The sequence below is a fragment of the Mytilus galloprovincialis genome, chromosome 1 (genome assembly GCF_965363235.1).
Source record: "Mytilus galloprovincialis chromosome 1, xbMytGall1.hap1.1, whole genome shotgun sequence".
Classification (NCBI taxonomy): Eukaryota; Metazoa; Mollusca; class Bivalvia; order Mytilida; family Mytilidae; genus Mytilus; species Mytilus galloprovincialis.
In genome coordinates, this window is record NC_134838.1 from 13,055,580 (window position 1) to 13,127,668 (window position 72,089).

General features: G+C 31.2%; 3 protein-coding genes across 13 annotated transcripts; 1 reads left to right on the forward strand and 2 right to left on the reverse strand.

The window, feature by feature from the left end:
- Positions 1 to 5,972: 5,972 nt before the first annotated feature.
- Positions 5,973 to 7,496, reverse strand: LOC143061889 (uncharacterized). Its single transcript, XM_076233782.1, has one exon. It carries the CDS (start codon positions 7,494 to 7,496, stop codon positions 5,973 to 5,975), a length of 1,524 nt encoding a protein of 507 aa, XP_076089897.1.
- Positions 7,497 to 7,897: 401 nt separating this feature from the next.
- LOC143065795 (methylglutaconyl-CoA hydratase, mitochondrial-like) lies at positions 7,898 to 18,658 on the forward strand. Its single transcript, XM_076239176.1, has 9 exons — positions 7,898 to 8,076; positions 9,393 to 9,460; positions 9,583 to 9,670; positions 10,958 to 11,137; positions 11,857 to 11,913; positions 12,758 to 12,945; positions 14,187 to 14,237; positions 16,513 to 16,560; positions 18,192 to 18,658. The coding sequence occupies exons 1-9, from the start codon at positions 7,920 to 7,922 to the stop codon at positions 18,267 to 18,269; spliced, it is 915 nt and encodes a 304-aa protein (XP_076095291.1). The 5' UTR covers positions 7,898 to 7,919; the 3' UTR covers positions 18,270 to 18,658.
- Positions 18,659 to 22,336: 3,678 nt separating this feature from the next.
- On the reverse strand, positions 22,337 to 52,800 carry LOC143065811 (uncharacterized). Of its 11 annotated transcripts, XM_076239186.1 has the most exons (8): positions 52,688 to 52,800; positions 51,007 to 51,085; positions 33,924 to 34,730; positions 33,049 to 33,272; positions 31,781 to 31,874; positions 29,759 to 29,861; positions 24,488 to 24,533; positions 22,337 to 23,840 (listed from the first exon to the last, which is right to left on the reverse strand). In XM_076239186.1, the coding sequence occupies exons 3-8, from the start codon at positions 34,653 to 34,655 to the stop codon at positions 23,336 to 23,338; spliced, it is 1,704 nt and encodes a 567-aa protein (XP_076095301.1). In that variant the 5' UTR covers positions 34,656 to 34,730; positions 51,007 to 51,085; positions 52,688 to 52,800; the 3' UTR covers positions 22,337 to 23,335. The 11 variants fall into 11 exon arrangements, with proteins under 11 accessions (XP_076095301.1, XP_076095300.1, XP_076095299.1 ...); XM_076239185.1 differs by lacking the exon at positions 52,688 to 52,800 and having other exon boundaries at positions 51,007 to 51,197; XM_076239184.1 differs by lacking the exons at positions 51,007 to 51,085; positions 52,688 to 52,800 and adding an exon at positions 49,557 to 49,713.
- Between the last annotated feature and the right edge of the window lie 19,289 nt (positions 52,801 to 72,089).

A 72,089-nucleotide genomic window follows, 5' to 3' on the forward strand; every position in this document is an offset into this window, starting at 1 on the left:
GCTGGGTATCGCCCTGATATAAACTTATACTGAAGTTTAGTATAAAAAAATATGTTCCACTCGTAAATTCTATGATACTTTCTTTTATAATACTAGGATACAAGTACATTACAAACCATATAATACATGATGCTGACAGGTGGATAGTTTCAATTAAAAAACTTCTTTTGAAGATTGTACTGATAAATGCACTTCTACACATACATAGTACTGTAAATAGATATAAGAAGATGTGGTATGTTTGTCAATGAGAAAAATCTGCATCCAAGACACAATTTGTAAAAGAAAAAAAATTATAGGTAATAGTATGGATTTCAAAACGGAGCCTTGGCTTAGACCGAAAAGCAAGTTATAAAGGGCCCCAAAATGAATAGCGTAAAACCATTCAAACGGGAGAACCAACGGTATAATCTATCTAAAAACGAGAAACGATAAACACTTATGAACAACATCAATAAACGATAACAAACATAGCGGGTTTAAACGTTTTAATATGAACCAACCTTCACTCTTACCTGAAACACTAGTGCTACATCACAACATAGAAAGACGCCCTATATCAATTAAAAAGGCTTAACTGAATCAAAAGTCATATTAACACAAGTGAACAAACACTAAACGAATAACTGTGATCTGTGACACAATGTAAACACTATATCAATAAAATAAAGATTGGTTGTAAATAGTCGTAAGTACTCGGTGTTTTAGCTGTTTCTTTCATATATCACGTGAAGACTGCTTAATCCATGTGCATGATTTTCGTACTTCCAATAGGATCAGTGGTTTAATAACTGTATCTTTACTTACCGTCATATTTCTCATGTTTACTTTCTTTGTGATCACGTGTAGGCACTGCACTTAACTAGACGGATATGGAAAACTATGAAAAGAGGCTTATTTGAAGTAAGTCAAGACAGCTTATAATGCGATACAGTCCCACATGAAAGTCAGGACTAAGTCCGATATGATTGCTGACTTCTCGTAGATATGAAGAAAATAACAACAAAGAAAACAGAAAATGGCTATAACAAGGCAGAAATCCTGAATGAATACATTCACCAACAAACTTGTCGGATGGAACTTTTACAATTGTTGTTCGATTTTGAGTGGTATGGTTTTAACAGATACTGAATACAAAATAAAAAAAAATCATTTACTAATAATCTATTCAATTCATGGTAACATGAGATAACAAAAAAAAAGAAAACAAGACTTCAAAAGTTACAGACCACCTTCTGTATTTCCCTTTATCAGATACGCTCCATGTTGAAACCAGCTTAGTTTCATTATCATATATAAACGGACAAAATGTTTCTTATAAGTTATGTCAGTACCAAAGTACTAACTACTGAGCTGATATACCCTTGTGTCGGGACTAATAGCCAAACTGCAGCGGTATCAAATCATAAAGTAGAAATCGAGTGCGCCTTTCCAGTCAGGATCCTACTTCGTCAAAATTATCTCCCCATTACGCCAGTTCATTTTCACAATCGTAAAATGGAAGCCATTGTAGCGATGACGCGCTACCAATTTTGCTCTTGGAAACCGATAAATTTATCCACATTGCACCAATACGATCCTTATATGTCAGTTATATTTTAAAAGACAAATGTATCAACTAGCTAATGAGCATCAGTTAATGATATTGTCTGCATTGATTCAACTTAAAACTATTGTCTGATCGGTTGTTAGGTGGAATTTTCGAAAAATCATAAACATTTAAAAAAAGGCTAATTAAATATTTCGTGGAAGGGCAGACTAGATTTTTTTAGTGGTTGAAGACTATAAACCCTAGTTATCACACACAAAAAATTAGAATTTTTCGAAGATATGCATTTTCATCATCCAACTTGTAAGACTGTCGTCGAGTACTTTCAGTAAAAAAATAGCTATTCGAACACACCTACTCTGTTTTTGTGACTCATTAGATAGGTATTTCACTTGACCCATATATTTCATCTTTTAGTACTGTTATTTTTTTGTGTTATAAAGTCAACCTGTAGCTTTAATATATAACTAGAGGCTCTAAAGAGCCTGTGTCGCTCACCTTGGTCTATGCACAGGGGCTTGTTACAATTGCCGGGTTTACTATCCATACGAACCCCTAAAAAAACACTGTGTTTTTTTAGGAGTTCGTATGGATAGTAAACCCGGCAATTGTAACAAGCCCCTGTGGTCTATGTGCATATTAAACAAAGGACACAGATGGATTCATGACAAAATTGTGTTTTGCTGATAGTGATGTGTTTGTAGATCTTACTTTACTGAACATTCTTGGTACTTAGAATTTTCTCTATCTATAATAAACTTGGACCTTTAGATACAGTGAAAAATATTTTGTAAAAATTTACAAAAATTTACCAAATTAGTGAAAATTGTTAAAAATTTAATAAAATGGGCAACAAATCCTTAAGGGGTCAACTGACCATTTCGGTCATGTTGACTTATTTGTAAATCTTTTTTTGCTGAACATTATTGCTGTTTACAGTTTATCTCTATCTATAATAATATTCAAGATAATAACCAAAAACAGCAAAATTTCCTTAAAATTACTTATTCTGGGGCAGCAACCCAAAACCGGGTTGTCCAATTCATCTGAAAATTTCAGGGCAGGTAGATCTTGACCTGATAAACAAATTTACCTCATGTCAGATTTACTCTAAATGCTTTGGTTTTTGAGTTATAAGCCAAAAACTTCATTTTACCCAAGGTTCTATTTTTAGCCATGGCGGCCATCTTGATTGGATGGCTGGGTCACTGGACACATTTTTCAAACTACATACCCCAAAGATGGTTGTGGCCAAGTTTGGATTGATTTGGCCAAGTAGTTTCAGAGGAGAAGATTTTTGTAAAAGATTACTAAGATTTACGAAAAATGGTTAAAAATTGACTATAAAGGGCAATAACTCCTAAAGGGGTCAACTGACCATTTCGGTCATGTTGACTTATTTGTAAATATTACTTTGCTGAACATTATTGCTGTTTACAGTTTATCTCTATCTATAATAATATTCAAGATAATAACCAAAAACAGCAAAATTTCCTTAAAATTACTAATTCAGGGGCAGCAACCCAACAACAGGTTATCCGATTTATCTGAAAATTTCAGGGCAGATAGATCTTGACCTGTTACACAAGTTTACCCCCATGTCAGATTTGCTCTAAATGCTTTGGTTTTTGAGTTATAAGCCAAAAACTGCATTTTACCCCTATGTTCTATTTTTAGCCATGGCGGCCATCTTGGATGGTTGGCCGGGTCACCGGACACATTTTTTAAACTAGATACCCCAATGATGATTTTGGCCAAGTTTGGTGTAATTTGGCCCAGTAGTTTCAGAGGAGAAGATTTTTGTAAAAGTTAACGACGCCGGACGACGACGGACGACAGACGACGGACGACGGACGACGGACGCCAAGTGATGGGAAAAGCTCACTTGGCCCTTTGGGCCAGGTGAGCTAAAAATGATAGAATCTGAAGCGAGACGATGTATGAAATATTCTTACTTTGAACGATATCAAGACAAAATACTCAACTCAAACACGCCCTAACATAAAAAGGTGCACTCGATTTTCTCTTTTCGATACAATTGTTACCTATTTTTTGGAATTTTTTCTTCAGTCACATAATGGAAGGGCAGACACGAAAATTACTGAACTAATAGATTGATATCTTTTCCGTCCGTGGTAATTTTTTCAAAAAAATCGGAGGTTATGCATTTTTGTCATCCAACTTGAAAGATACCCATGTCGTCGACTTGATATCTAATTGTTCTGCTTAACTATGTACTAGATAAATTGAAAACTTATGCAAATGGTGTTTTTGAAATAAAACACCTCGTAATTGAGAAGAAAATTGCAGTTTTGTTTGTTTCTATTAACTTTTTAAAAATTTGTCACTATAGTAAACAATACAGTAAACATTTATCGCCTTCTCTAATAGAGAGCTTCGATTCTTTTGTTCTATTTCAACCTGGTTTCCGACTGTTTCATAACTGCAGGAACGCTTTGGGCATCCTTTGCAGTTGTTTTATGATCCAACTCCAATCTACACCAACGCTTTTAAAGTACACGGCCCGTTTTCGAGCTCTAATAAAAAACAGTACTTCTACTTCTACCGGATAATGGCCACAATCAACTAATTGAATATTTTGCCATGACTTCGGTGCGCATACGGACCCCTCCCCCTCCCCCATATTGTTTGAATTTAGTTCAGCTTTGTCACCGAGGCTTTAAAAGCCTCGACTGACGGCGCTGACACTGCCCCAGGAGGGAGACTGTTCCAATCTTTGATGGTTCGTGGAAAGAAAGAAAATTTCCGGTAATCATTTGATGCTGCTGGAATTTGGAAGCTTCTGTCATGCATATTTCTTGACAATCGTTTAGGTGGAATCAAACGATCTTCCTTTGTCACAGCAACTTTCTCGTTTACTATTTTAAAGAGCATGGTTAGTCTTGCATCTTTTCGTCTTTGTTCGAGTGATCTCCATTCTAGGTGGTTTAGCATCTTGCTTACACTTGAGTGATTTTGGTGTTTATTCATCACATAACGTGCTGCACGTCTCTGGACCATCTCTATTCGGTCTATTTCTGTTTTGTTGTATGGATCCCAAACAGGACTGGCGTATTCTGTTATTGGTCTAACAAGTGTTTTGTACGCACTTTCCTTTACAGACGTTTATCCGATGTTCAGGTTTCGTTTTAGGAAGCCGATTGTTCTATTGGCTTTGTTGCAGATGTTGTTAACATGGTCATTCCATTTCATTTCGGACGTGAATGTGCAGCCTAGGTATTTTGCGCTTTTGACAGGTTCTAAAGTGTGACCATGTAGTTTGTATGATGTTGCAATGGTGTTGTTTTTCCGGCTGATGGTGAGTACATTGCACTTGTCTGGGTGGAAGGCCATTTTCCATTTGGTTTCCCATATTGCCAATTTATCTAGATCTTTTTGTAGGTCGTTGGAATCTTTGTCGTTTGATATTGTAAGGTAGGCTATGGTGTCATCAGCAAATAGGCGAATAGTAGATTTAATTCCATCAGGCATGTCGTTGATGTAAAACAGGAATAGCGAAGGCCCAAGGACTGAGCCTTGGGGTACCCCAGATTCTACATCAATATGTGATGAGCTCTCTCCATCCACTACTACTGCTTGTGTCCGATGTGATAGGAAGCTAGCAATCCACCTATTGACATTTCCTCTGATTCCGTAGTGTTCGAGTTTATGAACGAGTAGACTGTGACCAACTTTGTCGAAAGCTTTAGAGAAATCCATAATTAGTACGTCTGTCTGTTTACCTGCACTCATGTTTTTAGTGATGTCGTCCACAAATTCAATTAGCTGGGTTTCACAAGATCGTTTAGAGCGAAAGCCATGTTGTAATGGGTATAGAATTTGGTGGCGATCTGCATGGTTCATGATATGGCTTGTGATTATGTGCTCTATGAGTTTGCAGCATATACAAGTCAGAGATATTGGTCGGTAGTTCTCTGCTCTATATCTCTCGCCTTTCTTGAAGACTGGGCTAACATTGGCATTCCTCCAGTCAGATGGTACATCCCCTGTTTCGATTGATGTTTGGAAGATCAGTGTGAGTATGGGGGCTATTTCCTTCGCCAGCTCTTTCAGTAATCTTGGTCTTATGTTGTCAGGTCCTGCTGCTTTGTTTGGATTGATGTTTATAAGCAATTTCAATATACCATTCTCTGTTATGGTAAGTTCCTCAGCGGACGGGTATTTTCCTGACATCTGGCATCGAGATGAGAACTCATACTGGTTGTATGTCTCTTTGGTGGAGAAAGCCGATTGGAACTGTTTATTAAGGATGTTTGCTTGTTCTACTGGGTGTGAGTGTAGAAGTCCCTCACTTCGTAGTGGTGCCACTCCACTGCTCTCTGTACGTTTATGTTTTATGTACGTCCAGAACTGTTTCATACTACTGTATTGATTATTTTCCTCTTTAGGTGTTACAATGTTCTCAATGTAATTTCCAGTATGCTCTGCGAAGTTCTCTCTGGACCATTTGCTTGGTTTCTTTAAATTTGGAGGTGATTTTTGGGTCAGCAGACTTTTTCTTTTTCTTGTACAGTCTGTCTCGTCGATGGATTAACTTGCGTATATTCGGAGTGAGCCAGGGGAGGCTATCTTTCTGTTTTGCAGTTTTATGCGGGATATGATTATTTACACTCTGGTTAAGCTTGGATTTGAACAGAAACCAGAGTTCCTCCACTGAACTCCCATTTGCAGCTAATTCTTTGACCATCTGGTAGGTTTCATTCATTTCCTGTTTGATAGTTTCCCAATTTGCTTTCCTATACAAGGCTATTTTTCTTAGTCTTTGTTTCCTTAATATAGGCTTGGTGTCTATTTCACTGAAGACAATATCATGGTTTGACACCCCAGGTATTACTTTGGTACGAGTGAAGCGTGATGGGTTGTTTGTGATCACTAGGTCCAATATATTGGGACCTCTTGTTGGTTCCTCTACCAGTTGGACAAGGCCATTATCGTCTAAAATGTCGCCAAATTTGTAGTGTTTTTTTTGGTAAGTAGAGTCTGGTTTTAGAGTTCTTGTTAACCAGTTCCAGCCTGGAAGGTTGAAATCACCACCAACGACTATGAATGCATTTTTCGTTGTACTTGTCCGTTCTAGACTCAGTCCTAGTTCTTCAAGGCTTTCTTCGTTTGCTGTTTTTGGGTTGTAGTATGATGCAAGATACATATCTTTGTTCCCAGCTAGGCTTATTTTAGCCCACACGATTTCACAATTGGTTTGCAGTTCAGGTACTGGTGTGCTAAGATGGTCGCTATTTATGGCTATAAGCACTCCTCCTCCTTGTATATTACGATCGTTTCTGTATATATTATAGTTCGGTGGAAATATCTGACTATCTGTTATAGAGGGGTCTATCCATGTTTCTGTACCTAGAACAATGTCAGGTTTGGTGCTTTCAACTAGGTTTTTAACTAGTCCTTGTTTGGATTTGATGGACTGAAAATTTACAGTAAGCATCTTGATTGGTGTTGGTTTTGCTTTGGCATGTAAATTATTTCGGTTCTTTCTCTCTGGTGTGGATGCATGCAAAGGTTTGATGCAGTCAGATGGAATTGGACTTTGTAGTGATGTATCAGACAGGATATTGAATGAATTTGACGTTGTCAATACTAGCTCAAAGCATACTGAGCTGTAATTTGGGTCACAGATTAGGCAATCCCAGGCCATGCAGCTGTCATCTGCTAGGATATTGTATGTTCGTGAGCTTATGGATTGGCAGGAAACATGATACCATTGGTTACAGGTATCACACATAATACCTTTTTCTTCCCATGTTACGGGTTCATCACAGGTTCCGCATGGAAAAACTGATGTATCTGGGCCTGGATTAAGGTTTATATCATTTGATATGGTTATCAGAAGCATAGATAGGTAAGCAAGATGACATGGATGTTTACAAGGTGGTTCTGTAGAGATTCCTATTTTATTTCTGAAGATGATGTTCATTCTGAAGTTTACCAGGATAATGTCATGTTTTGAAGCATCATTATTGTATTACAGTATTTTGCTCAATTTTGAAGTTAGTATAGTTAAACTATTTTATATGACAGTTCTTGTCCATTCGTTTTTGAAGTGTTTTGTTATTTGATTTTGCCATGTGATTATGGACTTTCCGATTAGATTTCAGTCCTCTAAGTTCAGTATTTTTGTGATTTTACTTTTTATTTGGGTCTATTTCTTTCATAAAAAAAGTCTTCTCTTTATAATATGGCCAAATCTCGAAATCTAAATCTAAGCTCCCAATATTTAAATCCATCTTCATCTTTTATTTCAACAAAAATTCGAGAATTCGAACACTGAAACTCAAATTCTAACTTAACATCGAACAACGATGGTTTGCAATACTAGGGGGAGTAACTCAAAAGAAAAATGGCAACTTCCGTTTTATGTCGAGTCCAAAGTTTAATAAGGAAAGATTTATTCCTTTCGGTGTCAAGATGCTCGGTTTTGTTGAAAAATACTTATTTGGTTAAATCAAATGAGACCGATGAATGCAGTCTTGAATTTTTGGAGGGTGACAATGAAGGTAAACGAAATGAAAGCGAATCGTCGCTAACACCCCCCTTTTTTGTGTTATTTTCTTTAAAGGGTTATTTCAGACACAAGACCTTTAATGTATATAGCCTTGATCATCCCAAACAATATTACATATGAAGCAGGATGCATGTGACACTTGATTACTATTTTACATAATGTTAATATAAAAAAAAAGATGTGGTATGATTGCCAAGGACTGAAGGAGACAACTCTCCACAAAAGACCAAATGACACAGAAATTAACTATAGGTCACCATGCAGCCTTCAACAATGAGCAAATCCTATACTGCATAGTCAGCTTTAAAGGCATCAAAATTACAATGTTAAACCATTTAGCATGTTCAAACAAGAAAACTAACAGCCTAATTTCATGAATTTATGTACAAAAAATGAATGAAACACAAATATGTAATACATAAACAAACAAACAACAACCACTGAATTACAGGCTCCTGACTTGAAATGACTTGGGACAGTGACATACATACAAAATGTGGCAGGGTTTAAAATGTTAACAGGGTCCCAACCCTCCCCTAATCTGGGACAGTGGTGTATAAACAGTACAACATCAGAACGAACTATAAAAATCATAAGTAAATCATATAAAAGTAGAAAGGGGTCCAATAATTATGATGTTTATCTCGGAATATAAAGGCAGGGCTCTAACCAATTGAGCCAAAGAAGATCTTCCCTAACTCTACTAGTTCATTGAAGTTAGACTACCTTTATATCTCCAGGTCTACAACAATTTTTTAATAATTTTTGTTAGACGCAAGGTGTAACAGCAAAAATTGAATATAACCTTTCTGTCATAAATAATTTACTTACTTATAATATCTACAGAGAAGTTTGTGTTTGTAAGAAGATCTATAGACAAGTTGTGTTTGTAAGGAAAATTCATTATGACCATGTAAAAATACTTTTACCATTATCATTATATTGATATTAATCATGCTTTTTCATAAAGCTGATAAAAAAGTATGTGTCAATGAGCTACTCAAGCTGCATGTTGTGCAAGCTTTGTCCAATTATGTATAAATTATTCATGAAAAAACGCTTTCTGTGAAAAGTAATATATAAGGAGTCTATGAGATATAAATTGAGATAATATATCATTTGAGAAGATAGTTTTCATAATATGCTTTTAGAAAACAAAAAGACAAAATGGTGTCATCAAACTAATGTTTATGTTGTTATCTTGATATGTGCATATGAGTGAAAAATGAAAATGTCATGATTCCTCTTTAAATTCTTAACTATAAGAATTATGTCTCCTTATATGAACCAAATGTTTTTATATTACAGGTATTGCTGTGATCTCAATGAACAGACCAAAAGCAAAGAATTCTTTAGGAAAAGTATTTCTGAGTCAGGTAGGTTTGTTATTATAATGTACATGCATATTTTGAAATTTATCTTTCAAAGATACATGAACCTTTTCAAATTTAAATTTGGCAGATCTTTATTTCTTATGTATTCTTGGTTTTTTTTTCAGTTTCAAGGCTGTATTAACAATGTAAAGTTTGAGAAAAACATAAGAGTACTGATTATTAGAAGTATGGTACCTGGTGTATTCTGTGCAGGTAAGTACAAAATGGTTCTTAAAGTCATATGAAACGAGTGACTGGTGAAAAAATAATGTGTATCCAATTCTTGAACCAATGCATGTTTATATCATAAACTTAGTCTTCTGTGCACAATTTTATCATTTTTTTCGTTAAGATATCGTATAATCGTCAATTTTATTTCTCTCTGTCTGTTATGGTTTAACAAATATGGCAGTTCATTAATTGCCGTGTTTTGAAGCCGAATGTTTATCGATTGTCACCTTATAGTAAACAATCAATAAAAAGCATGGATATTGAGCACATGTTTAACATATACAATCAGATAATTGTTTACGGTATCATGTTTATTTTATTGACAGATTCATGCGTATTGCAATCACCGGATTTTTACGAGATGGGTCACTCCAAGGTCACTTGCATATACAGAAAATATGTCAGCCAATTGCTTCCTGGAAGCAAGCAATTAAAATAAAGTTAGGCTGCTAGTTTTCTTGTTTGAATTGTTTTACATTTTCATGTTGTAGCCTTATAAAGTGAACTATAAGGTATAGGGTTTTCTCATAGTTGAAAGCTGCACAGTTGCCTAAAATTTCTTACATTTAAACTATGGTGAATAGTTGTCTTATTGGCAATCATACCACATCTTATTTTTCAATTGTCAAGAAAATCGCATAAAATGTGTGTGGTGCACTAATCTAGTACCTTAAATATCAATGATGTCATTTTGGAAAAAGAAAGGTTAGAAACACCAAAGGGAATATCAAACTCATCAGTACAAAATAAACTGACAATGCCATGGCAAAAAAAAAAAAAAACAATCAAAAGAAAAGACGCAAAATCATGAACATAAAATCTAAAGACAGATCAACACAAATGTAATATTTAAAATTAGAGTTATCTACCTTTGTCCATATTTGTAGTTGAACAAACTGCATGACAAAGGGAAGATATCTTTAATTCATACATAGTGCATGTCATGCATGTATTACATTCCAATGCTTTATACAATGTAATACTTAATTTTTAGTTCACAATGCAAATTAATGCAATCTTTTCCTTTCAGTGCACTGATTATATTTGTTCATTAGTAGTGAATTGTATTTTGTATATCAAATTGTAAACTTTTAGAATTTTAAAATCGCAATCAACCAGCTCATTCCTTAACAGTTACAGCCATGGTAAAGACATTTAGTATGTGGTCTATTTATTTAAACCTAATTATAGTTAAGGAAACAAAGTATACCAGGAAAGGTATACTAAACTGAAAAAATAATCATTAAAGTAAAACAATTTTGGTTTTAGGTGCTGACTTAAAAGAGCGGGCTAAGATGACCAATGAAGAAGTAGGACCATTTGTAGCTGGACTACGACAGAGTGTGACAGATTTATCTAATATACCAATGCCAACCATAGCTGCTATAGATGGTTATGCTCTCGGAGGAGGGTTAGAAATGTCTTTGGCATGTGACATGAGAACTGCATGTAATGTTTAATTATTTAATGCTAACTTTTTAACATGTTGGTTATTTTTGTCTTTAAGAAATTAAATACATTTTACCCCTTCATTTTCTGTTGCTTAAAATATGACTCCTTCATAATCTATAATTATACCCCTGCTCTGTTAATACATACATGACACATTTCCATTCGGTGGCATCGAATTACTGAATGTTTAGTTTCTGTTCTCTAACTTTAGTTTGACTCAACCAAATGTTATGAAACATATACACAATACTCATTTCTAAAAAACACAGATCATGTGTGAATTTTGGTGGCGTCACTTTAAATGTTCTAGAGTAATGCCCCTTTATAAATGGAAAAATTGCTGAATGTTTTGTTTCTGTCCTCTAACTTAAGTTTGCCCGTCCAAATATTATGAAACTTATACACAATACTTATTACCTCAAAACTCAAATCAAGTACATATTTGGGTAGTGTCCTTTTACCGGTGTTTAGTTATGTTCTTTTATAACTTTAGATGATATGCAAGCAGGGGCATCAGGTGTGTCCTATGGGCACATTCCCAATTTATTTATTCCTGTTTGTCAAAAAAAAAAAAAAAAATTATGTGCATAGTATCAATAAAGTTTTCAGCAAGTGGTATGAAAAATGAACAATAAATGACTGATAAAATTTACAATAGATGAAACTATAATGATAGCTCATTGTAAAAATTTACTACACTTTTTATTATATTTCAGCAAGTAATGCCAAAATGGGTTTGGTAGAAACAAAGAGAGGAATCATACCAGGGGGTGGTAGGTATACTGTTGGGTTAATTTAGAAAAAATGTTTTTAACTTTATTATTTTTCCATTATGAATTATATGCTAGGCAATTGGCTGAATAATTGTTGTTTGCTTAACTGTAACATACTTCTTGTGGTATATTAAATGCTCTGCATTAGACTATTTAGACTATTTTTTTTACATATTTGTTTTCCAGTCAATCAAACTCTTATGAATTTGCACATGGTTTAGGATTCTAAATAAATGTCATTCAATCAATCCAATGATGTATATAGGATCTTAAGAAAGTATAAAATAATATCTATCATCTACCACTGTGCTCAAACATGTAGTTCCCACTAATTTGAAGGACAGGGGTAAAATATCTAGTGTTTTGTCTAGCTTTTGAAAAGGGTATATTAATATTTTCATGAAATGGCAATAATATTAGGTAGCATGTGAGTTCAAATATATAATGTAGATTTTTACTTCAATAATTACAAGTGTATGCTATATATATTGATAGCATTGCTGATTTAAAATATTTATTTTAAAGATATAAGGGGAGACAATCAAATGTCTGTAAAAGATAATAAACAGTTGTGACATTTTCAAGTTTACTTACCTAGAAACATTTTTTTCAATTATGGTATATAAAAAACAAACGGCTAATAATATTTACAAAAGTAAGTGACTTTTTAATCAAGTGTCATGTCTTTCTCAATTTTGGAATGAAACATTTGTAAAGAAATGATATGATGTAATAATTTACATGAATGGATATACATATGCTGTTTTGTGATCTAGTGTGATTAGCTGCATCATAGCATTGAAAGTGCTTTGGTTAATTTGTAGAATGATTATTTACATTTCAGGAGGAACTCAGAGGTTAACCAGAGTTGTTGGGCCTGCACTTGCTAAAGAATTAATATATACTGCCAGAATGTTTGATGGTCATGAAGCAGCTAAACTGGGAGTAGTTAACCACTCTGTAGATCAAAATGATGCTGGGGATGCTGCTTACCAAAGGGCTGTTGAATTAGCTCTAGAAATTACACCAAATGTAAGACCTGCTTTTTGGAAAGAATTCTGTTTTTAGGCATCACCTCTACTTATAATTATAGAATAAATAATGGAAGAATTCAATTTGAGAAAAACACTGAACAACACATTAATTCATGAATGCGCGTAGTGCATGAGATAATTATCAGTGTCTTTTAGTCACGAGTTGAATATTGTTTGATGTTTGTGAATTTTTAGACTAGTTATTCTTTTTATTACATTGGCAAATAGCTTTATTATGAAATTGATGTAGAAAGTGTAAGGAATTATATCTGTTTCTACACATTCATAATTTGTTTTGATCCAACATAATAGACATCTTAACAGCACCTATTGTTGTATGACATCATAGGAGTGAAAATCCAGTACAGTGCAGTCCAATGTATCCTTGACCTAAGACTTATGACTTTACTGCATTCAACAGATAAACCAATAATTGGATAATATTGTGTGAACACATTCATAACATACTTTTATTTCATTAAATCTTCTGTTTGTATGGTTTCACCCTTAAGATTTTGTGTAATGTGTGTTCAAAATTAGGGAAACCCCTGCTTTGAGAGTTCCTCCAATGTCCGGTGATTTCGAACATGCCTTCCAAAAATAGGCTAAGTTTGGGTTGTTGTCTCTTTGGCACATTCCCCATTTCCATTCTCAATTTTAAAACCATAACAAGAACGATTTCATTTGTGTTACTTTGTTGATGTGACGATATCAGCTAATGCACGGTATCATCATGTTTATTTTACATGTGAATTATCGGTTTCTATTTCACTGGGAAATCAATGTAAATCACTGCAACCAATGGTATAATTTTTGTTAATCCAATTTTTCCCCATGTAAATAATCATGTTTTGAACACCAGAATAAGAGAATATATAATAAGACTATAAATATACAAATTATTATATGCTATGCTAAAACCATTCATCTTGCCCCATACATTTGATTCAAATCAATAATCAATCCTTTACATCAACTTTACATTCAGTTTAAAACAGCTTCAGAAACTTTACATAAAACAGTCAACTCTTTTATCTTGGAAGTCAGCCGAAACAAAAGAAATAAATTGAGATATGGTACTTCGACTCGAACAATTTGAAAATTTAGAAATTATTCATAAAAAATTGTTTATCCTTCGATATACTCCAATATTTGAATATTTGTATGTTCATAGTAATAAGTTTGTAAGGAATATTTTTTTTAATGATAGTTTATTTATCTTATTATAAATTTTTTCAGGGTCCTGTAGCACTGAGAATGGCAAAGATGGCTATAAGCAAAGGTTCTGATGTAAGTGTTTTGAAATAAAGATGTATGTTAGATAAAGCTCTAATATGTAATGGCTAATATTTCAGCCTAATTTTCAATTTAGGATTTGATGGCTACTATCACAATGAATCCCAGATTTAACAATGGCTAGACAGGAAATAGTATTTTTGTTTGAACATTTATACAGCAGCATTGTTTTTATGAAGTTATACTAAACATTCATCTTTATTTCCCCCTATATTCAATGAAAACATTCAAAAATATTAGTTGAAATCCAGAATATTTTGTCAATTTTCTTAAGGATGTATTCTTCTGACTTTTCAGTCTCGTTGAAATCTCGTTCTTAAATTATTTCCAAAACATGTGATAGAAGTGGAAAATATCAATGAATTTTAAAAATATTATCAGCAAACATAAATCTGTGAAAAAATTGTGTATTTACAATGAATGGTTTTTGTGTAATCCAATTTTCAAATTTTACGACCAATCAAGCCAGTATTTTTAGCCAAAATTTTGAGAAAATTGGTGAGGGATACAAAAAATGATTTTACAAGAATGATGTACATCCCATATCATTTTGGTCTTTTCAAGTTTCTTAGATATGTCTTTTTTCATTCATTTATAACAAAAAAGTTGAAATAATATGCATTTTGTTTTTAAAACTGAGAAAAATCACAAAAATACAAAATTGACAGCATGGTAAATTTTACACAAAAAAGCGTCAAAACATGATGAAACTTTCTTATATTAACACCTACCTATAGTTTTTGTAAGTAAAATTTATTCAGATTGGTCCACTTCATCTTTATAGAAAGTATGAGAAAAAGTTTAATTGTGATATTCATGATAATAGCCCAAAAATAGGTAAAAATCGATGAAAAATGGTAAAATCATCAAAATTGGGCATTTTCAAAGGGCCGTAGCAAAAAAAGAAGTGCACCACCATATGATTTTTTCTTCACCAATTATTTTGTTACAGTCTTATAAACCCAAAAATCAGGTTAAGAAAAAAAGTTTAATTCTAGAAATATTTGGCTCCTCAGAGGTGTACATCCTTAAATAACCTTTTTTCTACCTAATGTGCATGAATGTGGGTGAAATTACAAATTTTGAAACACTGTTTATCTTTTAATAATGAACTTGATATTTGGAGTAAAAAAACCTTACCAAACATGACTTTCTTCAATGTTTTACTTTTCATGCGCATATATGTATTAGTAAAATGTTTTACTCTTTATTTAAGTTTTGTTCTGGTTAGCTGATTTCCATTTTAAGTGAAATTTTAAAATGGTTCCATCAATTCTGAAATAGATAATTGTTTTGTCTGGATTAATTGTATGTTATTTCTTAACTTACAATGGCTGTTTCAGCCAAAGTAAGTTGTTTTAACTATAGTTAATTTTACATCAGAAATCCCATTTTCTTTTACATACCAGTATATGTATAGATGGCTAATTAATTTTAGCCTGTCTGGCCCAATTGGCCGGTGGGGGGGGGGGGGGGGGGGGGGTTGCGGAATATCCTTTCGGGTATATCTGTCCCGCCAGCACTTGCCAAATCATACCCTGTTCTAACCAGAAAACATTGAAAAACATACCCCGTTCTAGACATGCTCAGAAAATGTTTCTTAAATATGATCCTGTGATAGACCATATAAAATATATGCAGTTCTTGACCTGGGTTCTAGACTGTATCTTATACAGTTGAATAAGCAATCCTGTTCTAGATAAATACAAAAAAAGACCAAGTGCTCATCAGCAGGGCATAAAAAGCCACACTGTTCTAACCAGCAGGACATGAAAAGGGGACGATGTTCTGTTCTAACCAGCAGGACATGAAAAGGGGACGATGTTCTGTTCTAACCAGCAGGGCATGAAAAGGAGACGTTGTTCTGTTCTAACCAGCAGGGCATGAAAAGGCAACCCTGTTTTGCGCCACACTCCTACCACTAACAATATAGGAAGTAACACCCCCCCCCCCCCCGGGACAATTGGCCAATTCCTTGAAGTTATTGTCTTTGAAAGACAATTTTAACTCACAGGGTCTACAAATAAGTCCTTAAAGGAGTTTTTTCACTTGATAGACAATGGTTTGCTCTTTTTGCCAGAGGCTATTAGAAAAAGTATAATTGTGTTGTATCATTTTTATGCAAAAATTACAGGTGAACAATCCAGTTTCATTAGAGCCTCTAAATTCTTTAGTTGATCAGAATGATCTTTCCAGATCTTCAAACATATTTTGATTGAAGAAGTACAAGTCTACTATTTATTGTAGTTTTCATCTTGTATAATTACAGGTGGATCTCACAAGTGGTATGGGATTTGAAGAATGTGGTTATGCTCAGGTAATTATCAAATTTACTAGTAAGAACACACACATAAAAGTATATAAGCATAACATGATATATTTACAGAAAATCTTTGTTTTTGGAGGAATTTATTAAGTTATTTTGTTGACATTTTGGATATGATAAAGTAGCAGTCAAGAAGATGCCTGCAGTTCATATGATCCTTTAGTTCACAAATCATATGTAAGGCAAATCAGCTATTTAAATATTAACACATCTATACAATTAAACGAGAAGACCTCATTTTGTGTGTCGCTTCTCTTCCTTCCACAATGAATTAATCATCATGCCTTTGTGTTCTATAGGTACAATGCATAGTCGCATTTGTCATCTATTTTTATGACTATTAAGTTTGAGTTATTTTGGGAGAAAATGAAAATAAAGGCGTCCGGATCAACTTATAAGTCATTCAAGACTTCTGGTTTAAATTTTCACATACTTTTCACAATACTCGGGGACAGGACAATAATTTTATAGACTCTCTATATAATATAGCAGTGATCGGCTTGGAGAAGAAATTTGAAATTGATAGTTAATAGCAAATACACTTTATAGCATACATATGTTCATAGTATACAGAAACTAAAAATAATTTATCAGAAACAAAAGAACTTATACAGACTTTGGAAAAAAGGGAGAGGGCTTAAAAAAATTTTCCTGGCCAAGGTTTATGAATTTTGATACTGGTTTTAAACTTGCACATAATTTTCATAAGAGTACTCGGGGACAGGACTACTTTTCGCGTTGATAGAGACTGTCTATATAATATAGCAGTGATCGCCTTGGAGAAGAAACTTGAAATTGATAGTTAATAGCAAATACACTTTATTTATATTATATTTATGTTCATAGATACAGAAACGGAAAATAATGGAATTTATCAGAAAACAAATGAATAACAGACTTTGGAAAAAAGGGAGAGGGCTTAAAAAAATGTACTGTCTCCAAGTATTTATGAATTTGATACCATTTCTGAAATTCTTCAGACATAAAATCTTTTCCAAAAATTATCCCTACAACAGTTTACATACTTTCAACCAAGCGCTAAATGCCCGCTATTTCATGGGTGTGTTCAAGTTGTTTTTAAATTAAATGGAGAAAATTCAATAAAACTAAAAACTTAGCTTTCAATTTGTTTTCTTAGATAAGTATTCTTTTATGATAAGATCTCCTTCCTCCTGTGTTTTCCATACATGTATTGTTTTGTGTTTATTGTTACACACATTTTCAATGCTAATGTATTTTTTCAAATATTGTAATTGTAAAATTTTGAAAACTTTCTGAAATGTATATTTCTAAGTAAAATGACATAATTGCAAATTCTCCAAATAATCTTAAAGTGTTCACATTTTTCCTTTTTAACAATAAATTTGATACTGTTTGAATGGTTTTCTGTATGTCACAACTTTTAATGAAATTATGCTACAGAAGTAATCAAGTGAAGAAATAAGCTTGTTCTGCAAATAGAACCTTAAAGAGAACATGGTGTCCAATATATAGATACATGACTATATTCCAAATGATATTTTGAGAAGCAAATATATTGAGTTCATCAAAAGGAAAATGTGAAATTAGAAAATAGTTTATGAGTTACACCTTAAATATTTTATTTCTTCTGACTTTTGTAGGTTATACCAACAAAAGATAGAATTGAAGGGATGAAGTCCTTCATAGAGAAGAGAACACCTGTATACAAAGGGGAATAGACTTGTTAGAGATGTTACTAGATAAATTCTCAGGAAAAAGTTAGAAGAACTTGAAAGCATTTAAAGTTAAGCTTCATGGAGTCAGTATAACTTGTTTTGAACATGATAATAGATTTTGACAATTTAAATGCTCTGATCAGAATATAATTGTTACTTTTGATTACAGAAATTATAATGCAGTGCATTATAAGTCTTTTCATATTGTAAGAATAATGAATTGATTTAATGATGTTTTCAGGCTTTTTCCATAAAAAAGTACTATCATGTTAAATAGTGACTAAATGCATGTTTGCTGTAGTTGGAGAAAAAGAGTATATTGCAGAATATGAATGAGTGTTTTAGTATATTATAATGATTGTCTGTGATAAAAGAATACAAATATTTTCTTAGGTATGTTTTCTTTATAATTATATAATGATCTCTTGATGGTTTTTGCACCACATTTACTTAAAAAGTAAATTCACAAAAATACTCAACTCTGTGGAAAATTCAAAAAAGCACAGTCCCTAATCAAAAGGCAAAATCAAAAGCTGAAGCTCATCAAACAAATGGACAAAGAGTAAAGACTGTCATATTCCTGTCTTGGTACAGGCAATTTCTTATGTTGAAAATGGTGGATTAAACCTGGTTTTATAGCAAATTAAACCTCTCACTTGTATGACAGTCGCATACAAATCATCTGATCAATTAAGGTAAAAGCATAAATTTTATTTATTCATGATGTACATATTTATTGGACACATAAACAAATGAAAAAATTTCATAAAAGAACAGCACATATATATTTTAAACTTGAAGATACTAGAAGTAATCTCCAAGGACACTTTCAATAGATTTTCTTGAACAAACCAGTGCCATTCTTTATATTTATCTAAATTTCAGTTAAGATACGAAAACAAGTCTCTTCATTTACTATTACAGATCAATTATTTCATTGGAAGAAAAGTTAAAAAAGGAAATTGGTCTAAATCTATTTGAGAAAACTGTAACATCACATACTATTGTAAACAGCAGAGTATTTATTCTTTAACAAACTTCTTCTTTTTAATTACATACATATGTATATTGAAAACAATGTATTATATGTTATCAGACTTGTTTATACATCTTCCATATACTATAATACATGACGACACTAAATTTTGAATGCTTTTATCCATTTTCCCACATTGATACTGACATTTTAAGGAAAGATTGCTTTCAGCATCATATATGTTTTAATTGTCGTAACAACAATCCCGTCCTATTTTCCTCGAATAAGACCTACATAATTAGACAACAAGACTGAACACTGGTTTAGAACTTTAAAAGACGGGAGCAGCACAACAGGTTTTACATGTGGATCAGGATCTGCTTACCATTCTGGAGCACACGAGATCACACCCAGTTTTTGTTGTGGTTTCTGTTGCTCAATCTTTGGTTTTCAATGTTGTGTTTTGTATAATGTTGTTTGCCTTTTGATCGTTAATTGTATTTTTGCCATGGCATTGTCACATTTCGATTAATCAATTTGAATGTCCGTTTTGGTACATTAAACCTCTTTATGTCAAGAGTGTCTGTATGCTTTCTTTTGGGTTTAAAACATTACATAGACGTACAAAATGTTAATCCTAGTATCTATGATAAGTTTTTGTTTTATCTTTAAATACAAGAAAATTAGTCTGATCTGTAGTTTTATCGAGCTTTTTATATTCTAAATCATATGGTGACATTTTGACGCAGTGCCGATTCGAATGGCGATTGATGCAATGTAGCAGGAGACACTTATCTTGTCCCGCTCTTTTTGGATTTCATTCAATTCCTTTAGTTTTTGTCTGACCTCGATTGTCTCTTCTTTTTTTAAACATTGGAAAACTGCTACCAGCCTTATTTCTACAACCTAGGAAGCTGCTCCACTTGTTGGTTCTTTTTGGGGCTATCTGCAAGGTCTGTAACAGTCAGTATAAAAGAGCTGTAACATTCCAGGAAGACATTCAAATGTGTCACTAGTGAATTAGAATATCTGTTTTGTTTTCTTTCCTGAGAAAGGCGACTGTCGAAACACGTGAACATTACCTCTACTCTTCTTTTGCATTTGATACCCACTTGGTTTTTTTCTTGTTGGGTACGTGTTTCTTTATCTTTCTTTTTCTGTGTTTCGTTTCATAAACTGTTGTTTGTTGTTTGGTCGTTTATCATGTTTTTGTCAGTTCATTGTCAGTATGTTTTCGAATAATAAGGTTTACTTACCCTCTGGTAGTTTTCGTTTCTTGTTCATAAGTGGAAGAGATAATGACTATGCACTGACAAATTAATGATGGACAAAACAGTACATGGAAAACTAAAGACAAATTCTGCTAAAACCGGAATGATCTCAAGTGTGCCCGTGTGACAATCATATCATACACCACTAGTGACACTTGTTCTGCTCTGATTATTTAGTTTGTAACAGAGTTTTAAATGTGGTTTTTTTTTACAAAATATGATTTAACCCTTCTTAAAACAAGATATTTTCGTCCTCGTTGCCATTCATATTGTAACAACAATCTCTTATAAGATGTATTTCGCAGGAACTCTTATTTTTTAAATCCATGTTGTGGCTACATTAGAATGTAATGTACATCTAAACATGCTAAATGTCTATGACAACAATAGATACAATATACCGTTAACCTTTCATCAAATCGATGAGTCTTGACCTTTTTCTTAAATTTCTTTTTTAATCAATATTGTTATGTTCTCATTTTCGAAGTCTAATGCTCGTATGTTATGGTAAATAAAGGCTCCAAATGTACATAGTTTCACCTTTATGAGTCTTATAAGGCAGTTTATACCATACGATTAACGCACATAAATGATATTGAACTTGGATTGATCTGATTACTAGTATTTTTTAGGACCATTTAGCCATTAAGCTTATACAGAATTAAAGTATTTCTGCATCCCTAGCATAAAAGCATTTTGTTCAAAGAATTATTACCGTATATGCAACTATTTATAATGAAATGTTTTTGGCTTGGAAGTATCAAACTGACGGCTTGGAAGTATCAAACTGACAATATTTCCATGGTTTGACCATTTCTAATAAAATTACATCCGGAATATAGATAATCGGACTCATTTATTTTGTTTTGTGTTCTCACATTCATTTACATGAACCGATATACCGTATAAAGATTTTAAATCAATATCAACGACTTTATAACCATTTCCTGAAGAATACCAAAGCCTTCTTTTTTTACAATTTCCAAAGGTTCTGGCTCTTGCTCGACAGACTATTATTATTTTAAATTGTGGTTCCGTTTAGAGCAGTTAGATTTGCAGTATTTTGGTGCTTTTGGTTAAGATTTTCTTTTACTATAATCAACAGGAGTAACGTTGATAGTCCCTAAGAATATGAACTGGAACTTGAATTCGTCAAGATTGAAAAACTGCAATACGTGGCAGAAATTATTGTGACGACTAAAACACTTCAACCATGTAAACAAAGGCAACAGTAGTATACCGCTGTTCAAAACTCAAAAATTTATTGACAAAAAACAAAATCGGGGTAACAAACTAAAACTGAGGGAAACGCATTAGATATTAAAGGAGAACAACGACACAACATTAAAATGTAACACACACAGCAACGGACTAAGCATCAAACAAATTCCGATGAGAATCACCAACACAACACTAAAACCAAATACAGGAACCCGGGACAGAAAAGCACCGCGACACGCCCCACAGTAATGCGAACCCACACTCAAGCACAGGAGAAAACAAACGACACAAGGGAAACACTACGCAAAAATGCCACACTCAAAGAAACGAACCATGATACAACAATGGCCACCCTCCCGACCCGGCACAGGACACCCCAAAGAAAAAAAAAACTTGGAAAGAGTTAATGTTCGTATTGGATTTCTAGATATTTCAGAGAAGATCTAGCGTACATGTTGTTTTTTGACATCCACAAGATGAATCTTTTTACCATAGAGTTATAAATATTTAGACTATGTGGTATGAGTGCCAATGAGACAACTCTTCTTCAAGTCACAATTTGTAAAATAAAAGCCACTATAGGTGAATTAAAAGAAGTCGTCTTTTTGTACAATATTTTTTATTCCATAAACAAAATATAAATTCAATTCTTTTGATTCCTTTCAATAAATAATAACAATGATCCTTCAAATAAATACTATGGCTTCATGAAACAATTTCCACTCAACAATATCAAAATACATAAAAAATATCAATGGAAAATGCAATAATATGATTTGTAATTAATGTCAGAAAATTCTGATAAATCCATTCTGCATACGAGTTTTTTTTTTATATCACTTTCACAATATACGTGTATAGATAAGTTAAGCATATTTGTCAGATTAATATGTTAAACTATACAGTAAATATAAGTAAAACAAAAATCAAGAAATATAAGATAATGCTCCAAACTGTTTAAAACGAATTCGCTTTAGTAAGTATACATTACCATAAAAAAATAGGTACAAGAGGTGATTTGTTTTGTATGTTCAAATATGGAACTGAGTTGTTGATGGAGGAAAACTAACACTCTCTTTACTTGTGTAACTCATACATTAGGCAACAAACAATAACTATGATCAAACTGATCAAATCAACTGAGAGATAACTGAACAAATCAACTGTTGTGTAAGTCATTTACCCATAAAAATGCATCCCATTTTAATATTATAACATAATTGTTACCTAAACTTTGTTGAAATCTAAAGTAGTTTTCAACCACAACTACGCAACCAAATGTCTCTCACTCTCTGTCCTATACCCATTCTTAGAAATTACCGATAATAAATGCACACGTATATGATTAAGGACAACACATCATTAAAATAGTTTTATATATAAAAAAAGCTATTTATTACAGACCTCAACCAAACTTTCTTACTCTTACAATATATATAGAGTTGATAGATAAGACGTTAAACCCGTCTTAGTCGATCGATGATACATGATATGCACCATAATGTGTGTTTTCAAACTCAAAATGCAAATCTAAGAAATAAAAACTAAAAGCAATCTTTCAAGGGTGAAATTCGTTCATTCAAAAAAGTTTTAAAAAATCACTACATTTCCCAGTCTAAATTATCAACAGATGCAGCATTATAATAAGAGAGTCTAACAGCACGTTGTCGTTTTTCCATTCCCCGTTGAATTGCCCTAATCATTTCCAGATCTTGTTTTGAATAACGAGGTCGTGTCATTCTCTGTCGAAGTATATGTGGTGATTGAGACCGACTACGAATGTATCTTATTCCTTGTCCTGGAACAATCACGGGCTGAGAATCCCGCCCAGCACTATGACTCCTCATTTCATACTGATATGGGGGTCGATGTTCCAGTCTTCCCCGTGCCGGCGGCGTTATGCAATCGCTTTTGAAAACCAATCTTTGTGATGTCCATGATCTTTCACTAGAAAAGGGTGTATGGGGCGAGAAAGGACTTGAATATATTGCTTTGACCCTTTCATGAGCCTGATGGTGATCTTCAGGACCGTCCTGATCGTCATAATCTTCTTCATGTTCAGTAGACAAATAGTTTTGTGATGAACTGTGGGATTCATTTCTCATCCTGTTTAAGAAAATAATATTCAATCATGCTTCTTTAGGTGATATCACAATTGAGAGAAAGAGGATGTATAAGAGAATTTTTAATTTTTGATTTAGTTATTCAATTCGTTTCTTGAATATGCGAATACTTGATTCATGTTCGTGTTTCACATTTTTATGACAGTTGTTATCCATTTGTATGATGTGTTTGAGCTTTCGGTTTTGTCAATTGATTAGGGACTTTTCATTTTGAATTGTCCTCGTAGTTAGTTATTTTTGTGTTTTTACTGTTTACATTCGAATTATGGCAAATCGATATATTTACTATAAAGTGTGACATGTGTGATGAGAATTTCAACTGGCAACTTGAATGCTTTTCTCTTCTTGAACAAAAAATTATGAAATTTTAAACAAAATATTATTACTTATAGAAAGTAATACATTTATATAAATCACATTACAAAAATATGCACAAGGTCAGTTGATGACATTTCGTGAATAGTTATCATTTTTGTATGTCATAACATTGTAGAAGATATTTCATACGAGATATAAGTCATATGTTTGATAGTATTTCAATTGAAATAATATCTGTTTTTGTTTGCCATAGATCGAGGTGTGGTGTTTCGTGTGTTTAAGAAATGCATTGCTTATTCTTAAATAACGAACCTATTTTTGTTATTCTTCATGCTTGTACCAGATATAGGTGTGGCATCTGTAAATAAAATCGGTGAACTGAGTTAAAAGTGTAAAAAATATTCGAAACAACAATTATACATAGCAATAGTAAGATGATATATGTATGTATCATGATACTAGCTCAAACAAAAACTATGTAAGGGCGAAAAAGGACACATGTCTTTTTTCTGAATTTTAAAAGTTTATGTATTATTTATGAATAACGAATTTCACTATTGGCAGTTCAAGGCATTATGTTAAAGATTACCCTATGTTTGAGTTATAAAAACGGTTTGAGTTTAGAAGACGTGTTTCTAACAAAAGAATCGGCTTTCCCACTGAACTTGAAACCAACTGTGCTTGTCTTCTTGCCGACTTGTTCATATGGTCATACGATGGTGACGTCATAGAGTTGAGTCGCCTCATATCTTGTCTTTAGAAATTGACAATAAGGTTCGGTTGATACATTAATTTTAACGACAAAAGAGATGATTTCGTTTGTCATTTATATGTAGCAACATTCTAGCAGCGCCTGCGTATTGCGTATATATACCAATTGCATGGTGTAATATTTCATGGCCTGCACCTCTATCATGATTTGGAAAAAAATACGGATGCCACTACGAGTACAAATAGCTATAAATCTATTTTTGCAGATGACTACGGATATGTCCCAATTGTCGTAATCACAATTCCACTCTTTTCCGCGAACGTGACCAACATAATTAGACTTTTCAACGGTTGTGAACTTACATTAGCAATATGACGGATGCAACATATGGCGCAGGATTTAATTACTCTTCGGGAGCAGCTGAAATAATCTCTGATTTTGGTGGGTTTTTTGTTGCCTTTAGTTTTCTATGTAATATTTTGTGTATTGTTGTGTTTCTTTTTCTTTTTTTTTGCCATGTCATGGTCAGTTTGTTTACGATATCGTTAAATAGCTTAAATTTAAATTTGATATATGTTTTTGTGCTTCTTTGTTAAATATTTGTTTGTTTTTGTTCCGATTGAGATTGTTACACAGTGATGACTGCTGTATCCCTATTTTGACAATTTAACATATAACTTCTGTTTTGTTTACGCATCATTGTAAATATTATGGAATTTGATACAAGGGAGATATTCAGCGCTATTTTAAAAGTTTATATATTATATGAATAACGAATTTCAATCCACCATTTACTACATTTGAAAATGCCTATAAGATACAGGAATATGACAGTTGTTGTTCATTCGTTTAATGTGCTTTGTCATTCGATTTTGTCATTTGATTAGGGATTTTCCGTTTTGGGTTACCCTCGGGGTTCAGTATTTTTGTGATTTTGCTTTTTCCCCCCATTAAAACATGTTCAAGTCAATAGATATTTATCTGAAGATCACAACGTCTTCCTACAGATGGGATGCCAGTTGGTATACTCCCCAAATAACATTCTTACATTCAGATGTCTTTTGTTTATTTGTGTCATGTGATTTCTGTTTAATTGATGCTATTCCCCTTTGTATATCTTTTTTCATACTTTCACAAGAATTATGACTGCAGAACACGATGCATCAGTGAGTGACAAACAAACATCAACGGGACAATTTAAACAAGTCAATGATACTAAAAGGCTGTATCCTGATCCATCCCCATCTAGGCGTCAGTCAACTTCTACTTCATATCACCATACCACAATTTTTATATTCTACTATCAAGCAGTGGACCAGTATATCAATCTAAAAGTCAGGTATATTACCAGACATGTACAATTACAATAATTGCTGCATGAATTAAGGTCAGTGGTATATATTTTATGCACATTGCAGACGAGAAACACATTAACAATTAATACAAACGGTTCTAGAGTAGGTCTATTGGAATTGTTTGGCGGGAAATTGTGACAACCTTGAAAAAAATTGGAAAGAGAGAAATGTTTTGCATTGAAACAGTCCACCTACGGACCCTTCTTGGTGTTTTCCCGGTTTTTATCATACAGAATGCGTATTAGTCATCCTTCATTGTGAACCGTATTTAACGTCAGAAATAAATAAAGCAATGGAAACATTCCAAGAATGCATGCAACAAAACGTACTGAGAAACTTGGACCTTTAATACACTTAATTAACCACTGTTAAATTAAATTCAAAACTCAATAAAAGTCGATGGACAGTGAAATATGGGTCGACACTCGTCGTATCACTGAGGATACTCAAAGAGTCTTTGCCGCAGCATATCTTAAGTGTGAAAATGACTATGACATCCAAAGCCATATTCTCTCGAGAGATAAACAAAAATGGCATATTTATTTTTAAAATTAAAATCACTTATCTTATAAATTAGAATAGAGTTTGTGCATAGATGAAACGAAAATAAGAAACTGATCAATCAAAACAACAATAGTCTTTGGGATATGTGTGCTAGCTATCCAAAAGAAAATGATTTTAAAGACCTTTCATACATTATCCCTCATTAAATGTAAACGTTTACAAACACTGTATGAAAACTAATTATATCAGCATTACAGAATAAAAAAAATGACAACCGAATATTTGACTTCTAGTTTAACAACCATGCAGGACTGCTATGTTAAAAAATCAGGTCTATAGAATGTCTATATGCCATTTTGTTTTCTTTGACGAATTAGATGTTTGGTTTAATAGTTATTAAGATTATGACGCAAAGTTGACTGCTGTACTCAAAATTTTGACATTTTTACCCATTATATCTGTTTGTTTTGCGCATTGTTGTCAATATAATGGAATTTTATTCGACTTTCATACAAGTGAGAGGTTAATATAGCAATCTATAAAACAGGTTTAATAAAAAATTGTCTTCAAATGGATGTTTAAGCTTGTTTTTCATTCGTTTTTAATGTGTTTGAACTTATGATTTTGTCATTTGATAAGGGACTTTCTGTTTTTATTTTTTTCAGGGGAGTTCGGTACTTTTTTCTTTTTTGGAAAGGTAAATGACTTTAATATAAATACAAAATACATAAAAAAAATCACAAGTATAAACCAACAAACAATACTATACGGTGCCAATGAACTCACATTTACTAAACGCAACATTACCTGAATAGCTCAAGTACTACATAGACATATATCCTGGCACATTTTCTAATGCGCCAAAAAACTCATACTTGTTCCTTTAGTAAAGTTTGTTGTGTTGTCAGACCTCTGATGGTCTCTTGCTACATTTATTTTTTAATGTTCTTATTTTTTTTGACAAAGCGCTTATGCTTATGTGTAGACTCTTTTATTCTAGACTGTGTTGTCATCTTGTCTAAGCTAGATTCTTGGTTTTGTTTTGTTTCTACCATTTGATAGGTGTTTCATTAGGAAATTACCATATCACCTTACATGTATGTTAAAACAGTGGTTTTGAGCGTTATCAACTACATTTCGTCCAGAGACATGAGGGTATAACGTTCCAACGGTATATCTGAACCAAACCATGAATTGATTTGAAATTTTCATCGTGGTACATTATAATTGGTGTTCAGTTTTGTGATAACTTAGTGAAAGCTATTACTTTTGCCCTTTTTATCATATCTCCTAGCGATCCACAGAATGAGTGCTAAAGAAATGCATGTGCAAAGAGTATGACAGTCGTTTTCATTTGTTTGATGAGTTTCAGCTGTGATTTTGCCATTTGATAAAGGACTTTCCGTTTTGTATATTTCTTGATGTTGGGGATTTTTTTTATTTAACCTATTTGCTTTGAATCGTTTAGAAATGTTCAATGCATAATTGTGTATCATTTCTTTTCTTTTCCATCAGGATGTGTTTCAATAGGAAACAATTGACTTTCCCATTTGCCCATATTACATTACACTACTATGGAGAAATCTGGTAAGTGAACTCTGCTAACCCCGATTTTGTTTTTTGTCCAGGGATTTATGAGTTTTGAACAGCGGTATACTACTGTTGCCTTTATCTAACAGAACATCTAGGTTTTGACAGTCAAGAGTTGTTAGCCTATAATCTATAACTTCCAAATCTGTATTTTGATACATGTAGCAAATAGTATATAAAAACATTTCTTAAAATCAGTGATATACCAAAAGCACAATATAGTTCATTGTAATAAAGTGTATAACAGAATAAGCAGAAATCTGTCATATAAAGGATATAGACACAGCTGAATATATTGCAAACCTAATTGCTGCAATTTGTACAAACTAATATACTTGATAAAAGCTAATAAAAAAAAGCTAATAACACTCTAGTGAATGTATCTGTCACCATGGCTACTACTACAGGGGGTTTAATGGCCTTAATCACCATGAATTAAAGTTGAAACACATGTTTTGAAAGGTATAGCTGCACAGGGCTGAAAAGAGTAGCTGAAGTTTGATACAAACTTGGAATTGTCTAAAATTGAAAGATTGTTTGTCTTTTTACGAAGAAAAAAAACCGTATTTGTTTAAATCATTTCTTTTTCTATTTTAAAAATGAAAAGACTTACAAAAAAAAAGACATTTCTGCATCATATATTTGCTATTTTGTAATAACTTAACCCTTTATTTGCAATAAAAAAAATAATTTAGGACTAAATGTACCTTATCCAAACAACAAAATTATCTTTTGCATTAGTATCATGCTAATGACTGGTGTTAGAGTTAGAAATACATTAGAAAATTGCTTCTGAAGTTAAAAATGATTAACAGAGATATTTCATTTCCTGCAAAAATTAAAATCAAATCATTAATTTGTTTTTTTGATCTGTACTGTTGCATTAAATTGATTCTGGTGATGAAAAGTTTTATAAAATAATCAATTCTCATATTGTTTATAGTACAAACTAAGGTCTTTATGAGACTTACTCACTCTGTCGGTAAACTTGTGCAATATACCAGTAGATATTTATTTTAAACCTCTGTCATTTGTGTCTGTCAAAGATTATATTTATTGTCTTTTTTTCATCAACTGATTTTTAAGAGTTGGCACACTAAATTCAGATTTTTTAGGGAAGAAAGTTAGTGGGTTTGGGAAGATTCCTTGATTTTTCATTATTGCTCGAGCTCATTAGGAACGTCACTTTTAGTAGCTCCTGATGAATGCTAGAAAAATCCATGACTAGTACTTATAATAGTTTATTAAACATGTAATAAATATTTGTTTAAAAATATATAATAAATAAACAACAGTTCATCTATTCCAAATGCATGATATTTTACATAATGAGCAATAGCAGCAGAATGGAATTACACAAAGCGTGCAAAAAATATACCACACTACACACAACCAAACACCAGTGATGGGAGTGATACTAACCATCATCAGTCACAAGTCTTTTAATGAGCATTGTTAGACGTTTTGTCTTTGTTAGTGACATAATCTGCTTGTCTGATAATGTTCTTACATCTATACCATCAATCTGAAAAACAAATTATTTATTAAGTTTAATAGAAATAAATAGTTCATAAAATAAATTTTCAAACTTATACAACAATAGTCATATTACATGTAGAAAACAAAACTGACAGACAGACAGACAGAAAGACAACACTCACATATGAACTGAAAGCTCTGTCAGTGCTATCACATAAGTTTAAAAATAAAATAAAAGTGGCCAATTTATTTAATATGATAAAACAGTTTTGCTTCTCAAAAGCAGTACTAACAAAACCTTTTTACAAAGCAAAAATAGATTCTATATCAATGATTATGACAGACAAATTCACCCTGTCAATTATAAAGACACGGAACTTTTTTTAACCACATTTATGTCTTTTTACATTTTAAGAAAGTTCATGACTTGTTGAACAAAAGAATTTATTTAAATCTCCTAAAATCAAACAATAATTGGTGATATGGGCTCTTAAAAAGTTTGTGTTACACTTAGTGCCTTTTAGGTATTCAGTTATTTGAAGAAAAAAAATCTAAATTGGGTTTTATTTTCAGTAAAGCTTTTTTAACTCTTAAACCATACATACATTATCATTAATTTAATATTTTAAATATAATATTTAAATAAACATTAATTTTGATTACTTTTGTAAATCTACATTCCTTAATTTTGACAACTATTTAACCTCTTAAAGTTTGTATTATCATGATTATGTTTAATGGTAAATATTTCAACTAAAGAAATTCATATTTCTACCTAAAAGCATTTATTTTTCCTATTGAAAAGAGTTGGAATCTTGAAAATGTTAAGTTTGTGTTCTATTGACAATAAAATGAATTAAAGCCTTATTTAGAGCCTATGTCGGTCAACCTTACTAATTATATCTCTAAGTGTAAGATATGAATAAAAAAGAGTTAATTACTTAACTTTTGTATAGTGTTACTAAATAATGACTGCTCACTGATAGGTCAAGATTATTTTTGCCCTGATTTTTTTAATGTGGATATATATAATTCCCCCAATTTTTGGTAGAATTTTTCTAGACACTCATCTTTTGTCAATACATGTATATACATTTTTCCTAGTTAATAATGCTTTTTATAGAAATGAGCATGTATATACCACATATTCTTTTTTATATGAGTATTCGGGAATCATTTTAATGGACTTTTAACCCTCAAGTAATAAAGTGATCATAAAAAATATCATTCAATTTATCTAAATTCATAAAAAAATTTAAAACATTTATAGACAATAATTAAATGATTCATAATGACAGAGATATAAAAAACAAATATTAAAATATTTATAGACAATAATGGCATGATTCATTATAACAAAGATATATATTGTACATCCTATTCTTTAGGCACATAGGGAAGTCATGCTGTACGATAAAATCTCATATGTATCAGACTGTTAAAACAAATTGTGTTTGCCGCCCCCTATCTAGCATGCTAAAAAACATTTCCGTTACATAATCTTTGCTCATGTTGATGGGTTATCATACAGACCTGGATTGTTTTTTTTTTGTAGAATGCATGGTACTAAGGGAGACAACTTAGTCAGTAAACTGTTTTCATTCAGCTTATAGAAATAGACAGAATATTTTTTTTTATATCACAACAGTTTGCATTGTAATCATGGTAATATTCCACAGTAGTAATATACAAGTACTCAGGTGTGCACACTAACACAAAAAGGGGTTTGGTGTCCATACAACATATGTATGGTAATTATTGTTTTAGAGAAAACATGAGAGTCATGGTTGTGCAGAGCCCATGTCAGGGTTTTGTTTTTGAAATAACTTGTGCAGCTTATTTTCTTATCATGTAATTTATCTCATGAAAATGAAGTTCTGTCCCTGCATATTAATAATGCCAGCATCAGAAGGGTCAATTTTTTGTCTTAACAAAAACAAATTGCCAGAACATAAGTTAATGTACCTTAACAATGAAATCACCAACACACAAACCAGCTTTTTCTGATGGTGACTGCCTGTCAACTGCTTTCACTTTCAAAAATTTACTTTTCTGTTTCCTGTAATGAAAAAAAAAACATTCTTTAAAAGACAAAATGATATGATGATTATGCAACATATCACAATTTAAACTCGATCCCAGAGACCCAGTGGAATTTCACTAGTAAATCCAATTCAATGAATTGAAAATTCCACTTAAGTTTAAATGATGATTCCACTGGAATATCTTTTGTAAATTTTACCACTGCAATCTGCACTGGAATGTATTGTATTGAAACTTTAAGTCACATAAAGTTTGTATAAACGACTGAATAGTAGAATTGATTTCCCTTACAAACTTAATGCATTTTTATTGAAGACTTTGACAATAGACATAAAAACATTACAAAGAATAGAAGTTTCCTTTAAAAATTAATCTGCTACAATCATGCGACGATAGGAGCAATGATACAATAATGCTGAATATTTTATGAACTGTACCATACAAATCTATGAATAAATAACCCCATAACAACAGGAAATAGATAATTTTCTCATAGAATAAAAATTAAAAGCTTGTGTTGTAAAATGAGACTTTTAAAAAGTTGCAACTTCATCATAATCAAATTACAAAATACAAATTTGATAATTGGCTTAACCTTATAAATTATATTGCCAGTGTAAATCACTATTCAAAAGTATATAATAATGGTTATAAATTTGACATTCTAATGGTCAAAATTGGATTGCTTATAAGGTCAAGGCAAATAAAAAATGCCTAAAACCAGAATAATTGGGGTATTTGTTTCCTTTTTTAAAATCTGGTAATTTCATTGTATTCAAATATATCATGACTTGCATAATATTGTAATATCATATTTCATGTATGAAAACTCTGATGAATCAGTAATAAAGTGTACAGTGTTAAAGGGGGATTAGCTGTCATATTCATGATCAGAGATTTTAGAAATTTGGAATGATTTTGTCTCCTAATCCTATGATGCATATAAAAAAAATTATTCTATACTTTTTATATTTGAATGATCTAACATGTCCAAAGGCATTTAATAAACATGGACTTACCACATGTATAAAATCATGTCTAGTAAAAGTATTGACACACTACAATAGGCAAATACATTTTTAAGGTAATAAATGACTCAAGTTCTGTAGATTTTTTAATGTTTGCACCTTAAACTGATGCATGTGCCAATGAAAGAGCCAGGTTGGATCAGTTTTATAACTATAACCTACCTATTTGTGGCACATCCTAATTTAAAGTCATTTGGTGATGGGAAGAGAACCATTTCTAACTCCTTTATATGAAGAGCTTCCTGCATCACTCCATTTTGAGGAACAGCCTGAACCATCATAATGACATTCCATGCATTCCTCATGATAGTGACGGCCTCTGCATGGGTCATCTGATTGAAGGAAGTACCATTTACCTCTAGGATTCTGTCGCCAACTTTAATACCCTATATTTAAAAATAAAATAAAATATGAAAACACAACTTCAACAAATTTTTTGTCAATTACGTCTAGATGTCTTTTATTTTTTGGGTTGTTCATTTGCTGTCTCATTTACATATCCTTTAAATATATAAATTTAACAATAAGAGAAGTAAATTTGGTATTGTAAAGTAGAACTTGAGCTAAATAGTTATGTGACAGTTGTTTAGAATGTCAGTTAAATCAAAATATGATTTTCAAAGTTCATCAATTAAGCAGTATTGTACTTTTGGTCATTATAATGATCAAGCTTCTATTTTAGTCAATTGTTAACAGATGCTGTATTTAATCATGTGAAAGACAGTTTCTAAGATCATCTGTCAATAATTCCTAGAAACTCAATGATTCCTTACAGTACATATATTATCTATTTGGATATTTATATTGTGTTAATCCAATAAGTTGTATTTGCTTACGGAAATAAAGTATTATTATATGTGATTAATGATTTGCAAAAGTACAAGATGCACTGAATGGCAATTAGAATATTAAATTTCAGTAATTGTATAAACACATTGTATCCAGAACTCAACCGGGAACCCATATCTAAAAGTACTTACTCAGGAGTATACATCCTTAAAATGATATAAGAAAACCAGTTTAAACAAATATTCTACCTGTTTTTCTGCAGCCCCTCCTTCTTCAACATGATTAAAAAAGATTTCTGACCCATATTCTTTTCCTCCACGAATTCCAATACCCAGACTACCATTGTGACGTTCCAAAAATACTCTTTTGATTTCGACACTTTTTGCACCTTTTGACACAAATGCAGATGAATTGGCATCAATCTGTCCATACTGTGGAGTCCATACAAAAACATCAGAATCATTGTCTTTGACATCTATTTTATTATATGACACAGCATCATCATGTTCACTGTATATTCCACTAGTTACACTAGTCCCATGTAAGGAACTCTGATCAGAACTATTTTTTAAGTTGTTATTGGCCATGTATAACTTTGGATCACTACTTGATGACACAATTTTGAACTGTCCCGATGAATCTTTGGCAATAACTTTAGATGATTCAGGCATGGCATTCCCTGAATGATATATATGATAGTACGCATCATAGTGTGGATACTGTAAACTACACAATCTATGAAAATCTTCTTGAAGTGATGGCGGAAGTCTTGTACTCAACTCCAAAAGCAGCATGATTTTTTCCGTTGAGTTTATGATAGGTTTTAACTGATGGCACAAAGTTGTAACTGATTTTGAAATTTTGAAATTATGTAATGCTATTTTAAAACGTATACTCTCATCTTCTGTCAATAACTGCCGTATCAAATTCCGAAGAATAACATCCCCCTTCCTTGAATCTTGAAGATCTGTCTGTGACATGTTTCTTCTAATTCTGCGTACTTTCACTAGTGGTTTCCAGGTCAAATAGGTTCTTACATGTGGCTTACGTCTAATCTGAAAGTATTTCATTTTTAATGATCAATTATTTAATCAATCAATTTGAGAAAAAGATAAATTATAAACCATACACATCTGATAATGAAAGTTGAAATAACCAAATACAATAGAAAATCAATTTAATGGTAATTTAATTTGCCTTTTCTTGAGAAATAACTTTCCTCAAACATGCAATGTATTCCCAAAGTCAAAGTAATTATTCAGAACAAATCAATATTAAAATCACCAATATCATCAATTATTTCTCAAACGAAAGACCAAGTCTTATCAGATCACAAAGAAAAAAAAAGGTATGTTGAAAGTAAAAATACCCACAAACACTCTTCTCATATCAAGTACATAGAAAATGTTCCCTCAGTAAAAGCACAATTTCAACAAAAAATGTCAAATGATCCACAAAATGTTTACATTATACTATTTCAAGAGGATTTCAATAAGTGACAAATGAAACTAAATACCATATGTGCACTTCACCGGGTATCATTATATAGGAAGGGATAAAATCGATGAACCCATCAATCATTACTAAGATCACCGATGACAAAAGACAGATGACTTCACACCTTCTTTGTATCATCAATAAGTACAAATAAATCTCGTTCAGGTAAAAACAACTGATGGAGATCTTTCACAAATAGCTGCAAGTAATTAACATAAGTTAAACCTTTCAGGTATCATTCCTCTATGATCAGTAAAACATAAAAATACCTTGTTCATAAAAAACAAGGAGATCTTGGGTATGATTATCTAAGCAACATCTATTTAATTGGTCAATTGACCATGAAAAAACAACAGCTTCTTGTCACTGTACTAACTTCCACATAGGGCAAAGACCCATATCCTAAAGTAAACAGTAAAGCAATTATTGAAAGTTCGACTGAGAACAAAAGTCAAACATGGGCAGACCACATTTAATATGTATCATAATTCATGTATCCTTTTTTTTTTACTTATAAATCATACCTTAAAAAGCTGAAGAACATATTCATCCTTAATGGTAAAAAAATAACTCCTTTTAAATAAAAACTTTCATCTTACATGTACATCTTTTTGTAAAGTATTTATATTGCAACTTTTGATTCAAATTCTATATCTGCTTACCATTGTTTTAAAAGTACAGTTCCCCATTTTACCTAGACATAAAGACTAAAAATAAAATTCAATTTTCTGAAATTTAAACCAATTTCACATTTATAATTTAATCAATCAATGCCAAATAATTACATTAATTTCAACATAAAGAAACCTGAAGGGACAGTATGGTTAAAAAGAAATCAAACTTTACATAAATACCTTTAAGCCCTAAGGTGTAAAACTTTCATCTTATGACTTCAAGGAAAATGTAACAGTAACATTACATGACTTTAAAAATATTTCAGAACATTAAACAATGTATGGTTAATTTTTTTAGAGAAAATGTGTCCATGTTTTTGTAAATGCTAGGGTGCAACTTATACATTTCATGATTTATGAAAAATTACTAAAGGGAGATAATTTCAAGATATTTTACCCTTAGGTTACCTTTTAGAAATATACATTCATTGTTCAACAATAAGAAAGTATAACTGTCACCATAATCATTTAGATTTTATCTTACCAATGAAATAATATCAATTTAATATTGTACATATACATTTATCAGATTTAATAATTGATAACAATGGATCCTTTAAATGCATCTCAAAACCTTTCACTATTGAACTTAAACTTGAAAATTTGAGACCATCTTACATCCAAATTAAGCTTACAATTGGTATATAATATATATTATTTCAAAACTTTTTTTCCTGGAATCAAAATAATTTTAAATCGATTAGCATTAATCATGAACTTAAACAGTTCTAAAACAAAATTAATGAATGTGTCAATCTTGTATTCATGGTTATAATTCATGGCTCCTTATTTATACCGGTATACTTACATCAAATGCAATTACAACTTATAAAGGTACAACATTTTCTGGTGTGTCAGATCAACATAAGCCACATAAAATTTAACAGTCTTGAAAATTATTTCAACAAAAAAATATCATTGCTCTGTAAATCCTGCTAAAAAATATTTTCAGAAATGAATGGACTTATAAAAAATCTAATAGTAAAAGAATTGAGACATTGCAATAACATCTGAGGGACTCAAATGAAAGACAATTGTTTTTGCATGTACTAAATACAGAGCTAAAGAACAAATGCCGCATCAATGACAAGCACATAAAAGAACTTCAAAGAGCTTTGCTATCAATTTCATAAAAAAAAAAAAAAAAGACATCTTACTATAAACTTATGCCAATTTACTAAGAATTCACATCAAAATAATGTAGATATTTTCACTGTTCATTTGAATATCAATTTCAATAAAAAAGATATTTATCACTTTAAAGAAAAATCATTGCAATGTACTACTTACTGAATTTGTCAGATCACAACTTAACGGTCCTTTAATAAATGAACTATTTATCACAATTCACACGCTTTTATTAAATTCAATAAAAAATCCTATGATTGGTCATAATACAGTAAATCTGTCTAATATTATGTAGGTGTAGTAAAAGAATTAAAAAGTAATGATCTGTGAATTATGAATCAATTTCAGCCTTCAAAAGAATGACCTATTGAATATTAATCGGTCAGTCAGATAAATAACTTTTTGTAGCTTGTTTAAAGAGAATAATGACTAAATTATTTGCACACCATTTTACACTAAACAATGACCTTGTCAGCCTTTGAAAAATCATCAGTGCAAAGCAGGACATAGATCGTAGAACAATCAGATGTTCATATTAAAACAATAAGAATATGAATTCTTTAATATGTACATTTAAATAAGTTGTTTATCTTTCTATCTAACTGTGGGTGTATGGAATTCCAATGGCCATTCAATATAAAATGATCTTAATCTTTGAAAGATTTAAATTTTAGCCACTTGAACTCCTCTTTATGATACTATTCAAGATAAAAACACTTCATGTGTCAAAACAATTTGTACTATTTTATTCCAATTCCAGATATTGTTTTGAAGAAAAAGATACCTAAATAAAAGAATGCACAGCCTCCCCTACCATTGCCTACTTTGCATTTTTAAAGTTAAGGAGGGGCATAACTCTAGAAAGGTTGATGCCATACTGTAAAACTTTAAAGCACTGTCTGTGTGTTGTGTGTCAGAAAATTTAAGTGAGAATACGGAAACCAAAAAAAATAAATTGCAATTTTCCAAGTTTTAAAGGGCATGACTCTAGAACAGTAAGTGACTCACTTTTTTTGTTACTAAGCATTGTACAACCTTTTCATAATATTTGAATATGACAGACTTAAGTTAAAATGTGAAAAAGAAAACAGTTGCAATTTTCCTAGTTATAAAGGGGCATAACTCTAGAACAATAAGTGACTCACTGGCTAAATTCAAACTCTGTCTGCAAGCTTAAGTTGTTTAAGCATTGTGTGTGAGTTTCATAAAACTTGGATGAATTTAAAACAAAAATGGAAAGGGAGATCAGAGTGAGACTGAAAGACATATAGTCTAGCGTAACACTTAATACCCCCATTGCCTTAATTATTTTTGGGGTATAAAAAAATGAATTGTAACTTGATCAGCTTGTATTTTGGATACATATTTATTTCTAATTTATTTTGGAACCATTGTCAAAAATAGGACAAGCATTTGGTTATGCATTCTGTTTTGTCTTTAACCTAAATGGAAAGTTAATTGTCATAATTTGTACCTAAATTTCTTGATATTGATCGACCAATTAAAACTTTTCCTGAAAGCAATACGTTCATAAGTTCATTGTGCCCATAGGACACCTTGTACGGCTCTAATACTACATGTATCATATTTTCATGGTAAATTCCATCAAACCCTATTTAGGCTCTTTTTCAAATCATAATATAACATATGCACACTAATTTTCAAGTTGATAAAATTCAACTGGACTAACATGACTATAAGTAATGGATGGATGTATTGACTTGAAATTGACTTATCATACAAATTAAGACATATCTTAAAACTGCCATTGGTGATAGAACAAGGACTTAAATTTCTGCATAGTAGGATGAAATTATGCAACTTCTACGATTTATATTTCTCTGCTTACTGAAAAAGGAATTATCTTTAGTATAGTACCCTAAGTACTCTAGATTGTCTTCATTTCATATATTATAAATTTTCAATATTGCTTACCTTCTTAAGAACAAATTTTATATTCTCAACAAGAAGTTAAAGGGCAACAATTAACTGATGTTGTACATGTAAATATACATGCAGACACAACAAAAGATTGCACCCTTTGTTTCAAACTTTGGAAATTATCTTAGGACCTTCAGAATATAGCCTTCAATTCTATAGCAGCTGCATATTATAAGCCTTAAGGTCAAAATTCAGGTTTTAATGTATTTTTGTGGGATATTTAAAGATGACAATCCTTACACTATTATCATTTAAATGATTTAACAAACAATAAACAGGAAGACTTAAATAGAACTAATATTTAGTTTAAAACTTATTTCATAATACCAGTATTTAAACCCCTATAATAGTCCTGTAAATGAAAATCTAATTTACAGGTACTGTGACCGCTTTTAGAATAAAATGTAGGCAGTGATTTTCTCAATTAGTCATGTATATCAAAGCTTTAATTTATTAAAACTGATACATTTTCTCACACTAAGAAAATATATTTTATTGCCAATGTGCCAAATTTTAACCACAGATAATCATATGAAACATGATTCACTGATTGTTGTCTGCTTTGTGTCCAGTGGCAAATAGTTCATGCAAATTAAGTTATGGCCTAGAACAAATTATGTACTGCAGTACTTGGTTGACTCAGGGTTTGGGCTGAAATGAAGAAAATTTGGAATGAAACTGGATAATGAGGCTATCATTGAATAAGGACCTAAATTGTCATGCAATAGGCCACCTATGTGACCATCGAAGAGTTGTTACAAGGGTTCTATATGTGCAGAGAGTGTGGTACTTTCTTTATGCTTCAAAGCATGATTCAAGTTTCTCTGATTCTAAAAATCTATTTTTATTCTCATTACAAATTGTACATAAATACAGACTTGCCAAATGATATACTTAACCATGTTAACCATAAATAATACAACATTGGAGTCCTAAACAAAGTGTGCCAGTTGAAAACCTATCAATCCCTTTAAGGGGACATTCACTTGATTTCCAGGAAGGATTCAGGACATGAGGCTTAGGAAAATAAATATCCTGACTTCGTAAGAGTGAAAAAAAATAGATAACCTTTGCAATACACAGGAAGAAACTGAAAATCCTGCATCATAAACTGTTGATAACAGTTGCAAAAAGTGAAAATAAATTTTGGTACCATGCATCTAAGAAAAAAATATAAGCATGTGTAGTAACATGAAAATGAATAGTTAATATTATTCACAAAATATCTTCTTGGTCCCATCCAAAATATCAAATGGGTTGTCCACCCTAAATCATTTAAAAAATAAAAAGCTTTTAACATATCATTATTTCTGAATAACATTTCAATTTCAACTTATAAAAAAAATATCAGAACAGATGAACTAAGAGTTGTTTTCTGTCATTATAAAAACACAGAAAATTGTGAAGACAGCTGTACTTATTTTGCATTTTCTTTAGGTCAAATTCAAACTATTAGATCCTAACACTACAGAAAGTTAAGGAACTAAAATCTAAATACATTCTCACCCTTCTTGTGTAATATCCACGTTTAATATAAATTCTATCCATTGTATATTGCTTTTATAAAATATCAATGTCTGTTTATGTCAATTTATTCCTATAACAATACTTGTATTGTATCAAGATTTTCATCTATTCATCAATTTCCGTGTAAACACATTTCAAATTTGAAAAAGATGACATAATAAAGCATCCTATTTATTCAGTAAGGAAAACCAATGTAATCCTGTTGCACCTTTACAAGACTTGAGGCTAAGATCTTTATTATTTATTAAAATCTGGGTGCAACACATAAATCACAAAATTTTTATGGTTGAACAACACTTTTAATGTTAACATACTATTGTTTATTCAAGTATAACTTACCGTATATTCAATAATTCATATTTATGTTGTATCATTTATATTTCATGACAAAGATCTATTTTTCTAAAGAAGAATGTATTTACTCTTAAAAATACTTTTTATATTTTTCTTTAATCATTTAAATATTTTTTTGTAAGTCATGATGACTTGTTCTCACAGATAAATTTAAATCTGGGTCATAAGATGATTTTTTTGGTTAGAAAAGTGTTTTTTTGTTGCTTTTATAACCTGTACGAACTGTGACGCCCGTATATATGACACGGAAACCAGGCGTAAAAATCATACTTTATCCTGGCGGCATTGCAGTGTTTACAAAATGCATGTCCAGGCGTCAACCAGGCGTAAACTTGGCGTATATAAGGCGTACCTAAGGCGTAAACCAGGCGTAAAATTAGGCGTAATATTTAAATGAGTACGCCTGGTTCACAAAAAAATAGGCGTAATATGCAAATGAGTACGCCTGGTCAATAAATAAACCAGGCGTAATATCCTTACATAATACTACACTTATTTTAGTTCAGTGTATTAACCTAAGCTGTGTACTTTTGTGTATTTGATACAAACTTCTGTACTGTTGTTTTTATTTCTTATTGTTTGACAAAAAACTTGTAATATTAACCATTGAAGAAGCTAATATAGAAATAAATACATTTTATGCAGACAATGGCTCAAATAAGTTTAAGTTTAAATAAGAATTATGACCATTATTTTTTCTTGAAATAAAAGTAGCATTTTAACTAAGTTGTTTTTGAAAATTATTGTCTTTTGAACTAAAAAATGATAATACTGCAGTTGAACTTAAAGTAAAAGATTTTAATTTTAATTATGCAAGGATAAAGGTTTTGGGATTTCAAAAATTCTGATAGAACATAATACTTAATTATACTCACATTATTATTATTAAATACCATGTATTACTTCTTTCCTTTTATTTCACAATTTTCATTAATTTATATGATTCAGTATTTCCAATTTCAGATTCTTCCAAAAAGCACAAAACAAGCAAATTATCCCTGAATATATGAAGCTGCCATGTGTCCAACTCTTGCAAACTAAAACCAAAGAGCCAAATTTTGAAAAAAAAATCCCATGATCCTTTAAACAAAGCATTATGGGTATTTCTATTTACGCCATACCAACTGAGTTTTACGCCCGTAAGAAAATTTACGCCTTGCTTATTTCAATTTACGCCTTGCTTATTTTAATTTACGTCAGGTTTCCTGCTTTTTTCTACGCCCGTAAGGACTACAAATTTACGTTTCCCTGAGTGCTCCCTTACACTTGGATCTAGACACGTAACTACCACTTACGCCTGGTTTACACCTTATTTCCAGGCGTAATACGCCTTATAATTTCGTACGGGAATCATTAAATTACTATTTCAGCGTTATTCAAAATGTTATGCAGTGTTTAACATTGACCACTGTATAATTAGATCAAGTTTTTATATCTGTGTATTTGTTGTAACGCTTAGCTTACACAATTTAAGGGTATTTTGCTCTTTTAAAAATTTCATTAAATATCAAACTATTTTTTCAGAATGATACAATACAAAAAGTAATTTTTGTACCATATACCTACTATAAAAACTTTAAAGTACACCAATTGCAGACAAAATTAGAACAATACATCGATATAAATCAAGGATGCAAAGTTATTTTAAAAAATCAATCCCACCATGTTTTATTCAAAACTAGTAAAATGTCATATGAAATGGAAGATTGTTGTAATTATAACAAACATTATAAGTACAATGTACTGGTTTTCATGCTAAGCAAACATAAAAATAAAAATGTGGCTATTATAGGAAATAATATAACAACAGTTAATAGGTTAATTTATATATATAATAGGAGTGTGACACAAAATTGTATAAATTTAGCAAAATCGAAGTTATTGTAGAGGAAATTTTATTTTTGTTGAAGGCACAATCTTTAAAAATAATCAGAAAAGTACTTTAATTTGAGGATAACTTTTTTTTGTGAATTATGGAATTTGATGGATTTTAAAGTATAAGGTATATTTGAAAACAAACTGCAATAATAATTAATGTCACTCTAAGATATATTGATTTTGTTTTTCTAGTTTCCAACTCGGATACATTTATTTTATTCTATCTAAAATGTTTGAAATATTGAAAAAGAGGTTGCAATTTTGCAAACTGAAACTGAACTTAAACCACTGGTTACACAAAGCAAGTATAAATTGGAAAATTTCAAAAATTACCATTAAATAAAATAATTATCAAATAGACTTACAGATAAGGTAGTATGGAACATGTTTCACACAAATCCTGATCAATTCTACCAGAATAGTTATCAAAATAATGCCCCTATTTTAAAAAGTTTGTTTCACAATAAGATAAACCATACATGTAGAAGGTCAACTGAAATGGGTCTACAAATTAAACAAATGTACATATTACAAAAATTTACATAAAAAAGATACAATTTGAAATTTTATCATCAAAACAAATGATTATCTTATCATTGTTGGAAGAGATAATGTTTTATTACATGAAAGCAATATGTCAATTATTTTCTCTGCTAAATTACTCTAAAATCAAACTATAAAACTGTTTACATAAAATTATACCACTATCAAAACATATTCTGTTACTGAAGGTAAAAGAAATGTTTTTAGTAATTTTACTTCTTTTTATGTCCCAACATTTCTGACCTTGGAAGTTAATAGTGCATCTTCATGATCTAAGGAAAGAGAGTAAAAGAATATATTTATTCCTGAATTTGACCTCTTATAATTGTCCTTTTTCATCATGGCAAGTATCATTAACCTTTATTGAACTTGACCACCTATTTCCATATACGGTACTCTTTTCACACAAAAAAATATTTATATATAAAAAAGAAGATGTGGTATGATTGCCAATGAGACAACTCTCCACAAGAGACCAAATGACACAGCAACTATAGGTCCCCGTACTGCCTTCAACAATGAGCAAAGCCCATACTGCATAGTCAGCTATAAAAGGTCCAGAAATGACAATGTAAAACGATTCAAACAAGAAAACTAACGGCCTTACTTATTAAAAAAAAAAAAAAAAATAAACGAACAAAATACAAATTATCTATTTTAGATTTCAGCATTGAATAAAATTAGAGATAATCCACAACATGAAGGTTGAAGGCCTAACTTTGACTGTGATATAAAAAAATCATAAAGTGCTGTTCTTTTTTTTTTTTATATTTCAATGTACCTCTAAACAAGAATGTGTCCACAGTACATGTATGCCCTACTCAAACTATCATTTTTTATATGGTGGACTTTGAAACTGGGGTAAAAATCTAATTTGGCATTAAAATTAGAAAGATCATATCATAGGGAACATGTGTAATAAGTTTCAATTTGATTGGACTTCAACTTCATCAAAAACTACCTTGACCAAAAACTTTAACCAAAAAACTTTAACCTGAAACTTGCACTATCTTTTTCTATGTTCAATGGACCGTGAAATTTGGGGTCAAAAATCTAATTTGGCATTAAAATTAGAAAGATCATATCATACGGAACATGTGTACTATTAGTTTGAAGTTGATTGGGCTTCAACTTCAAATTCATCAAAAATTACCTTGACCAAAAACTTTAATCTGAAACAGGACTAACGGACTCACGGACGGAAGAACTAACGAATGCACAGACCAGGATCTTAGATAAGAAATTAACCTTTTGGTATGTGAACTTAAGTATGAACTTGATCTTCAAAGATTGACCTTATGTTTGATGTGGATCTTCTAAGTATGACCTTAAATATGAATTTGATCTTTTAAATATGGTCTTCTAGGTATGACCTTCAGTATTGATCAAAGGATACATGACATTCAGTGTTGATCTTCAAAGTACAACCAAAAGCATGACCTTAGTCTTCAAAGTATTACCAAAAGCATGACCTTAGTCTTCAAAGTATGACCAAAAGCATGACCGTAGTCTTTTAAGTATGAGCAAAAGCATGATCTTAGTCTTCAAAGTATGACCAAAAGCATGACCTTAGTCTTTTAAGTATGACCAAAAGCATGACCTTAGTCTTTTAAGTATGACCTTTGGGTATGATTTTGATATTTCAACCATAATACTTTTGAAAATGAGCTTTATCTTCTAAATATGAATTTTGATAATGCTCTAAGCCTTCCAGTATCTCTTTTGGTATCATCTTGACAATTAGGTATGATATTTATTTTCCAATCATTTAATTAACTTTGGGAAATGTTCCTAATCTTCCAAGTGTTGACTTTTGGGAAATTTTGTCTTGAAAGTATCATCTGTACATTTGTAGGTTACATGATCTTGAGTCTATTTCAAGGAATGGCCATTATATAATCCAATACTACTAATTTGGGTTGAACAAAAAACAATTTGACAATCCAACATTGTCCAAGCAGACAGTAGAAAGAAATTACCCTGACATTGTCTTTATTTTATATTGACTTTATATTGATGATTGTTTAATGTACAATATCTTTCGAGCATATTCTGGTAGATTGAAAAAAAATACAGGAAGGTTCTGAAGAGTCACTGAGTGGTTTGACTAAAGATAAAGGCTGTACATTAATTACAACTGTCATTGGAAACTGCAGGTATGATGGATAGGAACACAACTTTGCCTTACACCAGGCCTGACCTTCAAACCCCTTAGAGTTGTTACAGGGGTTCTTTTACACAGAAAACTAAAATTGATCTGTAAGTTACAATAATTAGTTAAGTTATGCCCAAATAACATGTGAATAATGACTTGAATCTGAGGAAAATTCTGTTGTATGGCCTTAACAACACAAAAGAAAAAATAGATAGGGAGATGAATACTTATAATAGTTGTTACCATTTCTCTAAATGTGTCCCCTTCAAATTTGGTTTCAGGCTATGCCATTTTTTAAAATCTTTATTGTAGTACAAGTATAATATCTCTGTGTGAAGCATTGGTTTATCAGGAATACAAAACACTGTTCCCTTGGAAAAATTCCAAATTAGATGATAAAGAAAACATTACTTAACACAAGAGATCAAAAGTCAAAATTAGTTTCAATTTTTGTTTCGTTTATCTATATCCCCTAATGTTTTGCAATCAGTCAATAAGTTTTTGAAAAACCAACACCTTTTCATTTTTATGTCAATATAAAGCACAATTTGTTAGCTTTTCAATATAAAGAGTATACAATACCTCAAAATAAACAATTTACACACTATATCCTATAATTAACAAACTAGGCCAAAAAACACAACATAGAAATATGAAAGAAACAGAACAAAAGAAACTTGAGGCCTTTGTTATTTTCTTTTAAACATTCAAAACACGTATACATTCATACTATTTACAATATGAATAATTGCTCAATGAGGGTTTTAAACATTTGTCTTTTTTCAGAAATTGAAACCAAACATTGGACAATACATTTGTAATTGTGGTCATAGAAGCCTTTATCTTTGATTTGATTGTTTTGTCATACATGACTCCTATAGCAAGCACTATTACCTCTGCAAGTAAATTGAGCCCATGGAGCAACATTTGAAAGAAAGGCTATAAAGAACTAGAGGCCTGGATCCAGTGTTCTGCTTACCATGATTAGAACTATATGCATCTTCAACAATTGCAACTTTCCAACTTTTTGTGTAAAATCTATTTTTAGTTGATAATGTCTGAATGATCATTTTGCTCTTTTCAGTTTCTCTCTATCTTCCATAATTTTTGCCCAAAATAATAAAAGGGTAATAATCACCATTAAAGTCCAATTACTCCTATAAGGAGTAGATTGAAAATTTTGACTATGTCAACATACCTATAGATCTTACTTTATTGATTATTTTTGCTGATTACAGTTTCATTATTCACCATAGTTTTCACCAAAAAAAAAAAGAAAAATGGGAAAACAGCTTTAAAAAAAATCACCATTTAACCCTTACATGTATAATGACATGAATGAAGTGACTGACAATTTCGGATAGGTTGACATATATTTGAAGATCTTGTTTGGCTTAAAAAGTGCCAAAAGTGGTAAAAATTATCTTTAGGTAAAGGGCAATGTTTGTTATCATATCCCCTATTAAAAGTCGTGGCAGTTTTACGTAAAAAGATTGTAGGTTAAGATCTAAACATTCTTTTCTGCTAATGTAAGATTTTCTCTTTTTTAACTCCTTTGTTCTATTTTTGGTCATGGTGGTCATGTTGTTTGACAAGCAAGATCATCGAGCAAAATTTTATATTGTTCGTGCAACAGTTGGGGCCTTTGGTTGCGGTCAATATTATGTTATATTAACCTAGAGAAGCAAAATGACCTCAGACTTTATCCTCAGTCAATATATGCTTCTCTTAGGTCAAGATAACTTCCTATTGGGCTCATGCAAATGCTATAATTTTATAATATGCTATAACACATAATTGTTGAGAATATAAATTCATTTAATGTTTTCCTATAAATTGATTTTACAACAAGTGATTAAACAATGTGCTGTTTAAACAATGATGTCTCATAATCAATAGCTCTTTAAATATGTTAAAATTAATCACAGTCAGAGGCAAAAATTAAAAATAATATTTCACTTTAAACTAACGAATCAGCAATTATTTCTATGGAACAAATTATTATTTTTTGAATAATACAGCATTTTTATTATGTTGAACGTTCAGGAAACCAAGACCAATAACAGTACTAGTCCTTTTTTTTTCCTTCGGTGGATTGTTAGAAAAATATTCAAAAATTCCCAGCACTTTACATTATTTTAACAGAAAACAAACATTTTAATTTTGTGCAATTCAAATATTAACAGTACACTGTTTTGGTTTCATGTTTGATGGTATATATGTATCTGTATCTTTTCTAGTCAAATCCTTATAAGTGGAAAAAAAAGTTATGGGCAATAACTCTTGTAGAAATCCGTTGATAGCTTATATTAAGAGTATCTTTAATAGTAGATTTTGTATTGATAAATATAACTGCTATAATTACAGTTTCTGTGCATTTATAATAGTTGTGAGATAATGCTATAAATAATCGTAAAATCAATCCTCTCAAGGTTAATTTACTGCAAGAAGTCGCCTATCATTTTTTAATGCAACTGGATTTTTTGTATATTAGATATGGGCTATAACATTTGCAGCTTACAGTTTCCTTTTATCTTCTGTAGTGTTCAAGATAAAATGCAGAAATGCTAAAATTGATCAAAATTTGACATTTATTGTAGGAAGTCCGAGTTGATAGTTTCAGTCTTATTGGTTCTTGTGTATGATTTATATTGCAGATAAATTTATTGAATGGCTTATCTAGGGGTTGTGTACCATGACAGCATAAGAAATCCACATATGACATCTTTGTCAAGTATAGGTGTACAGTAACCGTGTACTACCACTAGTAATTTCATCACATTTTATTTCAGATGTATTCATTAGAATTTCATGCATTTAAGGAATAAAAGTTTTTATGTTTGCATGCATAATAAATATGACAATAGCTATTAATTTTGAACAAATTTGTAAATTTGAAATAAATGTGTAGTTTGTGAATGGAATAGAAACAAAATATTATAAAGTGACAAAGAGAAATACTGTACAGGCTTTAAGGCATACATGTAAACTTTAAGTTTCCAAATATTTTAGGGTTAACGGTTCCTTTTGTAAAAAATGAATGTGCGCAAACTTTATGATTTTTATGCGTAAATGTTATGGTTTCTGTGCAAATGTAATGAAATGTTAGAATTAAATACAAAAAGTTTAAATAATCATTTGATATCATTTTCAAACATTACAACAACTTACAAACATCATCTTACAAATGTCTTATGTCTAATTATAGTGCAAAAAGTTTATAAAGTACAGTAATGCTTGACTTCTTTGTTTGTATCAAGTTTATTTTGAAGAGTCAACTAAAACAATGTTTAATAACACTTATGTCAATGACATTTGACTGGAGGACTAGTACACTTAAAACTATCCATAAGGATGAAAGCAGAAATTTAGTATGTGACGAGTACTGTAAGAAAAAATGGAATTCACATGGATGACAGATATTTAAACTAAAAATTGCTAATACCTCAATTAGGATAATTAATCCATCATTATTCCTTAATACATTAATCTGCCTTTGTAAAGTCTTATATCAAATATCCAGTATAGAAGAAAGAACTTTAGTCATGATTTTCATTTAGAAGTTAATACTTTCTAATTATGAAGCCCTATAATTTTCTCCATTTAACAAGAAATTACCTTACCTAGGCATTTTAAGAACCATATTAAACTCTTTAATCCTATTTTAATTAATAAGTAGCTTAAATGTCTGATAATTAACATTATAACAGTAAATCAAAATTATTGGGCCTTTACAAATTCCTTAAAGAATTTCTTATCAGTTTCATCCCAATGAATGGCTTCTTAAGTTTAACTTGAGCACCCGGGTTAAAACCAATAGAATGTTCCATGAAAGCAAAAATAAAAAAATATTGCTGATATTTTTTGCACAAACAGTATCATGACTTCTCTTTTAACTAGCTATCATTAAGCAAAACTTTAACCTGATAAGGGCTTAAAAATGGACAGACAAAAACATAGACTGAAATAAATCATCTAACTTCTAGGAAAAACATAAAACAAACTTTAAAATGTCATACTATTACTTTATTTTCGAAAATAACGCTAAATTAACAACACCCCAATCTTCTAGTCTCCAGCTTTTTTGTTGCTTCTTAATAACATTTAAATTAAGTAACTGTATATCATAAGTTTTAGTATCTAATTTAAACAATGCAATTTAAATATCTAATTCTGTTGCTTACCAAAGATGTTTAATCACAGCAAATCCATACAGCAATACATAGAACTTAAAGGTTTGGTATCCTATCAGTAAAATCCATTCTGACAAACCAGAAATCTTAGGTCAGGGGTCATATCTGACCAAAGCCACCTTACCAGTCAAACAACTTCATTATGAAGTACTAATCAGAAATAACATTTACTTTTAAAATCCAATTCATTGATCATTTGTTCCGAATGAGTGGCATTTAATAAATGGGTCGATGTTTATTGTGTAAAAATCATGCTGAACGAACGGTGGAATTTATATATATATGTTAGGTTAGTTTGAACTAAATCTATTTGTGTAGTAACCTATATGAAATAAGCAGGAGTGACTGTCATTCAAAGAAGAATAAAAAATAAGTGCAAAATGTATGAAAAATTTAATCCTATCATATGAGTCTTGGATTAAACCTACATATCAAAATAAAACAAATATTTCCCCCTTAAATAAATAAATAATAAGAATATTAAACTAAGCTAGTACTTTACACACCTTGTATTAAATAGCCAGACAAGTTAGTTTAAAACTTGTTTTATTATAATCCTAACATAAACTGGACAATTTGGGGGTGATTTATTTCAAATATTAATGTTAAATCTTAAATGTTGTATTGTATTGTCTTCATTTACAATTCTTAAAAACTATTCTTACTTAAGAGACAGATAGTCAATACCGTTATTCTTGTATGAAACTGAATATGAAAAATAAAGTTTTTGTAATTCCTATATGTGAAAGTATTCTGTTACCTTTTCCAAATCTTAACTTCCTCCCGTTCTATACAGTGTTTCTTCAAGTTCAAGTTTTATTGTTCTTGAGAAATATTATATAACAATGTGGTGAAACGAAAGGAAGTGTTTGGATAGGGGATATATTGGATTTCTTTTAAATTCACCATTAAAGTTATTAATATCACTGCACAGAACAAACAAATTTAAAAAAATACATTGACACATTTTGTTTTGTTTTAGAACAAGTTCAATGGAAACCAAGTTAAGTAATAACTTTTTATAGAAATTAATATACTAGAAGCTCTAAAGCTGACACTTGGATCTATGTCCATCTTCCACAAAAGCCACTCTTCAAAATTACTGACTAGCATATCATTGCTTTTATGAATCTTGTTTATAGCTGACATGGCTGACCATTTTTCCTTTATGAACAGAGAATTTTTTAAAGATTTTAAGATAGGAAGATGACATAAAAGACAAGGCCGAGTGATTGAAATCCTGCAATTCTAATATACATATATTTCAAATACTTATCCAAAAGAAATTGATTGTACAGTATCCCCTTATTTTTGAAACAGATAACAAGTTGATAGAGCAAGCTTCAAATGCCAGACACTTTGTTTTTAAAGACTGAAAGTTTATAAGCAAGTGTCCTTTACATTTTGTGTGCACAAAATTGTAAATGTTTATTCTACTGACCTGTTAATTTCATGTATTCTTCTTCTTTTTTTCTGGTAAACTTCTGTCTTCAGTCTTTCATAGTCTTTGTACTTTATAACTAATGAACAAATATAACAATGATGTATCAAAGAAACAATATCAGTTGTAGATATCCATTTAAAACAAAGAAAGCAATAAAATGAGAAATGCCATACAATGTAGTAATATATTGTTACGAGGCATGCGACAAGTTAGATTTAAATAAGATTAAAACAATCCTTTGTACCCAATTATACCCTTAATAGACAAAAACATTTAAATCTTAACAAGGACTAACATGATCTGTTTCAATAATTTGCTTTTTACCGCCAAACTGTGTTATTTATATACTATATAATATTGTGTACAGCTGGATCAATTCTGATCTTAATGACCAAATGAACTTTAACCTTGTTTTAAAATATGATTCTCTATTAGTTTTGTAATGTGCACCACAACAAAAAGATCTTTTTCAAACTTTTTCTTTCTTTTAAAAAAAAACTATTTTTCATATTGTCTGGAATAATAACTTTTTATTTGGCAATGATTTTTTTTATTGATGGTGACATAAAAGAAAATTCTTAATTGACAGTCCATGCTGACTAGACAATACCTCTACAGCTATATCTATATATCATCATAGATGATTTAATTATAATGCACATTCAAAAGTGTTTAGTTTGATATGAACTTCAGTACAACAGACATTAATATCTGCAACATGTTATAATTGATGTCATAATGTCCGAACGAGGAGCTATTTGAAATTTTCTTGAATAATTTTAACTTCCTGAAAATTGGTACCCTGAGTTAAAGAGGGTTAGCTACATGTATGCAATTGCATGCATAAGGTAAGATTACTGTTGATAATGTCTTTATATGAAGCTGATGCCGATATATATATGAGGGTCTTGATGAGGTTTAGAGAACAGTAGCCTAAAAACAGCAACAGACAAAATAGGTGAATAGAGAATAATAAGACGCTATTATATTAAGAAAAAAATAATGGGATGCAAAAAAATTTCAAAAAAGAATGATGGGCAAAAATGATAAAAAAAATAGAGAAATATAGCCTAAAAAGTTAAAGATAAAAGATGTGACTGACCCCTCATTCAGACTCTCATCTATAAAGTTAAGTTAACATGTAACACAAATAAATTTGATGACTTTTTTTTGTTGTTTTTTTTAATTTGTTAAATTGTTTGTTGGTTTGTTGTTTTGTTTTTAATTTTGTATGTTTGTTTGTTGATTTTTTGTTTGTTTGTTATGTTGGAGTTTTGTTTTTTTTGGGGGGAGGGGGGGGGGGGTGTAATTATAAAGATTAGATAAATATGTCCTTAGAAGTTAAAGAAATGATTGAAGGACCCTTCATATACACATGTAGACTCCCATCTATAACATAACGAAAATTTAGTAGTTCATGTTAAACAATTGATATATTTTTTTTTTTTTTTTTTTTTTGCTAAATTGGGGGGGGGGGGACCCTCTTTTATTACGTTATTTCTTTAATATTTGACTTATATTCAAACTATATATATCATAGTATTTCAATTAAATTTACGATTTAAAAATAATAATAGATACACCATATGTTCATTAGTGTTCATTTTGTAATTGATGATAGTTCAATGTCATGATTGTTAGGACTTTTATTTCAATTATAATTACTTACTCAACTCACCTACACTACTTGATATTCTTCATTGGATTGATTAAGAATACCTAGCTCAGTTAGTCAGTGGGTATTATTAAACTTCAAAGTATTGTCCAACAGGAAGTAACTGTCCGACACATCAAATGAAAATGGTACAAACCGTGCTACCAGTCATCAATTTTATAAAGGCAAGCCAATATTGCATGCTGTACTAAGATACAAATTGACAAGAGTTGTCTCTCTTTGACAACGGTAAATTTTCTTTGCACATGAAGGAAAAATAATTCTGACGTTTGCTAAAATATCTTGCTATTGTTAACAAAAATGAAGAAAGACAGAGTAAAGTTTTCGCGCGGAACTATTAACATTCAGCATTGAATCCGGTTCCTTAACTGGAAGAAGAAGAAGAAGGAGTCTTACAAGATTTAACATTAGTTGCTCATCATTTAGTTATATATAGAAAGTGGAAGATATAATAATAATAATCGACACAAAAAAGTACGTTAAAAATGTATACTATCACTTAATGTTCCTTTTAACTGTGATAATCTACAGACAACAGGCACTAGACTTTTGGTCAATAGTAATAAGTTATGGGCAATGGGAAGAATAAAAGTGTCCATATGTATAAAAAAAAAAAAATAAAAAAAAAAAAAAAAAGAGTGATGACAACAATGTGCTGCAAGAATTTAAAAAGAAATCTGACGCGGTGGGGGATATATAAAAATGACCCTCCTTTTTAATGACATCCTATATTAAAATGCATTTACGTTTGATAACTGTATATTGATTTGGGGTATGATCTACATATCATATATAAATATGCTATTGAGAATCTTACATTATTAATGGTCAATTATTATATTAAATTAAATCAATTCATTTGAAAGTTCACCTTTCAAATAAGTTCCCAAATGAACACGACATGTGTCATATTTTAAATATTGTATATAAGTATAGGTCACTCTTTCTTAAACATTTATATAACTATATATCGGTACTGAATTTCAGTGAATGTTATATTAAATTGGGTACGTTTTTTGAGGCAAAAATGGCACACTCCTACCAAAAAAAAAAAATATCGAAGTTACCCCCGTGAGAAATCTAGACACCAGCAAAACTGATATGGTTAAGGAACTTATCATGATTTACCTGGGAAGGGGGAGGGGGCTGGTCATTTTGAATTAAAACATATAAAATTTTCTTGATCCCTTCATAATACTTCACTATTTTTATTTGATTCCCCCCCCCCCCCCGCAAAAAATAAAAAAAAATGTGATTCCCCCTCTATTAAACATGTCAAAATTTTAACATGCAAATTAATTGTTATATCATAGATATATAACGCAAACATGAAATATTCTCAGTGATTGAGTCCAAAACATATAAATTTTGACGGAAAATTACCCTGAAATAGGGCTCTTCCATGATAATTAAAATGTAGGCAGCAAGCCAGTACTTTGTAAAGCTTTTTCTGACTTTTTTTCTAATTTCCTATATTGACCTATTGAAGAAAACTTGTTCCTAAGTAAATCTGTAAAAAGTAAACTTTTTGATACTGCAACAACACATTATTTACTAAGTGGGGTATCTATTACCTGCAATATAATTATGTTCCTCATTGCACTTGGACGGTGCGTAAAACTTAAAAGTTTTACAGTAGGCCTTATTGAAACCCCCATTGAGTCGGTAACCGTTTATATGGATAGTTCATTCTGACTTTCATACTTATTCATTTATCGACACATTTCATTCATCAATGTGTGATAGAAACCCCAAAATTTTGAATTGTTAGCCTAAAAATACAGATTTTGAGGAAATGAGAGTTATAAATGAACTCAAAGGGATCTTATAATGAATTAAAAAAGGTACCATGATTAGGGATGTTCAAACTACTTATTTCTTTGTGCAAAAAAAAAATGATCCCCTACTTTGAATTTACAATAAAATTTTAACCCCCCTCTTCCACATAAGGAAAAAAACTTGATCCCCTCTGTATTTTGACCAGCCCCCCTCCCAGATAAATAATGATAAGTCCCTAATGAATTATGTAGTCGACTCAAAATTATTAATAAAATTATTTAATGTCTATCGGCATCACATTTTCTAAAAACATAAAAAGCTTTTTTTGGGATTGGCACTTACACTTTAATTGAAATGTTCACTTTTTAAAGGAAGGATATCTCAGTCAAATAAGCTCTCTATCTCCTTCTCTTCTCACTTTGCATACACATTAGAATATTCCTTTCATAAATTCAAGGGCATAACCTTTGATGAATGCGGGACATGGAGCAGGATTTGCTTGTCCTTGTGCCAAAACTTAAGATAAGGCACGGTTTTTTGATGGGGTTCATGTTGCTTGGTCTTTAATTTCGATGTCTTTTGTGTTCTATTTTTTGTTTACCATGTACGTCGTTGTCAGTTTATTTTCGATTTATGATTTTGAATGTCCCTCTGGTATCTTTTGCCTCTTCTGTGCAGAATAACAATGGTTTAGGGACCGGTCAATATTTATTGGGGGGACCGGTGCAAAACGTAGTAGGACACACATTTATTTTTACTTGATTTTTGATAGGACTTCTACTTATTTAGTCGTCAACACTGATAGGACAGCACTGACTATTTTCATGGCATATGAATGTAGAAAATAGACTATACAAATTATACAAAAATACAACAAAATAAACAAGATTGGTTGAGGAACAAACGAATAACAACAATTGAAATACAATTTCAAGTCTAGACGTTAATATTATGTTTATATCATGAAATGATTTTGAAAAGGTTGAAAAAAATATACATGTATAAAAAATAGATAATAACAAACCAAAATTATATAACTATTCATTCTATTTAAAGTGATATGGTATACTTCCATCAGTGTGGTATAATTAAACCAAATTCAAATCATTGAATAAAGGTAGGAATAAATAAAATATACATTTTTAAGAATAAGGAAAACTATTTAACAATAAAACATTAAGAAAATTAAGAAAAAAAACAAAGTCAAAAGACAGAAAAAAAATATATTATTAAAAAAAAAGATAAATAATACAAATTGTTCATAAACTATTGTAGTGTATTACTCTTCGTGAAAGAAAGGAAAAGAGAAATTGAAAAGGAATCTCATTTTCCTTCTTCAAAGAGGAGATCAGTTATTATTTCCAGAAAAATTCAAAGACTTCTATATTTGATCTATGTTAATCTGATAAAAATGAAGATAAAGTCTGTTTAATTTATTCAGAGATTAGATAGGACATGTCCTTATTTAGTAGATATTTCATATAGGACAGAAACTTTTTTTGGTGTAGTCACAGGATAGGACATAGATTTTTTAAAGGGAGAAATATGAATTGCACCGGCCCCCCCTCCCCCCCCCCCCCATATATATTGATCGGTCCCTTAGCCCATGATAATATGCATTAGTCATTAGGGAACTTTTGATGATAGATGTATACTATTTGTAGCTTACATTTCATACATGTCAAGGATGATAAAGTAAATACTTTGAATATGACAGGTAGGTTCTGTAACATGAACATAACAAATTGAATGCTTCTAAAGCCATTTTCTGGATTTACCTTCCTTCAGGAACTTACAAAGCCTAAACTTTAAAAGCCGGATGGCACGAAAGCATGAATATATACTGCATATTGGGAATGAGGACCGGGCAAATTTGACTTCTACTGGAAGTATAGTATGTTTAAAATTTTAATAGAGACAGAAATGTTGCCTTGCAACAAGTTGTCTACCCTTTTGTGTTTCTTCACGAATGGATATATTCGACATTCAATTTAATTATATTTTATTTCTCCGTGCATGGGTTACACATGATACAATTTTCATGTACAACTTTTTTTGTAATGATTGAAAATAGCGGTATACTATTAAAAAATCGAGTTGTCAATGTCTTTCGTAAACTTTTCATCTTTATGAATAAAATTACGTATTTTATCTAGTGCAATAAAGACAGAATGTTCTTGATCCTACTCTCGATTTATGTTGGGCTCGTAGTGCTCAGGGTTTTCTATGCAGTGTTTTGTATAGTGTTGTTGGTCTTTTCGTCGTTTTTCGGTTTTTTTTTTTTGCCAGTTCGTACTCGACTTATGAAATTTATCATCCATTTATCTTCTCTCTCCAAAATTTACACATCTAATTTGACTCTTAAAATGTCAGTTTTCAATGCGAAGGGTCCTGATCCCGAAATCCCGAGCTTCAAAACATGAAATCCCGAGGTCCCGAATTTAAAGAACTTTAAATCCAGACATCTCGAAATTCGAAAAATGAATTTCAGGATCCCGAGAGGATCAATCCCGAAATCCCAAGCTTAAAAACATCCGATCCCGACGTCCTGAAAAGGTCATCCCCTCACCAATCATAGAACATATGAGTGCAATGCAAATATTGGCGATAATCTTTAAAAAAAAAAAAAAAAAACAAGAGAAAATCTGACATTGGCAAAATTATTCAGAATGAGATCGTTTTTCTGTCAAAAATTTAACCTTTTTTTCAATATTTCCCTTTTATCTTGAAAATTTGGATAGATACAGAGAAACGGTTTAAAATAGCAAAACAGAAACCACATCTTTTATTAGTTAGTACGACTGAAAGCGATAGTCGACTCCTCATTGAAACTATCCTCATATGCAATTAATGACTATTATTTACTAGATCTCTTGCAAACTTTAATATACAGATAGAAACTTCAGATAGAAAAAATTAGAAACAAGACACAATTTGCTAAAAAGCTCAAAAGGCTGAAATCGCCAGGCACCTAATCATTGCTTTCAATCTGCTCTTTAATAACGATTTTTTATCTTTTGTGTTTGTGTACCTTACATATTAAACATGATAGCTAGATATAATCTTTATATTCATATAATTCAAAGCTTGCTGACTATGTTGAACGAATCTACCCAATAAAATATGAATTAAAGGATACACAAGATACTATTAAAAAGGCATTAGCTGTCAAATTCATGTTTACGAATTCAAATCAAATTCTCCTATTTGATTTTCAACATACTAAAACTGATATATTCAAATTACAACTAGTCTGAAATAAAACAGTTAGATATGCATGTACTCAATAATAGATATCAGCATTTCGTGTCTATCGTATTCTAGGCGCTATCTTATTAACTATATATCGAAACGACCTCCGAAGACTGCCAGCTGTCACATAACCTGACATAAACATACACGTAGATATAAATAGGCAGCGACCTCGTGCAATTGGGTATTTCTATGTCTGCTTGATTTCATGCTGAAAATAAAAAAAAAAAAAAAAAAATAGTTAATTAACGGCTTTACCCTTATAAGCATGCGTTTTTTTTTTTTGCGGATCGAATCAGTCAACGAAATGATTCACATTTGTATCACTTTCAATAATGACATTCTTTTCTATTTAATGGATGAACACGACTTATACATGCGTAACCAATCTCTAACTTATTGTTTAAATTGAAAGTCACATCAATATGATTCAATGCAGGTTGATTAGTTATAACTCGTCAGATACAAATTTTCATGTGTTTCGTTGTTTCGTTCAATCATTAATAAAAGTAAAAAAAAAAAAAAAAAAAAAAAATACATGCACACATATTACATTAAATTAGGATAGAGCGAAGCAGTCCACAGCTTTTAAGAAAGCTAAAACTTGTACCCCTTTAAGTTTGCCCTATATCTTATATTCATGTATAAATAGCCGAAGAGGGCCGGTTGAGTACAAAACGGTACGAGAAAAAAATATGATTCTAGTTTGCAATTATGAATTTTTTATTTCTATGTAGCAATATTATAACAGCTCCTGCATATGGAGTATATGTTTCCCAGTTTATACGATATTCGAGAGCTTGGATTTCCTATCAGGTTTTCTTAAAAGAGATTTGCTGCGTCAAAGGAAGCTATAAAACCTAAAATTTCAAGCTGTTAGTCGAAAAATTCTACAGACACCGTCACTAGTAGGTTAACTTTTATGCAATATCTGTTTCACAGATGACGACGTATATGTTCGGATTGTCCATATCACAATCGTATCCTATTTTCCTCAATTGCAATTTCGCGAATAAGGCTTATATGCGGGTTTGTTCTTAAATGATTTAAACACAACGGATGCAAAATGTGGAGCAGGATCTTCTGACCCCTCGATTCACATTAGGTCACTCCCGCTATTTTTATTAGGTTCTTGTTTTTCAGTGTTTAATTTTTCAGGCAATGTTTTGTATACTGTTTTCTTGTTTGTTTTTTATTTGTTTTCATTTTTCGGCATGACTTTTTCAGTTCGTTTTCGATTTAGTATCCATCATGTATCTTTCTTCTCTCTTTCCACACTTTCCACATTAAATTTGATTCTTGAAATATCGGCTTCCAAGGTTTGACGATTATTAAAATCCAGCAAGCAATTCAAGTGTGAGTTTAGAGTGAAAATATGTCAGTAATGTGACAGCTGTCATAATCTTTATACATACGTCATTATAATTGTGCGTAGGAAACATTTCAATACATTAGCAAATTAAAAATTCATTACCGTTTCGTTTTATATTGTAAATGTCATCCATTTCTCATGTTTAAGGTCACCTAGCACAGAGGGCCAAATAAGATTGTTCCATCACACGTCCATCTTCAATCGTCGTTGTCCGTCGTCTGTCGTAGGCCGCTATTTTTTTTTAAAGAAAATCTCATCTTTTAACAAAAAAGAAGGGTAAAGTGCAAGTTTGTCGATTATTTTGAAAACTACTATGAAGAATTACGTATTTAGAAAATCTGACAGTGGTAAAAATGTTCAGAATAATATCCATCTGATATTCAAATTTTTGACATATTTCAAAAACTTATAAAAAGACAAGACAAACGAACGAACGCGTCAGTTGAGTCCTAATTGGAATCACCCCTATTTAAAAATGACGATTTGGTTTTGCTTATTCGATTTATGACTATTAAACAGCGGTATACTATTGTTGCCTTTATTTATAACATTTTTTTTGGCGTTTTTACCTTATCTGTTCGATAGATAAAAACTTTAAAAAAAAATAACAAAAATAATAATAAAAAAAAAGACAAGGATGAGGCTGAAATCGTCAGTCGATTCTTACGGTTCCTACTGACATCATTGTTCCCTAGAAGACTGATTTTTACCATTTATTATGTTTTTGCTTTTTGGGTTGAAATAATAAAGATACAGGGCCGGATTTATTTATTTTCGTCGGTACCAATTTTCGTGGATTGCAGAAAACTTTTCTATTCGTGGAAATGTGATGGCGTGGTTTTGCAAAGGTCTCCAAACACCCTGACACAATTTGTATTTCGTTTAAAGATTAAACTCGTGGTTTTATACCTTCACACATGAAAATTTGTATCTGACGAGTTATAACTAATCAATTATTATAGCAGATATCAACTTTATATTCAAATATTTGACAGTTTGGATGCCTATGTTGAACGAATCTATCTCGTCGAACTTAAAATAAAGGCATACAGGTACAAAGTAAGTTTGCCTCATATCTGCGCTAACATCTATATAAATTGGCATTGAGGATAAGTTGAGTAATATCTTTAAGAAAAATGATATCAGTTCCCAATTGCAGACTTTCCATTTCTATGTAGCAACATTATATAATCGCCTACATATGGAATAAATGTATCACAGTTGAAACGATATTCCAGAGTTCGGATTTCCTATCATATTATTTACTATCTTTATATATGATTGCTGCTTCCTTCAAGGAATCTGTTAAACCAATATTTTCAAGAGGGTTTGTTGAAATCATTTTCGAATACTACAAGAGTGCCATCACGTGTTGGTTGACCATTATGCAATAACAGTTATATAAATAATGACAGATTTGATTCAATTGGCGTGATCACAATCACGTCCTCTTTTTTCTCGAAAGTGGCCTACCAAATTAGACTTCACTACAAAAGTCTAAAAGTCTAAAAAGACCACTTTTTGTCTTGATTTGCACGAACCTTTACTCGACATTCTCCAAAAGTATGACTTGTGTCTTAATTTTTCTTGACAAATTCTCATTAATATTAAATTTGTACATATGCATAGGTGAGCAAAGAAGGCTGGCTCAATAAAGCCTGGAGTATGTTCAAGGATTTTGTTGAAACATTATGTTATAAACGTTATATGCATGATATAGTTCATTGAAAGTTATTTGTGCTCTTCTAACTCGCTTCGCATTTGATTTCGATTTCCATCTGTGTTGCTAAGTGAGCCACATAAACAAATAAGTCTTTCGAATTTGTCAAATTTTTAAGCATTTTTGGTACTCACTGCTCTTCAACTTTGTATTTTATTTGTCCTTTTAAAATTGTTTTGATTCAAGCGTCATCGATGAGTCTTTTGTAGACGAAACATGCGTGTTGCGCCAACATAATTTCAATCATGGTACCTATGATTAGTTTATCGTAGACGAAAGGTGCGTCTAGCGAATAACTTATTAGCCTATACTTGTTGATTAGCTTAACTTTTACATGTGCTTAACGTGTGTATAAAGTTATATGTAGTCGGTTTCAGAATTTGAATTTTGTCTTTTCCTTAACATTAATTAAAGCTGGTAGATTAGCTTTTTGTTATTTTTTCTAAAAGTGGTCCGCTAATTTGTCAGAGATCTCAAGGATCTCTTTTGTGCAATTTTTCTGCAACGGACTAAACACATCTGTCGCGAACTAACCTTGAAATCATTAAATGTAATGCTGTCAATAAACTCATTTTCCTAGTCAACATGTTTCTGTTGGGCTGTTTGGGAAAACTATTTGAATTGCTATGACAAAGCAAAATATAAACATGTTTTTTTAATACTTTAATTCATTACTGCTGGTATACATCTTCCCCTTCCCACGCACATGAATTTATGATCAAATAAATTCCCAATTTACACAAGATCGCATCCTGCAGAGTTTAATTCATAATACAAAATTGTTTGATTAGTTCGTGGTGTTGACCTTTTGGCTTCTAGTTCTCAGATTCCAAAATTATTCAAATCTAATATCATGTATTAAATTTATTTATTAATTTAAGTCTCATACTGGTTTTTAATAAAACGTCCATTAGCGATGAAATGTGTCATTAATAAATTCATCATATATACCACACATGCTTATAATGTTGTATGTCTATAAAAACGCATCAGGCATTGTTTATATATGACATTAAGATACTTAATATTAAAAGTTGTAATTTCCAGGAATTCTAGACAAAACTTATTACGTGATTGGCGTGAATAACTCACCATCCCTTGTTTAAATCCAAATATTGTTCACACTTTTTATATCTTCGTACTTTATATGGCCTTTCCATTTTTTTTTATTCGAGCGTCACTTATGATTCTATAAAAGTCTAAACGCTAGTCTGGCGTTCAAAATTTAAATCCTGGTATTTTTTATGAGTTTATTGAACGAATGAATAATCAGGACAATAATTAATGCTGCAATTCTCACAAGTTTTATAACATATATTTACCAACTTATCAGTTCATAAACCACGAAATCATAAACATCTCATGTTCCGATTCCTTCAGACAAATGTTCCTTTTAGACATAAATTTCATCACGGAACTACGGAACTACGTATTTCTACATCCCTGGCTTTCAAGTATTTTTGTTTTGCAGTTACGGTTGAAAGTAAAAGACAGGCGAAGGATACAAAAGGGGCATTCTAAGTCATAAGTCGAAAATAAACTCACAACGTCTTGGCTTGAAAAGAAAAAAAAAAGACTAACAGAAAAACAATACACTAAATACAACATAGAAACCCAAAGACTAAGCAACAAGATCCCAACCAAAACACTCTGGTTGCTATCAGTTACTCCAAATCAACAAACAAATGTAAAACAATTCAAACAAGAAAACTAGTTTTCTTTGTAGTGTTCTGTGGATTTTTAAGTTGTTTAGATGGTTTCCTATTTTTGCCATGACAATCTCAATTTCGTTTGAAGAGATTCAAAAGATACCAAGTTGTAGGTGCATCCAAACTCTTATCATCATCATATGTCTAATATAAATTAACACCTGCAGGTCTTAAAAAAGACTATTTAAGAACAGAAGACAACTCCCAATATACAAACACAACATAGAAAACTAAGAACTAAGAAAAAAACGTACGAAACACCAAAGACAACGGTGGTGATCTCGGGTGCTCTGGTGAGAGCTTTGAATATCTTTCTTTAAAAATCAACAAACCCTGAACTTCAGCTTACATTGAAGTAAACAGCTCAATGAATCGTAAAGTCTTGTTTTCAAAATTAATTTACAAAAGTGTTTCTACATTTCATGAAAGACACAACAACATGTTTTTTTTATTATTCTGCATAATAGTTAAGCCAAGGTTAAGAAACAAACACGATTTTCCCTAATTAACATGCTAAATATACATGAATTTGGGATAGAAAAGTACCGTGACACGTCTTATAGTAATGTGAATTCAAACTCAAAAAAAGGAGAAAACAAACGACACAACGGAAACACAACGAAAAATGTTACACGCACAGAAACGAACTATGATATAACAATGGCCATTTTCCTGACTTGGTACAGGACATTTTTAAAATAAAAAATGTTGGGTTGAACCTGGTTTTGTGGCATGCTAAACCTCGCAATTTGATGGCATTGTTAAATATAACATTAACATGACAACCTAATAATACAGGACTACAATACAAATAAATAGCAGAACGTATTAGGCAAAGAAACACATGAATAATAGATAACAAAAGGCATCATGTTTAAAATTCATTACGTCAAAAACGCGCCTCGTCCAAACAAGACTTACCAGTGACGCCCAGATATAAAAGTTTGAAAGTCAAAAAAAGGGGACAAAGTTGTACAGCTCTGAGGATCAAAAGTTGAAAAAGGTTGTGCCAAATACGGCTAGGGGTTTTTGCTTGTGATAAGAACATCCTTATTATATAGAACAATTTATGCTATTGCAAACAGTAAATTTTATCAAATGAATATAAAAGATTTACATGATAAATCTGACGTCTTAACTAATTACAGAAAACAAAACCGTAATACATAATACATTGAAGACCAACATAGAAAATAGACACACCCGACTCAGTGACAAACCAGGCCTGAACGCAAAAAGTCATAACCATGACGTCACATACGAAGTGTTGAAAAGGTACAATATTACGTCATGCAGACATTTGAATTTCTGAAACAGCACAAATATGACGTCATATTTGAAAAATTATTTCTAAAAAATAAGATAGAAATAGGATTGAATTAAGATTATAATAGAACTAAATACTGATATTACATTTAAACACAATGCATATTGCAACCCTAATCGATAGCAATTAACTATATTATATATATGTCCGGTTTATTTAAACTCATATTAAAACTCAATTTGGTTATGCTTATCATTCTTCACATTTTTTGTGGAATACATTTCATCGATACTGTTCAATTCAAGTACGATAAAGATTTTAAAGATTGAAATCAAATAAATGATTTTCCCGAAATGTCGTATACAATAAAATTGAAAATGGAAATGGGGAATGTGTCAAAGTGACAAATTACACTTTAAAGTTACGATTACAGGTGACAAAAAAGGGGGAATCTCAATATACATTAACAAACAACAATAAGAATATAACATAGCCAAAAAAAAAGCAACACGTTAAAATGTCATGTGTCCGAAGCGCTTTTCTGGATTTACCACCAGGACCGCACAAAGCCGAATATAAGAAGACAAGGATTCAAAAGGACCGAAGATTTTTTTGTATGATATATATATTATCAGCAGAAGCAATAGACGTTCCCCGCGAAACAGGGTACTTTTACTGCAATGGTTAGTATACGAAACCCAAGCAAACATATTGTTCAGAAACTGCACTACAAACTGTTTCATTTGAAATAGTAATGTTGATGTCGTTTTGTTATGCACAATTACAACTTTGTAACTTAAGCAACTGTTGCTTTGCCGACTAAAATAGATTATAATTTTTTAAAAACAATTTCCCCTCGCTTGCTTTTTTTTGTATCTCTTTGTGTTGAAATGAACAACGTCGCAGTGAAAGATCATGGGCTGTTTTGTGGGTTGGAACACCTCTTTTCTTGACTATCTATGATTTTGAATTTGATATATGGTCGGACCCCTCTTTTCATCTTTGGTTGGAATCCACTTTTGAAAATGGCTGGATCGACCCCTGCGTCATCAGTGCACTCAATATGACAATTTCTTGAAAAATAGAACCAGTCTCGGAAACGTGTTTCGAGCATACCAGTTCCACCCATCTTCATGGGGGATAATTATCGACACCGCGAGAAAAAAAGGTCCATTCTTAATGATTCCTAAGAACTCTTTTAATAATAATTGCATAAAAGAAAAAAAACTTGGAACTCGTTTGTCATTTTTTGTGGGTTGCTGTTGAAAACCTATAATTTATAATGATAATTATATATAGCAAAGTTTTAAGTATTTGAGTACACCTATTCTTACATTTCAACTGAGTCTGGCAAACAGTCTAAAATACTTTTCCGACATAGAGAAGTTCGTTGATAATTGTAGGTGTATGACAGTTTCCGCAAATGTCTACTGGAAACTGTATTGTCTTTATTTACAGTAGTGCATCCTAAAAGCAGTGATTCCAAGTGCATCGACAGGGTAAATACAGACAACTTGAACAATAATAAACTGCTGCTCAAAAAATCGATTAAGAGAAAAAAAAATCGGGTCCCTTACTAAAACCAACGGAAACACATCGACTATATGAGTAAAGCAAAGGAACAACAGTTGTCTTCTACTATTCATGCATAACCGGCGAAGCACATTTACACTCAACATGTCATTAAAATTGGAAAGGGACACAATCATTAAATGAAATCGAATGTTAACATTAAAAATCGAATACTGACAACGAATATTGAATGTTGACAACGAATGTCGAATGTCGAATGTAGAAAACGAATGTTGAATGCTAAAAACTAATGTCGAATGTAGAAAACGAATGTTGAATGTTGAAAACGAATGTTGATTAATGAAAACAAATGTTAAATGTGCAAATCGAATGTCGAAAACGAATGTTAAATGTTGAAAGTTGAAAATCGAATGTTGAAAACGAATGTTGAATGTTGAAAACGAATTTTGAACGTTGAAAATGAATTTTGTTTGTTTAAAACAAATGTTGAATGTTGATTGTTGAAAACGAATATTGAATGTTGAAAACGAATGTTAAATGTTGAAAACGAATGTTGAATGTTGAAAATGAATTTTGATTGTTTAAAACAAATGTTGAATGTTGATTGTTGAAAACAAATCTTGAACGTTGCACGTTGATTGTTGAAAACAAATGTTGAATGTTGAATGTTGAATGTTGAAAACGAATATTGAATGTTGAAAACGAATGTTAAATGTTGAAAACGAATGTTGAATGTTGAAAACGAATGTTGAATGTTGAAAACGAATGTTGATAGCGATTGTTGAATGTTGAAAAAGAATGTTGAAAACGAATGTTAAAATTCGAATGTTGGTTGACGAATGTTGAAAGTTGAAAACAAATGTTGAAAAAATAGATTTTTTTTTGAAGTTTTACAATTTAATTTTTAATGTTGAATGTTGAAAACGAACGTCGAGTGTTGAAAATGAATCTTGATTGTTGAAAACAAATGTTGAATGTTGAATGTTGAAAACGAATGTTAAATGTTGAAACCGAATGCGAAAACGAATGCTTAATGTTGAAAACGAATGTCGAATGTTGAAAACAAAAGTTGAAAAGAGTTTTTTTTTCATTTTCTAAAGTTTTACCATTTTTTTTTAATGTTGAATGTTGAAAACGAATGTCGAATGTTGGAAATGAATGATGACTGTTGAAAACAAATGTTGAATGTTGAATGTTGAAAACGAATGTTGAAAGTTGAATGTTGAAAACGAATGTTGAATGTTGAAAATGAAATGTTGAAAACGAATGTTTAATGTTGAAAACGAATGTTGAATGTTGAAAATGGAATGTTGAAAACGATTGTTGAATGTTGTACGAGTGTCGAATGTTGAAAACGAATGTTGACAACGATTGTTGAATGTTGAAAAAGAATGTTGAAAGATGAATGTTAAAATTCGAATGTTGAAAACGAATGTTGAAAGATGAATGTTAAAATTCGAATGTTGAAAACGAATGTTGAAAGTTGAAAACAAATTTTGAAAAAAAAAGATTTTTTTTTTAAGTTTTACAAATGTTTTTTTTTAATGTTGAATATTGAAACCGAATGTTGAATGTTGGAAATATGTAATATGGAAACAATAATAAAAGAAAATGAATATTGAATGTTTAACTAATTTCATATTAGTCTTATGTCCCGAAATGTAAAATGTAAATCATTTCAAAAGATAAAACTAATGGCTTAATTTATGTAGAAAAACAATGAAAGATATAATATACAGCAACAAACGACAACTGAATTAAGGGGGAGGCTCTTGACTTAGAATAGGAACATGCATAATGAAGCCATGTTAAACAAGTTTGCAGTCGCTCAACCTTCCCTTAACGCAGTACAGTGTTTTAAGCTGCACAACATCAAAATCAGTTCAAAATGAAGCTCATCATATCAATACATAGCAGAAAAACAAGGAACACATACAAATGTAGCAGGGTAATTATACAACCTTACAACATAACAGACACTTAGTACAAAGTTTATGGTTTAAATTTCTGTAAAGATGTTCCGATATCAAAATAACATATTCTTGACTGTGGTAAAACGCCAGCTGAACTATTGCTAAGTTATTTCAGGAGGAAATGAAGTTATATTCGATGAAATGTGACACACACTGATTACTATTATAAACCTACACGTTGAATCAGGTTTATATCATATTGTTCTTGCACTCTGAAGTAACAGTCCACCTAAAAACATATTACCTAACTTCCAAACCCATTACACTGTGTCAACCAGTCTATTGTTGGATTCAATACGGCTGCATGCATAGCGGAGAAAAAAAACATAATTCTTTTTTAGAGTAGTCTTTGTTGTTATGCCATTGTACTTCAGGTGAGTTATCAATAAGTAAGAACCACAATATCACCATCGCAATCTAGCTTGTTGACCAATACATCTCAGTGCGCACCTACACACTAACTGATTTCGTTGTCATTAATACGTTAAGGAAGATCGAGGGTATAAAAATTTCAGAAAAAAATTAAACATTTGTTTTTCATTGCAAATTTTATTTATTACCTTTAGTAGTTGTTATTTTATTATATGGTACAAAAATTATTCCAAACAATCAATCCATTTTGGCTCCAGATATTTTTTTAATGTAGATATCATTGAAAAAGCTATAAATTATCTCCCTTTGGTGCAAAAATGCAAGTTTTTGGCATTAAAATTGAAATATCTTTTTTAACTCATCGGTGACCTATATTTTTTATTATAATTTTCAAAAAAGCTGTACTTAAACTAAACTGTTTTGAAATTTGAGCGATTTCTGTAATTATTTTTTTTTTATGTCGATATTACCTTTTTTTCTCCTATTATTTCAACAGAAAAAAGGCACCTTTACAAAAATGTATGCTTCTTTTGAAGGGAGATTGTGAACGTAAATGAACGGTGACCCCATTTTTTATTTTATTTTTCTATTAAGTATAAGATAAAGTTCATTTATAGAAAAATATAGCGAAATCCTATATCAAATAAAAAAAAAAATGATTTAGACCCGCGAGCCCCTTTAAATGCTATTATCATGTTTTACCGGAAACAGCTGCATAAAGACAAAAAATGCTGCTATTTTGTTTTTATTAACTGAAAATGAGACAAAAAATATTAGAGTGAAACAAGCTGCTACATAACAAATGAGCATTAAACAGTTAAGAACTTTTTAAGATTGCAATTGTAATTTCCCTTGACCGAATTAAAACAAAATTAAACGTATCGATAAAGTCCTATAGTTAAGGATATTGTTCAAGAGGATATTGTAACCTATGTCACTCTTGAAGTGTAAACTTTTTAATCTTTTCTCATTATTTTCTAGATATGTTAATGTCATCAGTACTTTATCTAAGATTTTATTTTAATTTGATATTTCAAAATTTATTTTATCAGTGATTCCAAATTCCTACGAAAATGTACTTTTTATTTAAATGTTTGAGCTCTTACTTTAAAGCTTTTTGTCATCAAAGGTTAAATAACAAAATATACTAGACTCCAAGGGAAATTAAAATGGAAATTACTAAAATGGCAAAATCAAAAGCTCAAACACATCACACGAATGGTTAACATTTATAATTATTTTGCCTAAGTTATGATTTTCTATATAAAATAAGTACACAATATTTTGAAATTTTTTCAAATTGCAACCGTTGTACTATTGGACCGGTCAAAAAAATTTAATTTATCAGTGATTCCGAATTTCAACGAAAACGTACTTTTATTTGAATGTTTGAGCTGTGTATAATGAGAATTGAGTAGTAGAATTGTTTTTCATATGGCATTTATATATTTAATACTGAAAGTCATGAGAGTAATGATTACTAGCCAAAATTAATAATGTTATTATGATGCGTGAAAAGTTCCTGGATTTAATCAAAATTGGATTTACACTTTTATATTTGGATGTACCGAAAGAACAGCAAGCGAAGTAGTCATGTCCTATATACTGACATGATTTATTTCATATTTGTCTAAAACTTTCCTAAATCAGAAAATTACTAAACAACAAAGGTTAAAACTCCCTCAAACAAAGTAGATTTTGGATGAATTTGACTATTTCCTTTAAGTTTCTGATGGTTATTAAGCTAAAAAAGTCAATGCTTGCAGATAAACTGGAAATCAGACTAACATTGCACATTATATCGGTTTGACTACAAGCAACAACCTACAAAAACATCACAAAACAGTTTTGAACCTTTTTTTTTGTGATGCAAATATGTATCGTTAAGGACATTTTTTCATGTACGTTAAGCAATTGTGCACTCTTATTTTTTTTACTTTGATATTTGTACAGTAAATATCATTTTTTTTACAGTAGCCAACTTATTTTCACGCAAATAAATCGTCGTGATTATGCATTCACAGCAATACCAAATAATTATGTTAGCATATACATCTACACATTATTCTACATCGACATATTATTGTCATACTGCCTTTATGTTAAAACATAGTCAATCTATGAAAGAAATGAAATTGAAAAATAAATCTTATTTCTTGGAAATCAGACCACAACTGAAGATATTTTGTATAATCAGAGGACAAATGCCTAATCTATTATTTCATTAATTTTGTTTCACTCTTTCAGAATGAAACTGTCTTTCCTTATTCGATATATAACAAATCATACTCACCTTTGTCCTAACAACATCGTTTTTGCGTGTAAAACTCATTAAATTAACTGCTTGATAAACGAATTAGGTATTGACAATTCACTTGGAAACTCAAGATATACCCTCACGACACTTACAAAGAGGAAATCCTGGATAATCATAGGTCTGTTCTATGTTCCATTGGAATTTCAACCAAACATGAAGAACTGGATCTTCCGTCACTGTATTGGATACCTAAACTACACAAGTGTCCTTACAAACAGCGGTATATTAATGGGTCTTCCAAGTGCTCCACGAAACCTGTTTCTAAATTATTAACATCTATTTTATCAGCAATCAAAGACGGGCTTCAAAGTCATTGTGAAACTGCCTATTCTAGAGGTGGCGTGAATCAGATGTGAATACTTAAAACTTCCAAAGATGTCTTAAAGTACATACAATCTAACTCTCTTTCATCTTGTAATAGTATTAAAACATTTGACTTTTCTACACTTTACACAAGTATTCCACATTCCAAACTAAAAGACAAATTGTAAGAGTTGGTATTGCTTTGTTTCATAAAAATGAATGGCCAACGTAGATACAAGTATCTTGTCTTAGGAAGGTATAAATCCTACTTTGTAAAGGATCACTCTGATTCAAACAAAAAATTCTTTGAAACTGACATTATCAAGATGTTTGATTTCTTAATTGACAACATATTTGTTACGTTCGGAAGACCTGTTATTCGACAGACTGTCGGCATTCCAATGAGAACAAATTGTGCCTCTTTTCTTACCGACTTGTTCCTTTATTATTATGAGACTGACTTTATACAGAAACTTCTTAGGAAGAGAGATAAGAAGTTCGCAATATCCTTTAACTATACTTTCCGCTATATAGATGATGTTCTTTCACTAAATAATTCAAAATTTGGTGACTATGTGGAACGCATCTATCCCATCGAGCTAGAGATAACGGATACTACAGATACAGTTAAGTCGGCCTCATATCTTGACTTACATCTAAAAATTGACAATGAGGTTCGCTTGAAAAGAAAAAAATTACGACAAAAGAGATAATTTCAGCTTACCAATTGTGAACTTTCCATTTCTAAGTAGCAACATTCCAGCAGCACCTACATACGGGGTATATATCTCCCAATTGATACGATATTCCCGTGCTTGGATTTCCTATCATGATTTTCTTGATAGAGGGTTGCTGCTCATAAGGAAGCTATTAAACCAAGAGTTCGAAATGGTGAAGTTGAAATCATCCCTTCGTAAATTTTACGGACGCCATCACGAGTTGGTTGATCGTTATGGAATAACCGTTTCATAAATGATATCGGATATGTTCCTTACGTCGTAACTACAATCACCTTCTCTTTCATGAATGTGATCTACCGAATTAGACTATTTACCAGATTTGTTATCACATAAGCAACAAGACGGGTGCCACATGTGAAGCAGGATCTGCTGAACCTTCCGGAGCACCTGAGATCACTCCTAGTTTTTAATGGGGTTCGTGTTGTTTATTCTTTAGTTTTCTATGTTGTGTCATGTGTACTATTGTTTGTCTGTTTGTCTATTTCATTTTTAGCCATGGCGTTGTCAGTTTATTTTCGATTTCTCTTTGTACGTTCGTTTGTTTATTTGAGGAATAGTTAACTGTTAATTGAAAGAATGTGTATCTTTTAGAAAATAAAAACCCTGACCTTCAGCAGTCATTGGAATATACACCTCAATAAATAACCCACGAAGACTTGTATTTATAACAGATTAACCAAAGTGTTTAAAACTTTCATGACAAACACAATAACATGATTTTGTATTACAATGCCAAATATTTATTTCTTGGTTAGGTCAAGTACATCTGATACGGGAAAAACAATATAACATTTACCAACTTTTGTTATAACACTAGACTAAAGACACAATAACATGTTTTTAAATATTCTACCAGGCCCAAGGTTTCTTGGTCTTGCAAACTTTTATTAATTGTAAAAAAACTTTGTCGAGAACTCTTTAGTGCACAGCTTCCCTTGTATTGTACTTTCAAGGCATAACCATATAACCCAATTTAGTAGTATGTTTTCCGTACTTCGCAATTATTCTACTGTTCAAGTACCATAAGTTTGTAGTAATATTTATACAATTTCTATATGTAGTGTATTT

Excerpts from the sequence above, each read along its gene's own strand:
- LOC143061889 (XM_076233782.1), bottom strand. The coding sequence starts at position 7,496 with ATGAACATCATCTTCAGAAATAAAATAGGAATCTCTACAGAACCACCT.
- LOC143065811 (XM_076239177.1), bottom strand. The coding sequence starts at position 40,463 with ATGGATAGAATTTATATTAAACGTGGATATTACACAAGAAGG. Across the intron at positions 31,875-33,048 it reads TTAGGATGTGCCACAAATAG|GAAACAGAAAAGTAAATTTT; the intron begins GTAGGTTATAGT and ends TTTTCATTACAG. Across the intron at positions 29,862-31,780 it reads TTGGTGATTTCATTGTTAAG|ATTGATGGTATAGATGTAAG; the intron begins GTACATTAACTT and ends TTTGTTTTTCAG.
- LOC143065795 (XM_076239176.1), top strand. The coding sequence starts at position 7,920 with ATGGCAACTTCCGTTTTATGTCGAGTCCAAAGTTTAATAAGGAAAGAT. Across the intron at positions 8,077-9,392 it reads TTTGGAGGGTGACAATGAAG|GTATTGCTGTGATCTCAATG; the intron begins GTAAACGAAATG and ends TTTATATTACAG. Across the intron at positions 12,946-14,186 it reads CTCTAGAAATTACACCAAAT|GGTCCTGTAGCACTGAGAAT; the intron begins GTAAGACCTGCT and ends AAATTTTTTCAG.